General features: G+C 42.5%; 1 protein-coding gene across 1 annotated transcript; it reads left to right on the top strand.

The window, feature by feature from the left end:
* Positions 1–33978: 33978 nt before the first annotated feature.
* LOC130492899 (leucine rich adaptor protein 1-like) lies at positions 33979–55527 on the top strand. Its single transcript, XM_056866666.1, has 2 exons — positions 33979–34251; positions 55053–55527. Exons 1-2 carry the CDS (start codon positions 33979–33981, stop codon positions 55428–55430), a joined length of 651 nt encoding a protein of 216 aa, XP_056722644.1. The 3' UTR covers positions 55431–55527.
* The last annotated feature ends 16562 nt before the right edge of the window (positions 55528–72089 follow it).

Here is a 72089-nt window from a genome sequence, read left to right as displayed (position 1 = left end):
AGAGTTCTTGAATATTTGAAAGCCTTGAAAATTCATTGGTTTGTGATATTTTTGCTGGTCCCAGTAAAAAAGTATTATACTGTAATCAAAAGTGAATGTTTGAACATTTAAAGGGGTTAAAAGAAATATTTCTGCCTGCCCCCAAAGTACAGTTTTCAACTTGAAAATCAAAATGGGTGGATGTCCAATGCTATCATAGCAAAGACCTCATTCTTCGCGAATATTCAAGTTCTCTTTGGCACTCAGTAATTTGATTGAGCGGGCATTATTCTCTATTGTTTCTTATATTCTCATGCAATTGATGTTATCCATGAATCACCATGCATGAATAACATGTGCAGCAAAACATTAGCCATTGCATTCATTGGTTCATATACACAAAACCAAAATATGCATGCTCACATCGCTTTGCTTGGTCCCTATTCTTGTTTTTAAAATGCAGTAACAGTTCTATAAAACTGCCACAGGATGGCAGTACAGCAACCAGTTGAATTTCATTTCTGGAAACAAACCAAATCCATTCTTAGAAAATCTGTTGGGTAAAAGGATTTAGTAGAAGGCAGAAGATTGTGGAAGATCCCATTAAATATTTGTATTCATTTTCAGATGTAAGAAATACAACTTCTCATTGTAGCAAAGAAAGAACTGTAATTTAGTATCAAAATTATAAATTGGTCATTCTAGGAGCATAATGCAATATTCTTAAAGCACAAGGATACCCATGCGGAGGTCATGACCGCAGTCAATGTAGTCCAGTGGTTAGTGAGCTGTACTTAACAACCTTGTAAATATCATGCCACTGTCATTTTTTTAGCTCTGTCATCCATTCCTTTGTATCTTTTAATCTTAATTTTTTTAATCATAATGTAAGAAGAAAAAAAAAATGGCAAATCTTGGTCTAACACAGAATAAAGATTTTTTTTAAAAAATTCTCATTGTGCCATCATAAGCATTACTTGTTATGGATTCTGGATGTGATGCCCTGTTGTGCTTTATATTTGGAGTTAATGGCATTTGTATACTGAGTGCATATGAAGCTGCCTTACTGACCTTACTGATCTATCAAGGTGCTGTTGTCTTCTCTGACTGGCAGCAGCTCTCCAGGTTCTTTCACTCCACCTCTTGATGGATTCTTTTAATTTGAGATGCCAGGGACTGAATCTGGGATTACCTGCTGTACGCAAGGGAAATGCACTACTTCTGAGCAATTCGTGAGACAGTGTGGTGTAGTGGTTAAAGTGTCACACTAGGATTTGGGAGACCCAGGTTCAAATCTCCACACTGCCACTGAAGTTTGTTAGGTGACCTTGGGCTTTTACACATTCTCAGGCTAGCCTACCTCGCATGATTTTTGTGAGGATAAAAAGGAGAAGAGAACCATGTAAACTGCTTGGGACCCCACTTGGCAGAAAGGTGGGGTATAAATGAAGTAAATAAATAAATAAAAGAAACTCTTAGGTCTCTCCTAAAACTATGGCACACCTTCTTACTGATGGGCTGGGCTGTGGCTCAGTGGCAGACCAACTACTTTGTATGCAGGAGGTCCCAGGTTCTCCAGTTAAAGGGATCAAGTAGTAGATGATATGAAATACCTCTGCCTGATACCTTGGAGAGCTGCTGTCAATCAAAGTAGATAATGCTAACCTTGATAGACCAATGGTCTGACTCAGTAGCTCTGTTCACAAATTACAATGAATTGTGCATTCAATCTGTGTACAGCATACAGATGATCTTACAGCTGATCTTACCCTGGCATCTCCAGTTGATCTTACCCCTGACATCAGGGGGTGGCATGAAAGAACCTGGAGAGCTGCTGCCAGTCAGAGAAGACAATAGGACCTTGATAGATCCAAGGTCAGTAAAGCAGCTTCATATGCATTCAGTATACAAGTGCCATTCTCATGTTACATTTAATACATGTGCAGCTGAACATATCACTGAAACACCACATTTATCCAGGTTCTGGTCCCTGGTTTCATTTGTAAAGTGAATGCACAATGGCTCTTTCTTAGTACATGCATGTTGTATGTGTGGCCACTATAACATGTGAAAAGGACTTATGTAAGGCAGCGTCATGTGTTCATATGAAAACTTGCCAAAGTTAGATTCTAACCATCTTTTGGAAGCATTGTAAGATTATTAGTATTTTTGCCTTCTATTAGCTTCTGGTGGCTACGCTCAAACTAATGCAGGAAGAAACTGACCATTCTTGCATTTGATCTTCTCTACTAGCTGTTTTGGACATGTTAATATATTGTTCATACAGCTCAGCCACAATGAGGTGGGAGGTCTTTTCATGTAACTTTTTACAACATGTGAAAACTGCCGGATTTGGCGGGGGTGGGGTCACAGCTAGACAAAAATGCTTGTCTACTGTGGGGGCAGGGAGGCAGTTACTACAAGGCCAGTGTTGCTAAAAGTGCCAGGTGTTACTTCCCATGCTGCTCTGCAAGGAAGTTAGTTGCCCCTTGCAACACAAAAGAGGAAAACAGGAAGAAGTACACATTACAAATCCCTCCCTCAGTGAGGGCAATGTTGCTTCATTAACCCTCAGTGATGGAGATGTAGAGCAAATCCTAATGGGCTATACAGCACTTTATTGTCATCTTTCTAACTATGTCATCCCTGATTGCTGAGATAATGAGAAAGTGGCATCGAAGCAGCAGCAGAGAAGACCCTAAGACAATTTCAAACAGCAATTTTAGAAGGGTAGGGGACAGAAGTAGTGTTTGGAGTTGTTCCACTTCGAGCCCCTTCCAAACCTTTTTATTCTAAATATTTTGCAGGCAAAAATTTGGTATAGTCCTAATTATTACACAATAATAGTTAAACATCGTCTTGAGTCTCTGATAGTAGGTAAACTAAACATTCAGGTCAGAAGTGCACAGCTGTCCTATTCCTGAAAACCCAAATGCTTAAAACATATATATCAAAGCACAAAGAGATGTAATGCCCCAAAATAATTACGTACCAACTGCTCATAGTGCCACATTGATAGCCAAAAATGAATTTTTTGGCATTGCTCACTTTCTTGTGATACCCAGGATTCAAGAATGTTGAACATATTTTCTGATGCCAATGAAAAATCAAACATTATTGCTAACTTTTTTTCAACTCCACAAAGTTTGCTGTGTCCAGAGAACAGGAATTTGAATGGTTTTGCAAATAAATCATGCCCTCATGAAGTATCAGTCTGGTAAATGGAATTAGCTGCCTGTATCTGGTTGCCTTGACACAGTGTAATTGCTGTAGTCAATTTCTGAACTGATTACATCACTTTCCTTGCTCTTTGCTTTCTTCCTGGGACATCAATTTTACTATTTCACTGTCATCACTATCCACAGCTATCCTAATAAGGGTTACTGATATTTTCCACTTTAAACATTATGCAAGAAAGGGTAGGATTATGTTGGGTAAGCTACTAAAAATTAATCTGATACTACAGAAGCATGTCAAAACATTAAAAGTTGGCATGAGTGACAACAGCTCTTACCATGAGCCTGATGATCACAAATGTACTACAGCTCACAGACTCAATGTAGGAACTTGGTGAACAACTATATTTTTGGAGGACCACCTTGAATGGAGTGATTCATTCACTCTCCCACTTGACCTGCTGGAAAATCTGTGACTAAAGTCTCCATACTCAACAGTGTTTTGCTCATGGGCTGGTACCTAAGGGGGCCAGTCAATATTCTGCTCAGGCCCACTTTTAATGTATATGCTTCAAGCTGACCCTTGTTAGAGGAATCATTGTCTTTAACAATTATTTAATAAAATAAATGCCCTGGGACTTTGTGGATGACCAGGCAACCTGGCATAGAAAGCCTGGGACCTTTAATAGTTGCATAATGGTTTCCCCTGGCATACTCTGTTTGTTGGCCATCCAGAGCAACTGGTTGGCCACAGTGTGAAACAGGATGCTGGACTACGTGGACCACTGGTCTGATCTAGTACGGTTCTTTTTATGTACAGGACAGACATTTTCCAGCAAGCATAGGATGCATGAAGAGGGAATCTACGCCCCCTTAAATCCCCCAACTAGACTATCATACCCTTTGCAATGCCATTACTGCTGGGTTGAAATAAGAGTTTATAAATGTGTTCTAACCAATACTACTGATAGGCCGCATAATGACAATTTCAGTGCTATGGCTATGGGAATGCAGAGGCTAACTGTGTTAACTTTACATTGTTGATCATTTTTAATCAAAAGAGCTAATTCAGCTCTACAGCAGTCCTTAGGAAATGCTGGTACATTAAAAGATTTAAAACCCCTGATATTTAAGGAATTTTCTAACCAGGTTTCTTGTAATAAAATGCAATCAAAAGAGCTTAAATAATCAATAACATCATTATCAACACATTTGTTTTTCCATCCAGCTATGTTCCAGGAGATAAATCTCACATCCTGATGTGGGAATTTTCCTGCTAGTCAATCAGATTCAGATATTCGGTCCAAGGACCTATTTACATCATTAAAAATATTCATTCAAATATTCATTTGTGTTCCTCCTTCATGTTTGGATCTGCAAGGTTATTTTTTGGAATTTTCTCCTCCAGATGCTGTTCCAGGATTGAGCAGGTCACTCTTTCTATAGGGCCGACAAGTAAAAGAGGCTCAGTGGGTCAATTTTCAACACTGGTCCTGTTGGATTGTTTAAGAGAGTCTTCATGTGGGGGCAGTTCAGTAAGATTGACTCCATTTGCTGAGAGTAAAGAAGAGGCTTGTACTGAAATGGAATCATTCATTTTAGATAGTTTCTCCATCAAAGATTCCAATCTAATAAGAATTCTCTGACGATCATCCTGGGGAAGGTTCGCGTAAGAACACAGTAAACCTTTTTCTAGTGAAATGTCCAAGGGAGAGGATTCTGTGTTGAGATTATGCTGATCTAGTACACCTTCTCTGGGAGCAGAGACCTGGAAGTGGGAATTGATGTTATTTCTTCCCGCAGGAAAAACAGCAGCATGCAAAGCTTTATTTTGTGGATTAATCAGGAGTAGAGGGTATATTATCTTATTAATAAACACTCTAGTTGGATAAATCCCCTTTCTTTGCAAATAAACCCTCTGTTTCAGGATCTGGGAGGGAATCATAGCATCAGTAAAACGTAGCATGATTCTTTGGGACAGCCTGGTAAAGTTTAGCAGCTCAACAGCTGCAAGCTGGGGTATGTGGCAACCCTGAGCCTGGGTCTTTTGCTGCCACTGTTCAGGCATAGTTGGAGTGGGCTCTGGGGGTCTAGGGGCCCAGGCGTAGGCCTAGTGGCTCTCCCACAACTTTGCTTTTAACTTTTACTAACTTCCTTTGTAAAGTTGCCGAAGCAACTTTCGGCTGTTTAGAACTTTGCTATTTTTAGGATGTTAATCAGCAAGGGCCAGACGACTACAAGATCAGGCTTGATTTAATTAACTGCAAACCAGCTCATACGGAGGGAGTGTGAGTAGCTCCGAAAAACAAGATAAGATAGAAGACTCTTTCTTTCTTTACTGCTGCTATCAACATTTTTTGCAACTACTGAAATGCCAGGGGAAGGAGAAATGAGAAACGGTCCTGAGAGTTAGACAAGTCGGAGGAGGAGGATTTTGTTGCTCTCCCTCTTAGTAAACAAACAAAAATAGATGAATATTTTAATTCTAGTAGAAAAGGTAAGGAGCTGCTTTATAACATTCCCATCTCAAACCGATTCTCACCTCTGGAGTGTAACTCCCATGAATTGGAAATCGTACAGGAGCTTCAAGCCTAGAAACCAACTTGCACACCGCCTCCGCAGCTGCTCCTAATGATGAATCTAACAACTGCGCCTGCAGCTCCATGACTTATTATCCCAAACTAACAGCACTTACAGTGGCTTGCATTTTTGAATCTATGAGAGAGACTGAACTCTATTTAAACAATCTTATTCAAATGGTTGAAAAACTGACCCAAGGCTTAAGTGACAAAACAATCAGTGGTCCTTCCCCAATTAAAGGCTGCAAGCAGAATATACATAATCCTGCAAGCCCTGTCTTAACAAAAACTTTTATGCGGAGTACTTCACCAACCGATATACAATCTGTTAAAAGTGAGAGTGAAAGAAAAGCAGAAGAGATGAGAGTGGGCATCTTTCTTTCTTTCTTTCTTTCTTTCTTTCTTTCTTTCTTTCTTTCTTTCTTTCTTTCTTTCTTTCTTTCTTTCTTTCTTTCTTTCTTTCTTTCTTTCGGAAAATATCTCCAGGCTTCCGTACTGTCTCGAATGTTTGTGGGACACATAGTGGTATAAGCTGTGCTGTACATATGTTATTTGCCTAATGTTTTCAAAAGGACATTTCAACTGTTGCAACTGGTGGGCCAACTGAAAGCCACTGGGCAAAATCCAGAGCAATTTAAGAAACTGATAATGTTGGACCATATTTGCATTGTTACATCTGGTCAGGAGATGGAGAAGAGAGTCACCATCTGACAGGGAAATGTTACTGACATTTTATAATGATGAAAAGAATGGAAGGTATAAGATGAGGAAATTGGTACAGAATTTCATGTCATTTCATTCATAGGAAGCAACTATCATGCAGAAAAGAAAGATATGTTTGGTAAAATTTTAAAATCTGTCAATTTCAAATTAGGACTTCAGAACTTGAAAGCCTCAAAAATTCTGTGCAATGTTTAACTGGTGACAACTTAAAGGCAGAACAGAACAGAAACATTTATTGCGGCATTACGCCAATAAAAAATTAGAACATAACAATGTTACCGCGGGTACATTGATATTATCTAAAAATTGTGTCATGTTATTTAAAAGGATATATATAGTTAAAATGTTTTACAGATTAGACAAGAAATAGACATTTTGCCACCAATTCAGAATTTTTTTTTAACTAACTTCGTTTTTCATTGTTTCTTTGAACTTTATTTTACTAAACTTTGACGAAGTTTATAAATTGCTGCGCAGAATTTGGCGACCTCACTAATTTGTTGGGGAATTTCATCCGAGAGTTGCTTCCTAATCTGACGTTTTCCAGAATAGCTCAAGATTTTCTCAAACAAGGACTGGGTCAACTTAGAGTGGGCAGCCTTGTAGAATGAGCATCTGAAAAACATGTGTTCCAGTGTTTCTATTTCCCCAGAACTGCATGGACAGTCTCTGGTGTTTAACTGGTGACAACTTAAAGGCAGTTTTCCTAATAACACCATCTCTTTTTCATCAATTTGAAATAGAGACTGCAAAGTCCTCTGGCCCCAGTATCTTACAGTTTATCACTTTTGTTCAATTTGGCAGTGGTGGTATTCCCGTATTTGGTCAGAATACACCTATACCAAATACACTTGTCCATGTAACTATGGCCCACTCTCAAATGCACCAAACAGCATGGTGTAAGAATACAACCTTCATTCTGCTACCCCTTGTTCTTGACTAGGAGATGCTAATTTAAGCTCTAATCTCAGCTGAATCAGATACATTTCAGTTCTACAAAGATGACCCTCACACCAGTAATCAGCGATCTATGACTAAGGGAAGGTCCATTTCAAGTCTAGAAGTCAGAAACACTCAGACCTGGATAGAATGAAAAGTTTATTGAGGGAGATAATACAAATATATGGGCAGAGGGGTTATCAAATTGTAAGTCAAATAATACCAAGTAATCAAGACTCAGAATTTATTATCAAGTACCCACTGAACATCAAGTTCCTTCAAATGCCCAAATTCTAAGCATGTTACCTCACTCAGGCTGGAAGGCTAGAAGACAGAGAGAAAGGAAAAGCAAGAAAGATTTGTAAGTAGTGGTCCTGTAGATTGAACTAGGGGACCAGCCCCAATTAGGAGATCTCACAGCGCATTCCTGAGCCTTGAGGGTGAAAGTTCTTAGGAGGCCAGGAAGGGGCTGCACCAGCATTCAGGCCTTCCATGCTGGCGACTGGGCTACTTACACTGGCGTTAGTGGCCCCAGCACCGGTGTGGAGGCCTGGATGCCGGTCTCTGGATGCCACCGCAGCACCGCCACCCCAGAACGCCAGCAGGGCCTTCCGCTGGCATCCCACCAATGTAAAGGCCTGCGCCGGCATTCCAGGAGGCGCCCCAGCATCCTGGGAGGTGTTCCTGGGGTGCTCCGGGGAAAGGAGCTGCTGTTAGGCAGCCTCCTGTCCCCTTTCAGCTTTGGACACCAGTGTCGAGAATGGCGTTGCTGTGCCTGCTTTTAGCAAGTGCAGCCTCGCTATTCTCTATGGGGCAAAAAGGCCCATTTAATATTTAAAAAGCCACAAAAAGGCTTTTAAAATGTTTTTGGCATGCGAAGAACTGTTGAAGGCGCTTAGGAGGTGCCACCATTCCTGCACGCTGCCAGCTCAGGAATGCGATGTAGGACTTCCGGGTAGGAGCGGTCCCGTCACTGGAAGTGCGACACTTCACACTCCGGCTTTGAGCTGCCGGGGGGCGAGGAATTCGCCCCACCATCTGGCAAGCAGAACTCCTCGGCGCAAGAGGAGATGCTGAATCGGGAGCAGGCAGGCGGCTCGTCATTGAAGCGACAGTCGCCGAGAAATCAGCAGCGGTCACTCTGACTGGCTCAGCCACGGAGCCGGCGCCATCTTCAAACGACAGCCGGGAGACGCAGTGGAGGGACTCTGAGAAAAACAGCAAGTTTTAACCTACATCCGTTTATATTTTCACTAAATTCAAACTGAGGTGTTTGACAGTCTTATTTCTATAGAACAAAGCACTCAAGCTGACTATAATATCTTTACGTGACTCTAAACAAAACTTGGCGTTTTGCCAGCCTTCTATCTTCTGTGATGCAGTTTAAAAACTTTTCTGTCAGTGGCTGAAGCATCAGTTTAAAATCTAAGACGGACAAACTACTGGCATGAAACATTAACAGCAATGAAGTTGGTGTATGAGGCTTCTCTCTAAGGTCAGATTTTAAACTGAAATGTTTTTTATCTTCTACTAAGATTCCCAAGTTGATGGTATAAACAAGAAACGTTATCCCCCCCTTTCTGTGGATTACAAATTTGTTGTTACTCAGCCTCCTAGGACTAATGGGAGAAAAAAGAGAAGCACTCCAGGGAATTCCTCAAAGATTCAAAACAGCTCCAGGTACAGCAAATCTCTCAGCAACGCAGAGCTTCCGCCTCTAACATAACGACAACATCCTCCTTAGGCACATCTGTTGCTGCAAAGATGATGCCCAAACCAAAACCAGAAGTGATCCTCAACTCCTTGCATGAACTCTTTAACTAAAACATATCAGGAGGTTACAGAAATGAAGCAAGAATTGAATCAAAACACAGTAGCTATTTCCCAAAATTAAATGACCATCTCACAAAACACAGCTGCAATATCATCTTTGCAAGACTCAATTACGTCCTTGACTGTGCGACAGGATAAGGTGGAGAGTAAGCTTTTAAAAAATGCACAGGAGAACAAGGATATTAAAAAGAGGGTGGACACTTTGGAAATGTCACTGGAAGCATCCCAGGAGAGATGAAAAACGAGATGACCAAATGGCAATGACTGAACTCAAGATTAAGGAAAACTCCATCCGCATCCGTGGTCTGAAGGAAAAAATAGAAGGAGGAGATCTAAAGGGATACTTAAATGTACTTTTGGCAGTTTTTTTGCAAGAAAAGAAAGAAGTTGTTGAAGGAATGATTATAATGGCTTACAGAATTAACTCTTCTTTTGCAACTAAAAATAAAGTACCAAGAGATGGCCTAGTTCAACTTTTCTCCAGGAGCCATTGTGATCTTATCCTCAGTACCCATTACAAACTTCTACTTACAATAGAGGGTACCCCTTTGAGACTGATGAAGGAAATTCCAGGAAGAGTGCTTAGAAAAAGAAAAGATTTTTCAGAAATTGTAGAATGACTGAGACGCAACAGGATTCAATTCAGATGGGAATTTCCACAAGGCATCTCTTTTCTTTTCAAGGCTAAAAGATTTAAAATTACAGATACCAGCAAGGCTGAACAATTCCTAAGAAGATATGACTCAGAGCTTTTTAAACCAGCCAAACAGCCTTCTGCCAAAGAACCTACTGAAGAGGAAAAGGATTCAGAAGCAAGTGGTGGGGCGCTGCCAACTGAACTAGCAGAGTATTCCCTGTCAGATGATAAGGATGGCTGAGCAGTTATGAACTGAACTTAATGGGAACAGAGGGGGAGGGAGAAGGTACGGGATAAAGAGAAAATGTATATGGATACCATCCTTGGGATTAAAAAATGTAAAAATGGGTCTAATTGAACTTTAATATGTTACAGGTACTATCATGGAATATCAGTGGTCTGAATTCTCCCAGCAAGAGGAAGAAAGTATTTTATCACCTTCAAAAATCTAAAGCTAATATTGTTTGTTTACAGGAAACGGATATCTTACAGAAGGATATATTTAGATTGGAACAACCAAGGTTAGGTAAACTTTTCACGTCTTGTAATGAGAACAAAAAAACCAATGGTATAGCTATGTATCTACCTGTGATATTAGAACCAAAAATTATTTTTCAAAATAAAGAAGGAAGAATTTTGATTGTAGAAATAACTTGTGGTTTCCAAAAGATTCTGTTGGTGGGAATTTACGCACCTAACACAAATCAAAAAATGTTTTATAATAATTTAGCTACAATTTTGGCTGAACATGCTCTAGAAAAAATGATTTGGATGGGGGACTTTAATGGGGTAATAGATCCTAAAATAGATAGGTCTGCTAAGAAAAAGAAGGGAAAATGTGAGGGTAAGCTACCGGGTAATTTCAATGCTCTTACAGACCAATGGGATATGTTTGATGTTTGGAGATTGGTTTATGGTAATAAATAGGGATATACATTTTTTTCATCTAGATATCTTACAGGCTCTAGAATAGATATGTTATGGCTTTCTAAAGGGTTGACAAATCTCTCAGATAATCCAGAGATTTTACCCAGGGTATTGTCTGATCAATAAGAGTTAAAATAATATGGTTAATTTAGAATTTTAAGTGTTTTTTTTAGTATTATTAGTGTTGGATATTGTTTTACATGTTAACATGTCAAATTAAGAAAATAAAAAATGTTATTAACAAAATAAGAGTTAAAAAAGGAGACAGGAGGAACAAGCCTTGTGTATTAAATGCATTTTTATTAAAAAATAAAAAGATAGTGGATAGTGGATAAATTAAAGGTAGATATACAGAATTATTTTGCTGAAAACATAGATAAGCGTACTCAGCAAGATGTAGTATGGGATGCCGGTAAAGCAGTGATTAGGGGATTGTTAATACAACAAAATACAAGATGGTTTAAAGAGAGAGAGGCTCGGAAGAAAAATATTTTAGAGGAAATTAGACAAACAGAAAGACGGCTTAGAAAATTACAAGATAAATCAATGAAACAAGAACAGCTTAATAATTTGAAAAAATGGCAACATCAATATGAATTTTTAATAGCCGATGAAATTGAAAAGAAAATTATTTTTAACAGACAAAGATTTTTTGAACATGCAAACAAACCGGGTAAAATGTTAGCATGGCAACTTAAACATAAAGAGAAAAAATTACCAATATTAAAAATTAAAAATTAAAAAAGGAAGGTAAGATAATAAGTGATAAAAAAATATGAAAACATTTGTAGAATACTATACAAATTTATACAGGAAGAATTCAGTATCAGAAAAAGAAATGGATGTATATCTCAGTCAATTTAATTGAGAAATATTATCACAAGAAAATAGATAATTATTGTTTTCTCTACTAACTTGGGAAGAATTAAAGGATGCAATAGGGAAAAGTAAATTAAACAAATCACCGAGGGCGGATGGGTTTACAGCAGCTTATTATAAGACGTTTCAAGAACAACTAGCTCCTTATTTATTGGAAGTTATTAATTAATTCCTGTTTGCAAAATGGATTTATCCCTCAAACTTGGAAAGAAGTGAATATAGTATTAATACCTAAAGCGAATTCGGATTTATTGGAAGTAAAAAATTATAGACCTATTTCATTACTGAATAATGATTATAAATTATTTGTTGCGATTTTAGCAACTAGATTAAGGAGGGTATTAAACCAAACTATATATGAAGATCAAGCAGGATTTTTACCAGGAAGATTGATTAGTCAAAATGTAAGGGTGGTAATAGATCTTTTGGAATATGCTGAAATTACAACTCCAGTGGCCATGATATTTTTGGATGCTGAAAAAGCATTTGATAATGTGAATTGGAATTTTATGGAAAAAATATTAGAATATATGGGTTTTGGTGTAAATTTTAAGACAGCTATAAAAATGTCTATACTTATCAGACCACTAGTCTGTTGATAAATGGAATATTATCATCACAATTCAAAATTCAAAGGGGAACGAGACAAGGGTGTCTTCTTTCCCCTTTGTTGTTTATTTTAGAATTAGAAGTCCTATTAAAAAAGATCAGACAATCTAATGAATTAATTGGATTCCGAATAGGGAGAAATCACTACAAAATTAAATGCAGGTATGTTTTTTGATGGACCCTATTGAACAAATAGATAATTGGAATAGAATTTTGGAGGTTTATGGAAAGCTTGCAGGTTTAAAAATAAACAAAAATAAAACTAAATTGTTGGTTAAAAATATGACTCTCTCACACCAACAAATACTGATTAAAAAGACAGGATTTAATATTGAACATAAAGTAAAATATTTGGGTATATGGAGCTCATTGAATGATCTTAATTTATTTCAGAATAATTATATTAAACAATGGCAACAGATAGTAACAGATCTCAAAAACGGGGGGAAAATACCATTATCATTATGGGGTGGAATTGCAGTTATTAAAATGATGGTATTGCCCAAGATGCTTTTTTTATTTCAAAACCTACCAATTTTGAAAGGAGTACAGATATTTAAAAATTGGAGAAAATATATTTTAATTTTTTTATGGGGTAAGGAAAGACATAGGATAGCATATAATAACTTAGTTGAATTAAAAGAAACAGGAGGCCTAGGATTACCAGATTTGAGAATGTACTATCAAGCAGCATGTTTTACCTGGCTAAAAAATTGGATTCTATTAGAGAATCCTAAAATATTAGAATTAGAAGGGTTTAATTTACGTTTCGGTTGGCACACATATTTATGGTATGAAAAAGAGAAAGTAAATAAAGAATTTAACTCCCATATTATTAGAGGTGGTTTACTTCAAACTTGGAAGAAATATAAAGGATTTTTGGAAGGTAAAACCCCTGGTTGGATTAACCCTGTAGAAGCTTTTGTGAAGAGAGGGGTACAATTAAATTTGGATATTGATATTTATAGAGAAATTACAGAATGTAAGGAAGGGGCTTGGTCTCTGAAGAGCAGAGAAGAGTTAAAAATTAAAGATTATATTATAAATTAAGAGATATATTTAACAAAGACAATTTGAGGGGATTTAATCAAAATAAATCTAAATTAGAAATTATATTAAATAAGGGAAACAAAGGATTGATAGGAAGAATTTATAAGTTATTAATTGAAGTGAACAAGAAAGGATAAAACCAGTGATGGTGAAATGGATGAAGGAGTTAGGTTATAATATTGATTTAGAAATATGGGAAAACTTATGGAAGAGGGAATATAAATTCACAATTACTAATGAAATAAAAGAAAATTTATATAAGATGTTTTATAGATGGTATATAACCCTGGTATTGTTAAGCAAAATGAAGAAAGATGATATGGCTTTATGTTGGAAGTGTGGAACTGAAAAAGGCACGTTTATGCATGTATGGTAGTTTTGTAAAAAAAATTAACAGATTTTGTAAATTAATATTAAATGAAACTAATAATTTGATTAATGTAAAAGTAAAAAAAGATCCTGCTTTTTGTTTATTGGGAATTCCTAAAGACAATATGGATAGATGTGATAGAGTTATATGTCAATATAGCTTTGCGGCAGCAAGAATTATAATAGCAAAAAACGAAGCAAATAAATAAACCTTCAATTAAGGACTGGAGAGAGAAAATGTGGATGTATATGCGGATGGCCAAACTTACAGATTCTTTACATGGTAAAGATATGGAAGAGTTTAAAAAAACATGGCTAAAGGCCATCGCATTTTGGGATAAACTGGCGAAAATGAATTTTACAAGTATAGTTAATGAATTATAGACAAAATGTAATGTTTTTTATAGTAATAATAGTATAAGATAATTTTAAATACTGTCAAAACACTTCTCTGGAGGTCTACTGGTGGTGGGACACACTGTTAAGGTGGGTGGTGGGTATTAGAGCACTGTGTATTTTATAATTCATATGGTATGGGGTAATTTTGAATGATTTATAAGTGCTCTTTTTGTATTTTTGTATTTTTTTGTTATTGTTTTGTTTTTTATAATTTGTTTTTTTTCTTATTATAAAAATAATAAAAAATTATTTAAAAAAAAGGAATGTGATGTGTTTGGGCAGAAATAAGTCCGAAAGGGCAATGAACAATGCACCATGTCATGTGCCAACAGGATCTCTGCCACTACACAAAATGGGTAGTTTGGAACCAGCCAAAAGCTCATTTTGAGAAAGACACCAGCAGAGACCCACAAAAAAATATTCTCCCCCCGCCCCAGGTTTTTAACAATTGTATGGGATAGAGTTAGGGACTATGACTGAATGATCAAGGCCAAAGCCTCCCCCTCCCACCTCGCTGTTGCCTCCAGCAGAAATATACTGCCACTGGACAAGAGGTTCCTTGTTTTTCCAATGGCACTTATTTTATTTACAAGTACCTATGGTTTCTAGTAGTGAGTGAAATACATCCAAAATTTAGTAAAGGTTGTGGTCCTAGAACTGTATGGTTCATCATCCAGTTAAGGTAAAAATATCACGTAGAGCTATGTAATCTAAATTCCACAACTGCATTTCTGAGAAGTGGAACTTGCTGATAACTATCTATTTCACTGAAGCACAACAAATAGGCCAGACTCGTGAGACGAATGAAATCAGCTATGCTAGGAGAAAGATGGACTTAGAAATATTTTAAAATAAATACATTTAAATGTCTTTCCCAGAAGAGGCTTCAGAATTTGTTTCCATGTCTCTCAGTCTCACTCACACACACACTTGCTATGTCTGCGCAAGCCAGATATTGTTAGTTATATCTGTAATCAAGCAAATTGTTTGGGAAACATAAAATGTCAGACTGCCCCCTGCTTGTTCTTAATCAGTTCAGTAGGTGACTGAAAATAAAACTCTCATTGTCTCTGAATATGATCCTCTTTTGTTCTCATTCTGAAGTCTCTGCCACTAGGGCAGGAAATGGATGTGAGCAGTAACTCAGAGAAAGCACTTTTGATGTAATATATCACAAGTGACAGAAACACAATACTCACAGTCTGTAATGCTGCACAGAGCTGTGGGCTTGGAACAATACAGTGGGACAGTAATTCAATTATAGCAATGATAGCTGTTGTGCACTGGTCACTTGTGTGCCATTGATTCATCAGCTATGCTCAAAAACATTTGCAATCTATTTCTAATTAGTCACAAACAGGAGAAGACCCAGGGCTGAACAAGCCTTTCCCTTTGGATGAATGGCCCCAGATTTCATGATCACCCTAGTTTTGCTTGAAATCAATATTTTTTAGAGTTCTTTTAAGTAGCCATCCTAACAAAGTCCATTAAATCTGATTGTAAAATTAATGGACATAAAAAATGGTACATGGATTCGGGGCCAGAATTAGGCATGGCATTCCTGTTTGTTTTTTCCTTTTATTATTTTACTCCTCTGACCAAAGGTCTTGAGCAAAGTCAAAACAAATACAGTAAACATTAAAATACAAGATGATGAATTAAAGCCCATCTCTGTAACGGCATAGAGAAACCACAAGTGGTAGAAATTTGGTAACACCACGCGTTATTACCAGATTGGTGCCAGTCAGCAAAAAAGAGATCATGCTGGGTTCAACAGGCAGCTGATATTTACTCAGGATAGGTATAGTCTAAAGGTCTCTGAGTGGCATCCATTGATCACAGAATGAGATAAGGTGATCTATGATTTCTATTACTCCAGATGCACAGCAACAGTGGTGGTCAAAATATGGAGTTTTGGTGAAGCACCCCCTGGTTCCACAGTTGGCCGGATATTCAGTCCGCTCAGTCTGCCTAACATAAAAGCATGGTTATGCCCAGGAGTCCCTGTATGTTCTTATGTTCTATATGTTCTCCATATTTTAGAATGGATCGTGTTTCAAATGATGCTCACAGAGATAACATAATCACTTGCAGAAAACTTCCATAAAAGTCCATAACATCTGACATAGTTCAAGCATGTTCCTCCAGTCTAAGGCACAGCTTCCCACAAGAGAACAGGATCGTTCCCACTTTGATATTATTTCGGAGGCATTGTAAAGTCTTCTTGTTGAAAGAGGTCTATGAAGGCAATTTAATAGAATTGCCACAAGATTTGTGCAGTTGCCTGCTTGCTGCGCAAATGGATCTACAGGGGAGGCTGTGGCTCAGTAGTAGAGCACCTACTTAATATGCAAAATTTCCTAGGTTCAATTCTCAGGATCTCCAGAGAAAAGGATCAGGTGGTAGGTGATATGAAAGACCCTACCTGAGCCCCTGAAGAGCCACTGTCAGTCTGAGTAGACAATACTGATCTTGATGGACAGCGGTCTGATGCAGTATAAGGCAGCTTCATGTGTTTGTGTATATTATATCCATAATGATCCCTTTTGAAGGCATATAGCATCAGGCAAGAGTACTCACTGACGGGTCTATCCAACAGTTTTTATTTGTATAGCAACAACTCCAACAGGCCCCAGGCTATAGCTAACAGCAACAGCAACTAAAACTAGAAACTGGTAACAAGAGCTCCGCTTTGTGGGACCTAATTAACTCCTATAGATAATGGAGGAGGAGTAGACTGTACCATTATACACATATATCATAGTAAATATACCACATCCCCCTTCTTCACTTTGATGTGGACCATGAAGTCCAAACGCTGCTAAATATAGAATCAGAGAGTGGCAGCACTAAACCCACCACTGGGGTTTACCTGTACTGCTAGCCCAAAACATGATCTTTAAACCTAGCAGGCAACCGAACCAGCCCACTCCTTGTTCTCATTCCTTCAGCTGGGGAGTTATTTTCTGGTGATGGTAGCATAGCTGAATCACTATGAAGTATCAGCCAGGGTCTGTCCTAAGTCAACATGATCAGGGATAGGAGCAGATGCTGAGGGTACAGAGGAGCAATCTTTTCTTAAATGCCTCCTGTTCCTCCTACACACACCACCATTTGCTGTTATGACGGTGTATGAGCGTGGTTCAGCCCTCCTTTCTATGACCAATGCTGGTACCCATCCTGTACATGTCTGCAACCTCACGCAGTCCCCTTCATGCAGGTGTGGAAGGGGTACAGTACATTTGTCATAGGAAGCCTTCTGGTGACCCTGAAGGGCTGTCAGTTTCTGTGGAACAGCTAGAGGTAGTCTGGGTGTGAGAACTGCAGAGGTGGCTAGAAGGGTGCTGTGTAAGAGCCGCCCCATAAGGAGCTATGCAGGGGCATACTCCAGGTCTGAAAAAGGCATGTTCTGTAAGTTGAGTAAGGCCAGATGAAGATCCAAGCAATCAAGTGATGCCTTTTTAAACATATGTTTGATGGTCTGAATCATGCATTCAGCCTGACCATTGGATTGGGGATAGCCAGGGCTGGATTGGGTGATAGAAATACCCCATTCAAATGCAAAGTGTTTCACCACGGAGCTTGCAAATGGGACATGGTCACAAATTAGCTCTTTATGGATACTATGTCGAGCAAACAAAGCTTTCAACTTGGCCACCACTGTGTCAGCCTCTTGTCAGGGAGCAGCATAACCTCAGGGTATTTAGAATAATATCAACAACAATCAGATAGGACTGGTGAGCAATGTCAAAAATGTCGGTAGCCTTGTACCATGGCAATTCGGGGATTTCATGGGAGATCATGGGCTCCTTGCAGTTGCTAGGTTGAAATTCCTGACATGGTGCACAGTGTTCAACCCATTGTTCTAGGCAAGCATTCATGTTGGGCCAGTACATGAGCTGGTGAGCCTGAGCCTTCGACCTCTGAATGCCTTGATGGGGAGAGTGAAGCAGGACGAGCACGTGAGACCGTGCACCTTGAGGAATCAGTATTTTGGGGGCAATCATGAGTAAATTGTTTTCAAGCCAGATTTGATCCCTGAGGGACCAATAAGACCTAAGAGTCAGTTGAACTTTTTTCGCCAGTGTGGCCATCCATGAAGATGCAGGGCTCTAAGTGCCTATAAGTTGTGGTCCACCCTAGTGTGTTCACAGTGGGTAGCCGTGTTATTCTGTCTGCAGTAGTAGAAAAGAGCAAGAGTCCAGTAGCACCTTAAAGACTAACAAAAATATTTTCTGGCAGGGTATGAGCTTCCGTGAGTCACAGCTCACTTCTTCGTGAGCCACAGCTCATACCTGCCAGAAAATATTTTTGTTAGTCTTTAAGGTGCTACTGGACTCTACCACCCTAGTGTGTGTTACAGATGCAAGGCTGTCAGATTAGTTTGACAGGTTGCACTGAGATCAAGTAGATCTGTAATGATGTCATAAGTCTGGAAAGTCCCTGGATAGCCTGTGGGATCTGGCCAGAACCGGTTTGGGCCAGATGGCTGATGCAATGTACTAGCAACAGGTGAATGACTTAGCATCTACTGTGATTGGCTGCCTGAGTTGGCATATTGTATAAAGCTGTATAGAATGGAAGCTTATGTGTCGGGATGCTATGAGTGGAAGAGTAGTTTGTATTATACCTGTGCACTGTAAAATAAACAAGAACTGCTTTTCTAGTAGCAAGGAGTTCTGGTGGTGTTTTCCTGGACAACCTGCGTAATCTGCTGGCTCCCGCGTCAGTGTGATCCTGCAGTTGCTTTAGCAAGAAATCACTAAAAGGTGCAGTGTCTGCCAAACTGTAAATTACTCTGTTCTCATAAATGGGATCAGGTGCTGAGGGTGGGGGAAGCGTAGTAGCCCTGGAGAGAGTGTCTGCTACCATATCTTTGCCCTTAGTGTAGACAATCTCGAAGTTGTTTTTTTGTTACTGTAACAGCATCCATTGTAGTCATGATGGGGCCTTTCCAATGGGTTTCACTAGAATGACCTCTAGGGGCTTATGACCCGACTGGACTATCACTGGTGCTCTGAACACTTAGTGGTGAAATTTAGCCATGGCAAAAAGAATTGCCAACAGTTCCTTTTCAATTTGTGCATAGTTCCTCTCAGTTAGTGCTCTGGAAGCATAAGCAATAGGTTGCTTCTGTTGAAACAGGCAAGTACCTAACCCATCTTTGATGCATCTGCTTGTACCACCAGCTCCCCTGCTGGATCAAAATGTTGGAGTACAGGAGCAGTCAAAATGGCTCATTTAAGACTATTCAAGGCGTCTTGCTGTTCAGGACCCCATTGCCACAATACATTGTTTTTCAGCAGGGTTCAGAGTGGTGCAGTGAGGCTTGATTCATTTGGTATATATTGGGCCAGATATTGTATGGTACCTAAGAGTCTTTGAAGGCCTTTCTTGTCCACAGGTGGGGGCATTTTGTTGATGGCTTCCACTTTGTCATCATCTGGTTGGATGCCGTCATTGGAAAATATGTATCCCATATATTTGACCTCCTCTATTAAGAACTGTATCTTGTCCTTATTAAATTTCACCCCCCTCCCATGCGGTGCCCACTGAAGGACTTCCTGTAAAATGGTGTCATGTTCTTCTTTATCGGCTGCCGCAATGATCATGTCGTCTGCAATGATGTGAACACCCAGAACGTCACCAAAGCATTCATAATACTTCAGCATTCATAATACTTCACTTGCAGACCTTATACCAAAAGGGAGTCTGTTGACGTGGTATATGAGTTAGTTAGGTCCCACGGGGTTTATAGATTTGCACAACTCTACAGCTCAACATATACTGTATTAAAGCAGCCTAGTCTTACTAAACCATAGATAACTGGGTATTTATTTAGAAGTAATGCTCAGGCTGTTCGATGCCCGCACACATGGCACAAAGCAGTTCAAGAATATTTCAGTATGAAAATATATGAGGAGTCTTTCTCCCAGAAAGCTTCTGAATAGTGTGGACTTTTATACAGGGACATTTTGTTGGAAATTGAGGCCCATGGAATCATGATTGTGGTTAGAAAGGGTGTTGATATAAACAAGTTAACCCTTTAACTGCCTTGACAGAAATGGAACTCGCATTGAATACCCAGCACATTTCCCCATGGTCACCCCTGACGACTGCTTCGGGGCTTCCTTTTGATTATGTATGCCTTATCCGCCCGTCAGAGGTCTCTTTGCTCTTCCCACATGTTTTCGCCTCATTTCCCAGATTCTGGCTAAAACAGCATCTGGAAAACACAGGCAAAACACATGGGGGAGTGAGGCAACCTTTGACAGATAGAAAAGGAATGCATAATCAAAAGGAAGCCCCAAAGCAATCAGCGAGGGTGACCATGGGGAAACGTCCCTGCATAAAAGGCCTATGTGGAGGACCGCAGCTTGGCAAGAGAAACATCCATTGCCTTATATTAGTAGACCATTGGTCCAACAAGTTCAGTATTGTCCACTCAGACTGGTGGTGGCTTTCACGAGTCTTAAGCAGAGGTCTATCACATCTACTACCTGATCTTTTTACTGGAGATGGTGTGGATTGAACTTGGACCTTCTGCATGCCAAGTAAATTCTCTACCGCTAAGCCACAGCCCCTCCCTCAAGATACCCAAATGACACCTCATTCACCCTCCTTTTCAAGAAAGTTTGAATTATTTGCTAAATTAGAAGATACAATCTCTAAGAAATGAAAACCTGTCAAAAAATTTGCCAGAGACAAAAATAATATACTGGATTTGATCACCTCAGCTAACTAGATCCTATTTCCCAACCAGACACAAACACACCCAAGTCAAATTCTTCTTTAAACTGAACAATGCTTTTGTTAATTTTGGTAAGATGACTCACAGAGATAAGCACTATATGATATGACTAAGGTTAACACAGTGCGCCCCAATAAATTCATCTGACCAAGCAAATGCCATTCTTTAATTAAACTTCCTTCTCTTCAAGTTGAATGTATTAGCCTATTTCAGCATATGGCAAATCTATTGTCTGGCAGAGCTCCTTTTAGAAAAGTGAATCCTTGGAAATAAGAATTCTTTCAGCTCCTTATTTAAAATACATATTTTTGGATGTAAAGGTTTCCCTGATTTAAGGGTTATTCAATCATTCCGCTTAGTGGGCACACAAGCCAATGTTCTGTAGAGCAGCTCAGCCTAAAGCCTTCAAAATCTTTTTTAAAAAGCAAGGCATTTTGTTCATATGCTCTTAGTGGGCTACAAAATAATTAAACTGCATGATGCCTCAGCATGAAGGTCATAAAGAGATGAACATGACTGTGAATAAGGTCTTTTAGACTAAAGTCCTTTCCAGACAAATATTCTCTAATCCTCCCATACATTAGGTCAATGCATTGTCTTATCCAACTTGCTTGGACTTATAGTTTGTTGAGCACCTGTATAGTTATGCCACCTAAATAGGAATGCTACATTGAGTTCTCTGGATTCCCCCCAACACACACATACACATGTTACTGAGGTCTTAGATAAGTGGGGAAAAATAGTATAGGTTATACTTGTGCCCTCACTTTTCAGCAATGCATAACTAATTTCAATCCTGGATGGCATGTTAGCCACATACAATACCTATCCCATTTGTTCCATCTAAGAGTTGTTTCACACATGCTCACTTGTCCCCTGACAACTGAAGACCGGCATGTGTGAATGAATCACCACAAATCAAACTCCACAGGAGGAACTTCGTACTACTTTGCATCTCATAATGCGCAGTGCTTTCCACTGAAGTCAGTTCATACATGGGGCTGCTGAATAATCAAGGGTTAAGAAATCAAGTGACATAGATACATAGGTCCTTTAGGCATGGGAATTTAACCTTGGGCATGACGCTCTCTTGACCCACTGTACTGGCCAGGCAGGCTGGCGGGGCTGCTACTGCTGAAGGCGGGCGTGGCAGGAAGCGATGGAGGGTACAGAAGCCAAGGCTTCTGCAGCCTGGAGACTGCACAAAAACAGTGGGGTCAGCAGGGGTAAGGCAAAGTCTAAGAAGCAGTCCAGAAATCAGGCCGGGGTCTCTTACGTATCACCGGCCAGGCAGCAAGGGTCGTCGTTAATCAGTCCAAGGTCTGGGTCACCGGCAAGGTGGTATGCGTCGTCTTTAAACAGTCCAAGGTCATTCTCAGGCAAGATAGTAAACATAGTGGAGGCTTGGCTGAAACCGGAATTCAGTAAGTTGCTTCCATGCCTAGGCTGCTTTTCGCTGCTCCTTAAATCTGGCCAGCTATCAGAGTGAGGTTGGTCCTGTCATCACTCACTGTCATTCTCTACAGCTGGAATGCCTCTCCAGCTTTGTAGCCTAGCTGAACGTCTTTTTTCATTCAACACAGTTCGGAGTTTCTGTCTTTGGTGAACCATGGAGGAGGATTCTTCTTCTGAATCTCTGGCTGGCTCTGGCAGTCAGGCCTTGAAGGGGGACTGGAATTCCTCGGCCTGGCTGGACGTAGAAGCGTCTGATGGCCCCTTTAATTCAGCATCTGGTTCAGAAGGCTTGTCAGCTGCATTCCTAGGAGGGTCAGCTGCTGATGGGACAGCCAACTGTATCTGAGGCCAACTGCATCCAAGGCCTCGGACTCAGCCACAGGGCGGGCCATGACACCCACACTTTTCTGATCTGAATTCTCAAAATGCTATGCATGGTGGTTGTTTGCCCCAAGAAATTCCTGGATTTATCAGGAGTACTGCAGAATCACCAGCAGAAATCAAGAAGCCCTGCCCCTTTAAAACGTTGTTTTGTAATTGGCGGTAGTATTTATTGTTACAAAAATGTTACCACCACCACCCCGCCAGCTCCCCTCTGCCACTGGTGAATGGCCATTTTACAACCCAAGTGCCACCAGAAAACAAACAAAAAAAGCCAGTGTTGCAGCTCGGGGCTCAGCTACCTGTCCCTGAGATCACAGAGCACGCAGAGGAAAGAAAGCTAAGCTAAGCCCTGGACGGCAGCCAAGCAGTTGGCTTCCCTTCCCCCGTGATCAGAGATTGTGGGGAAGTGCCAGGCTCAGCTACCCGTCCCCTGTGATCAATAGGGACTGGAAAGGTAAGCAGCCATGTGGCTGCTTACTTCTCCAGGTGCCCTCCACCGTTTCCCCCCACCCTTTTGATATGTTTAGTTTCAGTTCAGTTTATTTACAGTCATTTGACCAGCAAGTATAAGTACAAAATTACAATTTTAAAACCCCAGCTGAGGACCGCTGAGGACCTCTGTACCTTACTGGTTACATAACAGAACTTTGCCATAAAAGAGATAAAAACATCTTTATCTTCTAATAAAAAATTAACAATAAAATCATCCGAATTCTAAAATTTCTAAAATTTCTAGTCAACACAGCTAAAATCAGCTTATTTCTAACCTCCCAATAACATTCACAGTGTAATAAAATATGCATAATTGACTCAACAGAATTAAAATTACATGGGCATAATCTGGCATCTCAGGTACCGTATTTTTCGCTCCATAGGACGCACCTTTCCATAAGACGCACCTAGTTTTTAGAGGAGGAAAACAAGAAAAAATCTTGTTTTTCTCCTCTAAAAACTTGTCTTACGGAGCGAATGCTGGCTGGGCGCACAGAGCCGGCTGGGCGCGTGCGCGTCGGGACAGCGTGAGCTGGCGTTCCCCGCCCCGACGACCAGCTGGGAGGCGGGCAGGGCCGCACATTCGCTCCATAAGACGTACGGACATTTCCCCTCACTTTTGAGGAGGAAAAAAGTGTGTCTGATGGAGCGAAAAATACGGTATTTGCTGAAATCTCCCGCTGAGCATAGCTGACGGAAAGGCATTAAATCGGGCTCTTGAAAAGGCCCATCGAAAACGTTCTAGTAATGGACGTTAAATAATGGAGCACTAGACAAACCTTCCCAGCTCTCTAATGATTAATAATGTGTTAGGAAAAGAGTCAACTCATTTTGTGATTCAATATCGATGAGTCGTCGCTTAACCAGATTTTTTGCTCTATTTAAGCCTATTTCTAGTTTTTTTTGATATGATGATTTATCATTAATTCTATTAAAATATAATTTAAAATTAAGAGAGAGGCAGCCAAGGCTAAGATTCAGCACTTCCTCGCCCCCCTGTGGGGGGGGGGAGCATGGGATATTAGCCTTGGCTGCCTCTCTTTTCATTTTTAATTATATTTTAATGATAAATCATCATATCAAAAAAAAAAAAAACTAGCGGAGGGCGCCCAGAGAAGACTGCTTACCTCTCCGATAACAATGGCTTCCCGGGGCTTTGTGGAGGGGATGGTTGAAGGCTGGCTGGAGAGGAGTTGGAGGAGAAAACATGAGAATGGGGGCATGTGGGGACTTGGGTAGAGAGACCTGTACTTTGACTTATGCACAAAAATGGCGACACTTTGACCCGGGTTGATCTCAGAGAAGAACTAAGAATTGCATTAAAGGAGCATTGGGAAGACATGGAGAGAGTGTGGAGTGGGCATGAGGTCAACTCTGAGGGACAGAAAACTCATGCATAACTCCAAGCAACAACCAAGTCAGTCTGGGGGCAAACGTCGGTCAAAGTACCTATGCATAAAAGACCCTAGGTTAGAAAAATAAGAGGTATCAGTAGCAGGGTTGCCAGGTCCCCTCTGGCCACTGACGGGGGCTGGGGGGGAGGCTGGATCTCCAGGCCCAGGTTGGGAAACTCCTGGAGATTTGGGGATGGAGTCTGGGGAGGACAGGGACCTCAGTGGAGTACAATGTCATACAGTCCATCCTCCAAAGCATCCATTTTCTCCAGGGGAACTGATCTCTGTAGTGTGGAGACGAGGTGTAATTTCAGGGGATCCTGGGTGCCACCGGAGGTTGGCTTCGCTAGCCCAAGTAGACCCAAAAGTAGTAGATGTATACTGTGTGTAATTATAGATAATAGTAATAGTAGTAGATGTAATGCACACTGCAGAATATAGGGGAGTGGTTTCCCTGCATTTACCAGATTTGTATTCCACACATATTGCTTGCTCAGTGCTAATAAAATATTATTCTACTAAGCTTCATATGAAATGTGAATTATTGCTGAATAGGCAACTGAAGGATTATCTCCTGCTTCACTTTCTAGCTCTCCAGTTTAGTCCTAATCAATACTCCAGATGCCCCCTCCACAGAAGTGTGGTGGATGGTAACTAAGGATGGGGTCTTCTCGGTGGCGGTTGTCAAGGAATGCCCTCCCACCTAAAAGCCCACCTGGTTGCCTACATTACTGTCTTTTAGACACCATGCCAACATGTTTTTGTTCACCCAGGTTTTTAATTTAATTTAATCTATTTGCCATACTCTCTCCTTACTTTTATGGTGTTTGCTTTAATGTGTAATTTGATACTACTATCTGTTATTACTGATGACTGGTTTTACTGCTCCTGTTTTAACTTTCATTAAAGAGTTATTTTTCTATATTTTTATATTACATTGTATTTTTATTGTTTTATGTTATGCTTACCCTGGGAAGATTCTGGGGAGAGTGAGATATAAATAGATACTAAGCTAGAGAATCTGTGAGAGAAGTTCTCATCACAGATTATTAAAGGCAGTAAAAGCCAATTGTTTGATTTTATATGAAAGATGGGATTGGCATTTCCACTATTAAAAGATCTTGTATTTCAAGTTACTTGCCTGTCAGATTCCATAAACAAGAACCTTTGAAAGCTACCAGTTGTTGGCTTCCCTTTATGAATGACTTTCCCATGCAGCAGTTGGAGACTTGCTCAGCTCAATCCTTAACCTGCATTTCTCCTTAAGCACGGTTGGATTTGAGCCTGCCATTTTTACAGTGTAAACTTACATAACTGCAAGCTGCACAAAGCAAGGCTATTTGGTTACATGAGAAAAGAAGAGTTGAATAACAGAGGCCAACTCCAGAAAATGAACAAGGTTTCCCCACCACCACCACCCATATCTATTTCAAAATGATGTAATACCTGGGTAACTATGAACTCTGTCATTCTCTGAGGAAACCTCAAACCTAAAAGTAATAAGAATTTATATGGAACCAGACTATAGATGGAAAGAAGAAAATTCTCCATAGTGTCGTGTACCTGACAACCTATGTCAAGTCATGATTCCAGAATACATGCTAATGTCCACATTCATTCATTTTCTCTAAGAACCTTCCAGAGTTTACTTTAAAATGGACAAAGGTCAATGGAAGGAATAACAGAAACAAGGCCAGATGGAGGTAGCTTGGGCCTGCCCCTAAGATTCTTAAATTACCTTCATTGGTTAAGACTAGACTAAAGGCCAAACTACATGTAACTGATGTAGACCTATTTGTTTAAACTTGTGTCTGCTCCAGTGATATGCAAAGTTAACAGTAGCAGTCCAATTGTTGAAACAAAAGAGATATGCAAATAAGGGACATGAACCATTCCTGCACCAAACTTTTATCTTCCTGCATCTGCTCACCTCAAGCTCTTTTCTGCCAGCCAAACTCACTTCTCATATTAAAACTCAGTGAGGGGGGAAAGCATATGAAGAAAGCAGGCCACAGGCAGTTAATCTATAGCCAGTCACTCTATCTCAGCCTGCCTCACTGGAGGAGCAGAGAACAATGTTGTAAATTCCTGGGGATCCAGAAAGACAAGCTGTTAGGGTTGTGCAAAAAAAAAAAAAAAAAACACGGCAAATTTCAGGTTCGGATTTGTTGGGTCTAATTTTTTTCGGTAAACCTAGAATAAGCCGAATACCCATACCGGTAAATATTGGTATTCGGCTTACTACCAGGTTTACTGAAAAATTTGGGTCCATTACAGTCTATGGTGATTTTTTTGAGCTCCTGTGGGGGCATTTTTTGGAGGTGAGAGCCTTGCCAACCTGATCAGGAGGGCTTTAAACTAAATCCTATGGGGGAGCGAGAGAAGAACTTAAACCCTAGCATGATGACAATAACTGGAGATGCGAACAATAAAGATTTGCAGGGAGTGCCATATATGCAAGAAACATAAACTCGCGGATAAGAAGCCCTTATACAGGAAGGAGATTTTGACCTAATAGGCATTACTGAGACTTGGTGGGATATCACTCATGATTGGAATATTGAGATTGAGGGGTACAACTTGTTTAAAAGGGATAGACAGATAAAGAAGGGGGGAGTAGCATTATATGTCAAAGATGTGTACACTTGTGAAGAAGTACATGAATCTGAGCAAGGAAGTCCAGTCGAGAGTCTATGGGTAAAAATAAAAGGAGTAAGATATAATCATGATATTATGGTGGGGGTCTGCTATCGACCACCAAACCAGGCGGAGGACATGGATGAGACACTCCTAGACCAGATTACAAAGTTCTCAAAGAGACGGGACATGGTGGTCATGGGAGATTTTAATTTCCTGGATATCTGTGGGAAGTCCAACTCTGCTAAAAATGCAAGATCCAATAAATTTCTGACTTGTCTTGTTGACATATAGGTTGGACTTTAGGAGAGCTAATTTTAACAAAGTTAAACTTATGCTGGGTAGAATCCCATGGTCAGAAATACTTAAGGAGAAGGGAGTTCAAGAAGGGTGGGAGTTTCTTAAAAATGAAATACTGAACGTGTAATCATAAACCATTCCTATAAGAAGGAAAAATGGGAGGAGCCTAAAGAGGCCAGGGTGGCTCCATAAACAGCTTTTTAAAGAGTTGAGAAATAAAAAAAAGACTCATTTAGGAAGTGGAAGGAGGGCCTTATAACCAAAGACGAATATAAACAAATGTTTCCTACAAACTCCCACTTGTAGGGAGAGTGTTAGGAAAGCTAAAACTCAGTATGAGCTTAGGCTAGCAAGAAATGCTAAACATAACACGTGCTATTTGACTGTAATCTTTATGATCACATTTGTACAGGCTCATTGATCCCATTATTAGTGGCCTGCCCCAGACCTTTAAGAAAGCGACGTTTAGAGCTCCTCCTATTGGATACTATGGCTAACCTATCTGCAAGCATGGCCAGATTTGCTTGGCTAGCAATTGAAATCAGGCAGAGTGTGCTTAATAACATACAATAGCTAAGGAAATAGAGAATGAATACTGTTTGATCCTGTAGTTTGAACACATGTTTGTTTGTTTATTTTTCCTTCTAGTTTTAACCTCTGTAATTTTAGGATATTATCAAGCATTCTAATTTTACCCACATTTACTATTTGCTCGGATATTAATTAGTTATGCACTTTGATAATCTTGCCATTTTTAACTATTTTAATAGCAAATCTATTTTGTATTTGTTTTTATCCTATGGTATTTAACTATGCAAATTTGTCTTATTTGATGGTCTATGACTGCAAATAAATTATTGATTGATTGATAACAAAAAAGGGTTATTTTCCTATGTACAGAGTAAGAATAAGAACAAGGACAAGATAAGCCCATTGCGGGGACCGGAAAGTGAAATTATAACAGGAGATGAAGAGAAGGCAGAACTCCTCAATTCCTGCTTTTCCTCAGTCTTTTCTTGCAAAGGAAGTGGTGCTCAACATGGCAAGGACAGAATACATGATGAGGGAAGGGATTTGCAGCCAAGGATTGGCATTGGGGTAGTGCACAAAAACCTAGTTTCTTTAAATAAAACAAAGTCCTCAGGGCCAGATGAATTGCATCCAAGGGTACTCAAAGAACTTGCAGATGTAATTTCTGAGCCTCTTACTGTTATTTTTGAGAAGTCTTGGAGAACAGATGAGGTGCCAGAAGACTGGAGGCGGGCAAATGTTGTCCCCATCTTCAAGAAGGGGAAAAAGGAGGATCCGGGTAACTACCGACCCATCAGCTTGACTTCTATACTGGGAAAGGTTTTTGAACAAATAAACAGTCAGTCCTTGAGCATTTAGAAAAGATGACTCTAATTACTAAGAGCTAGCATGGGATTCTCAAGAACAAGTCATGTCAGACTAATCTTATCTCCTTTTTTGACAAAGTTACTACCTGCTGGATCAGGGGAATGCTGTAGACATAGTTTATCTTGATTTCAGTAAAGCTTTTGATAAGGTTCCATATAGTATTCTCATTGACAAATTGGGAAAATGTGGTTTAGATCCTATTTCTGTTAGGTGGATCTGTAACTGGCTGACAGATTGCACCCAAAGATTTTCTAACAGTTAGAGCAGTTCCTCAGTGGAACAGGCTTCCTCGGGAGGTGGAGGGTTTTAAGCAAAGGCTAGATGGCCATCTGTCAGCAAAGCTGCCCTCGCTGCCGACTCGACCGAAGGGGCGCTTGTTGGCGTGCGTGCCACCCTCCTGGCTCCCTCCGTCGGGGACGGAAGACGGCCCCCCGGGCTAGCCTCCAGGTATGGGTTGCCCCCCTGTGCGGTAAGTGTGCGGCGTTGTAGAGGGCCCGCGACGGAAGGGCTAACAGCCGTCGCGGGACGGGGTTATTGGCCATTTGTGAATGGGAGGTTTTGCCTTGGATTTGCCACTCAGATGCACGTTTTCCCCATCCAGATTCTTAAAACTCTGCATGGGGGGTTATTGGCCATCTGTGAATGGGAGATTTTGCCTTGGATTTGCCTTTCAATAAAAAGTTGTTTGTATCATTGAAAGCTCTGTTATTGTGTTTTTCTTTTAAGGCAAAAGATGTTAACATATGAGTTGTTTTTTCTAAACTAAAACCTCAGTATTCAGGTTAAATTGCCACATTGGCACTCGGAATTTTTATTTTGAACCATGGGGTCCCTGCACCGAACAAAAAAGTTCTAGTGGTCCCTGGTCAAAAAAAGGTTGGGAACCACTGCTTTAGGCAGATCATGAGAGGGAGGACACCTTGGCCATCTTCTGGGCATGAAGCATGGGTCACTAGGGGTATGGGGGGGAGGTAGTTCAGAATTTCCTGCATTGTGCAAGGGGTTGAACTAGATGACCCTGGTGGTCCCTTCCAACTCTATGATTCTATGATTCTAGGTAGAGTCACTAAATTTGCAGCATGGCTGCAAGGGACTTCTTAGATGGTCACTGAAGTTGGTGAACTTTGAGATAGGGGGTCCAATTTTATGGGCCCGCAAATGGGTCACCCCAATCCTCCAGGCATTTGTGAGCCAAGCCATTTATGGGTTTTCAGGAGATTGCTCATCAGCGTGGGTAAGGGAGTCTCCTTTGGAAGCCTGGTGGTGTGAGCAACTGTTGAAGCCAGTTCTTTTTAGTTGGAGGATATATCCCTCCAGATGGGTCTTGGTGAGCCCCCTCTTTTAAAAAACCCTTATGCTTGATCCAGATCAACCCACTGAATGGTTGGTCAGACCAAGTTGGCTCCGATTATGCCACCCCAACCTCAAAAGGGCCCCAACTATGGGGCCCTAAGAAAACCAGTCAAAAAAAGATTGAAAAATGGAAGAAAGCACAGAGCAGCACATCTGGGCAAAGGTGAATAGCCAAACCCAAAAAAGCTGAATAATTATTTGGCTTTCCCAGGAATCAACTATTCAGCTTCGGGGAGATTCCCAGGTTTTGGCATTAGGTAAACCCAAAACCCGAATATTGCCTAAACGGTGAATTTCAGGTTTATTTTCAGTGCAGGTTTATCGATATGCACAACCCTAATCTAAATACATGAAAAGGTTTAGAACCCATGTACACCCTTTGTTCTTAAAACTGGACCACCACAACTCCACTTTATATATTATTAAGGCAGACATGGGTTTAAACCAATGGCCTGTCACCAGCATAGTTAGTTTGTATGCAGATTATGCAGATTATGGTGTGTGCTTTTAAGAGATGGGGAAACAATGCTATAAAGCCATCAGTGTCCAACATCACTTTGTGTGTCCTGCTGTACAAAACGGTTTGCAATTTTTTGTAGCATTTCAAGTTGTACTCTGAGCAAAATCAAACTGGACCTGAAAAGCAGGGCTAAATTAAGACATGCTGAGGCCCTGAGTGATATCAAATTTAAAAAAACGGTAATTTAGTTTTTAAAATGTTTTTTAGAGGTCCTCATCATCTGAGCACCTAAACTGTAGCTTACTTAGCTTACACACTGCACCAATGAGGTCTCCAGTTTTGGCAGGTGATTTTTTCTTTCTTTTTGTGAAAAGGTTGCAGGTCAGGTGCTTGGATAAAATAAACAGGAGCTATCTTTCTTCAGTCGAAGATAACTGCTGCTCTCTTAATCTAATCACTTTGTGATATTACCTGGAACATGAGAATTCTTCTAAACCTCCAAAGCAGAGTCTCCTAATTCCAAAAGATTCCATGCAAGGGCTAGGTTTTGATATCAATTATATGGATGTAATATTGTACAACACTTTTAATAATGAAAATGTTTCTTGATTATGTAAAAAGATGGACTTTCTTCGGATGTTTAGATTACAGCATTTTATCCACCATGACAGGCAGTATCATGTTCCATTTGTCCATGTTACTAAGGCCTGAAAGGGCGGGGGGATTGAGCAGATCAGCTACTGTCCTTTTCAATGGCAGTGGAACAGAACATGTGAGAGGAAAAAACAAAACACAAAAAACAGTTAAAGCCGTTTAGCCTGTTCCTGGAGTCTACCAATAATACAGTAAATTCAAGGAATCCCTCAAACCTCATCCTTACTAGGATAACAGTAAACAAAATTGGTGGCCTTATTAGGCCTATAATCCTGCTCTCATTTTGAGATAATGGCTATATTTTTATTGATTTCAGTCACAGAGGAGTTCTGTTGTGATTCCTTTGGACCTGCATTCTGTGGCTGCAAAAGTAATAGTGGGGCGTCAATGCTGTCTGAGCCCTCCTGGCCCTAATGGGGACAAAATGGTGTATGCATCCAATATGATGGCTCAGTTTTATATTAAAACATCAGCTTCTTTCATGACACACAGTTTGGGAGTCACTGGAATGGAGAAACTATATTCAGTAGAATGAAGGGATGAGTTTCCTTTCCGCACCAACATCCAGCTGAGCGGATAACAATGATGTTGGAAGGAACCATGTCATTTGTGAGTGGGGAGGAGGGAAGTAAATTAATAAACACCCTTAGAAATAAATTACAAATTTGTTTTCCCACATGGTGTTTCCATATAAATATTCCCAGAGTATCATTGGACTGGCCCATTGGGAAATTGCTCCCACAATCATTTGAATAACAAATCAGGTCTTGGCCACTAACAGGAGCCTAGAGACCTCATATCTTATTTGTATTTAGGCCCCTCTCTGGAAGGTTCATCTATGGACATGTGACAGTCTCTCTGGCATCTACCTATTGCCTTCATTTTTATTTCACCCTTTCTCCAAGAAGCTCAGGGGCAGCATACATGCATCTCTCCTCCTTTTCAAAACCCAGAGAAGTTGGTCTGGCTTCATGGCTGAGTTGGGGTTTCAACCTGGCTCTCCTTAGTCCTAGCCCAGCAATCTAAACACTACACCAGCTGGTTCTTTGTATAGCCCCCCCCCCCCGCCCCAAGGATGTCTATCTGTTGTCTGCAAATTAAATTATCTCCTCATGGTACTTTTTCATGTTAAAGAAAATGTCAGGAATTCCAGTCACAGATCTTTTATATAACAAGTAGTTCCACTCTTCGGAGTTGTCCCAGAGGCTTAACCAAAAAAGGTGGCTTTTGCAGAGGGAGTTGAAGGAAGTGAAAGAACTGACATTATATGGGATGTACTAAAACGACTGACAGGCTAGCCCATTAGAAACAATGGGGGAGGCTGCACAGCCCATTGAAGATAATAAGATCCTGGATTGCCCTTTGACTTGCATGGGCTCTGTTGAAATACATTACAGCACAAAAAGAGTTGCAAAGAAAATGTGGAATGGATTTTCAAGTAAGGTCTTTAAGCCCAGGTACACTACTCTGGGACTGGAATGACAGCCCCCCCCCCCAAGATAGAAAGACAGCCCCTGGGACTAGCACAAGTGTTCTGGGACTAGAATGACAGCCGCCAGAGTGGAATGACGGCCCCTGGGACGAGGAGAAATGTTCTGGGATTGGATTGACAGCCCCAGGGGTGGAATGACAGCCCCTGGGACTAGCAGAAGGGTTCTGGATCTGGAATGAAAGCCCCCAGAGTGAATAACAGCCCCTGGGATGAGCAGAAGTGTTCTGGGACTGGAGTGTCAGCCCAAGGGCTGGAATGACAGCCCCTGGGACTACCAGAAGTGTTTTGGGACTGGAATGACAGCCCTCAAGGTGGAATGACAACCCCAGGGACTAGCACAAATGTTTGGGGACTGGAATGATAGCCCCCAGAGTGGAATGACGGGCCCCTGGGACGAGCAGAAGTGTTCCGGGATTGGATTGACAGCCCCGGGTGGAACGATGGGCCCCTGGGACGAGCAGTCCAGGGGCTGTCATCCCGGTCCCAGAACACATCTGCTCGTCCCAGCAGCTGTCATTCCTAACCCCAGAACACCTCTGCTAGTCCCAGGGGCTTTAATTCCACCCTGGGGGGGGGGGCTTTCATTCCAGTCCCAGAGTAGTGTATCTGGAGACCTTACTGGAAAATCCATTTCACATTTTCCTCGGAGCTCGTTTCGTGCTGCAGCGCATTTCAGTGGAGCCCATGCAAGTCAACTGGCAATCCAGGCTCCCATTACCGTCCACGGGCTGTGCAGCCTCTCCCATTGTTTCTAATGGGCTAGGCTGTCATTCGCTGTAGTCCACCCCGCGTTCGCCTGCTTCCTGAAACAACGCCCCCGCCCTCGCCGCCACCCCAAGGGCTGGAGTTTGCAATCCAAATAATGCAGCTGCCGGAAAGAGGCTGCGGCTCCGGTTGTCTCCTGCAGCGGGTCACCTGGCCGGCTCGCTGTCTTTCTCCTCCCTTCCACCCCCACCTCTGCTCGGGCGGATTACCCAAACGGGACTAACATGGGAGAGTCCGGCGAGTAGCAGGCAGCGCGGCTAAAAGGGCCCGGCGCCCCTTGTCCTCTGCCGCCGCCGCCGCCGCCCGCAGCTCTTAATCCGAAAAGCCTTTGTGACCCGAAAGCCATGGAAGACCGCCGCCTGCCAGATCTGCACCACGTCGAGCTCAAACTGGGGCGCAAAGTCCCCGAGAGCCTCGTGCGCTGCTTGCGGGGGGAGGAGCCGGAAGCCGGCCGCGCCGAGAAGGACGGCGGCGAGCGGCCCAGCGGAGGGCCGGGGCCCGCTCCTGCCGGCTTCCCCACCTCCTCGGCCCCGAGAGCCCCCATCGTACTCCGCGGCAACAGCTCCAGCGCCATAGAGCGGCTGGAGACCAAGCTCCACCTCCTCCATCAAGAAATGGTGAGTGCGGTTCCGGAAAACCCGCGGGATCTGGCCGCTAGATCCCATCCCTTGGGCGGAAACGCGCGGTCGCTGGAGCCTCCTTTCTTCCCTGTTCCAGCCAGGATCGAACGCACGAACGTTCTTCCCTGTTCCAGCCAGGATTCAGCCAGGATCGAACGCACGAATGTGCGTTCGATCCTGGCTGGAACAGGGAAGAATGTTCGATCCTGGCTGGAACAGGGAAGAACGTCCGCGCGTTCGATCCTGGCTGGAACAGGCATAGAACGTCCGCGCGTTCGATCCTGGCTGAACCCTGGCTGGAACAGGGAAGAAAGGAGGCTCCAGCGACCCTGCGTTTTCGCCCCTTTACCCAGGCTGTTTGCAAGAAGCCCTTCCGCCGCTCGCGTCGGGAAGTGCTCGCCCCCGCGGTTTTCTCTTGCAGCCTCCCTTCCTCCGTCCCTCCACGAGCTTAATTTTTCAGAAGCCGGGAGCAGGCTTTCCAGCGGCCTCGTTGCCGGTAGATAGGTTTTCACTCCGACTCGAGACACGGAAGCAGCACCAGGCCCTGTAATCGGCTTGCTCGAGGGCCCGTAAAAGAAAACGAACCGTGCCTCTGAGTATGTGCAGAATGCATTCCCCCCCCCATATCTCCGTTGAATCACCCCAGTTGGCTCCCTTAACGCCTTTCGTTAGAGCCAAGGCTTTCAGGTCATAGGACTGGCTGCCAGACAACCTTGAGGTTTGCAACACTTTTCAGAAATTAAGCGCTGATCATAATCCCCCCCCTTCCTCGAATTATGAATTACTTTATAAAGATAATTCACAGTGGGTAGCCTGTCTGCTAGTCGTCTGCAGTAGTAGAAAAGAGCAAGAGTCCAGTAGCACCTTAAAGACTAACAAAAATATTTTCTGGCAGGGTATGAGCTTCCGTGAGTCACAGCTCCTATCTCATGTATATGTAGAAAATATACATATGTATATGTAGAAAAGGGCAAGAGTCCAGTAGCACCTTAAAGACTAACAAAAATATTTTCTGGCAGGGTATGAGCTTTCTGAAGAAGTGAGTATCTGAAGAAGTGAGCTGTGGCTCGTACCCTGCCAGAAAATATTTTTGTTAGTGTTTAAGGTGCGACTGGACTCTTGCTCTTTTCTATTACTTTATAAAGTTGGGGATAGGGGTGGAGTCCTTCGGTATGTTGTTTTACTTAGTTTGTTCCCCCGCCAGGCATAGCAACTGCCTGATTTCAGACCATTTGTGGGTAGGTTTGTAGTTCAGCACACAACTGATAGGGAAGAGGAAAAACTACTGGTGCGTTTTCACTAAAACTGCCACATTTCCGCTTTTTCCCAAACCGGGCGTACTACAGCAAATTCTCTTACAGCCACACCCTTTCAGAGTGCTAGATTTGTTCCGGATTTGCACCTTTCCAAAGGTTTTCTGTCAGTTTGTAGATTTTTCAGTTTTGGCTGAGAATGGGTATGGTATTCAGAATCTTGAATGCTTTGAAATCCTGCCCTTTTTCAAACATGTATTTTGAATTAGGAGCTATGCCCTAACTACAGGCTTGACACACTTTTTATCATACTCCAATCAGACTTCTTCCCATTCCAAAATGGAAAAATAAAATATTGACAGAGGGAGATTGTTTCCATAAGTCAAATACTTTCCAACTAAGGGAGCAGCCAACAGAATGTTTTGACGTAGTTTGGAATTTGTGTGTCAATTGCCCCAACTGCAATTTTTTTTAAAAAAAAAAATCAAGGCTTTATTTTGTATGTAGATCTAATTCTGAATACAATTGTAGTACCAAGGCTGAATCCTGGAATGTTTTGAAATAATAATGAAGAAAAGTGCCACTGAGCATATGCAGAGTACATTTGCCTTACAGTTAGACCTAGGGATGCCAGCCTCCAGGTGAGACCTGGAAATCCCCCGGAATGTCAGCTTATTTTAAGACTATAGAGACAAAGTCCCCTGAATAAAATGGCTGCTTTGGAAGATGGGCTCTATGTCATTGTATCCCACTGAGTTCCCTCTCCTCCCCAGGCACCACTTGGCAAATTGCTCTTCTGTGCTTCTCATCTGTTTCGAGCAGTTCCTAACTGTGTGACTTTGGGGACACGTGTCGTGTCATGCGGAGTAAGGCAGTAAAAACATGACATTTAGTGGTGATGAGGCAGTTTCTTTAACTACCCTGTAGTTACTGAACAGAGCTAACTTACATGACTCCATATATTTGGCAAGCTTGGCCAGTCACATTGCAACTCACATCTAACAATACCAGAACTGTTTGAAGATGAACTCTGGCGGTTAAACTATAGGCTACTACTGTAATTGATGTAAAGCAAGGTACTCACCCCATTCCAGCAATCTGCATGCAAAAATAAGTTTGAAGCTGTTTCAAAAAGGAACTCTTGACATATCCTGAAACCTTGGTGTCCATGTCCTGATGCTGCAGTTCTGAGCCCAATCTAGCGTTCATGGGTTGCAGCAGAAACCTCTGACCTTACACACTTCCCATCTCCTTCCTTTTTGCCCTATTGAGTCTATGAATTCAATGTACACACTGTCTTCTCTTCTCCAATTCAGTGACACAGCACAGGAAAATAAGCAGCGGCGGCTGTAACTAACTTATGGACTTGGTTACCAACGTTTGTTTTTATTGTCACTGTTGTAGATATGTGGCAAGCTAGAGTGCCTAGTGGTTAAAGCAGGAGTCCCCTACCTTGTTGGATCTATGGACACTTTTGGAATTTTGAAAACAGCTAGCTGGAACCACCACAAAATGGCTACCATGGGATGACATCCTGTACCCTGGCTGTCTTTTACCGTATTTGCTACCCCTCCCAATTTAGTTTCATCTGCATTTGTTTATATGTTTCAGAGGGCCCAATAAGGGTCTGATGGCATCTGCCCAGACCATATCACGCTGGCTTGTTAAAGCCATTAGACTAGCCTATGAGACATCTTGGCGTCATTGCCCCCTGGGAGTTCGTGCACACTCCACTAGGGCACTGGCCTCTTCTGCAGCTTTCTCTTCTGCCATAGACATCCAAGATGTATGTAGGGCCACTACTTGGTCATCTCCGATGGCTTTTATCAAACGTTATGCCATCAATGTTGATGCACATGCAGATGCATCTGTGTGGAATGCAATTTTACAGTATGCATTTCAATAGAAGTTTTTGCAGTCTCACTCCCGCCTCCTGAGTGTTAGCTTGCTACATTCCCGTGTGGGACTGCACGGAGGCCACGAAGATGTAAAACAAGTTGCACTTACCTGTAACTGTTGTTCATCGAGTGGTCTTCTGTGCAGGCACACACCCCTCCCTCCTATCCCTTCTGTGGACTGTTTCAGTTAGCCTCTGGAGTCTCTCCACGGCGCCGATCGTCTCTTCTAGAAGCTTTCTACACTAAAGGTCTCTGCAGCTGGCCTGTGCATGCACAGATCCGATGTGTGCCTGCACAGAGGACCACTCGATGAACAGTTCCAGGTAAGTGCAACTTGTTTATCCTTCAGTCACACACCCTTGTTTGATATTCTGCTATTTGAAATATACTAAGATGTCATTATTTTTTCTGTGGCACTGTGAAACTCCGTCAGAGAAAGGAATCCTGCTGTTGTTGGCATAACTCCTCTCACCCTGAGATGAAGGGAGTTAAGAACTTGGTTGAGAATTTAGTTAAGAACTTTCAGTTCAGCAGGTCTACACTGCTTGAATTTAAGTAATCAGAGGCTGAGGTGATTAATAAGTTGCTCATTATGCAAATGATCCATGTATTACTTAACCATCTTTCCTTCCTTGTGCAGTCTTAATGGGAGATGTTATGGGGAAAAGACATTGCCTCCCAGTCCCTAATTGTGAGGAAATACAAAAGGAGCAATTGCAAAATGGTTCATGTTTTGGAAGTCCCTCCAAATTTCTCATTTGTAATAATGAGGCCTGATTATCAGAGCAATATTTCCCTAAACGACAGACAGACAGACAGGAAGGAAGGAAGGAAGGAACCAACCCTGAGTCTAAACTGTTCCAGAAGCAATTCTGGTTCTCCCTTGGAAAAAGAAGCGCATTGGATCAGAATGTAAACATTTGGCTGCTTTAGATTATATATAATTGCTTTTATAAAGGGATACAGAAGGTAAAAAGGGAATAAAGGGAAAAGGATCAAATCTATTTCTTCAGAGCATTACACAGCCTAAACTATCATCAGATCAAAATAACATCAGTCATCATAAGCATATGAACATTATTATTATAAGCATTCATTGAGTAGATTCAAAAGTAGTTCTCTAAACAATATTCATGGCACATGAATAATGATCATATAGAGGTTGCCAGTTTATCATAAACTCGCACACAGAGTTCATTTTTAACAAGTGAGTTAATCTAGCCGTTAATGCAAAGTCAAAAAGTTTACTGCTCCAAGCTGTAGTAGCTGGTATTATATTGGATTTCCAATATCTAGCATAGACAATTCTGGCAGCAGAAGTTGTGTATTGGTAAAGTTCTTTATTGACAGAGTTCACTTGCGGAGGGGTTATCCCTAGCAACATATATTTGGGTTCTAATTCAAAATTTACTCGCAACATTGTCTGAATTTCTCTTAAGAAATTTTCGCCAGTACGTTTGGCTTTTGGTACAGGTCCACCATTGGTGGAAAAATGTTCCTGTTGTGTCTGAGCACTTCCAACAGTTAGCTCCATTCATATCGCCCAAGATAACAATCTCTTCTTAGTGAAAGTCCTGTGGTTTTATAAAATGTTTCCTTCGCGTTGTTGGGGGCATATATATTCACAATCATTAATTTGCTACCATCTGCCCCTTGTGTTAGGAGAATTAAGAACCTTCCTTTTTTGTCTTTTAGTAAATTCAAAACCGTTAGGCTGTTGCCCTTGACATAAATAGCATCTCCTCTCTTTTTTGAAGTTGACGAAGAGGAATAAATTGAACCCACTTCTTACAATTTAAAAGTCTTTCAAATTTATCTTTAATATGGGTTTCTTGTAAGCAAACTTCATCTGATGGTAGTTCCACAAGTTTGTGAAAAGTTTTTTTCCCTTTTAGCTGGGGAATTCAAACCGTTAATATTAATCGAGATTATCTTGAGTTGTTCCATCTTAGAAAAAAAATTCAACATACTATAAAACATATAACAAATAACATACAAACCACATGACACAACAATTCTGCCTGTCAATACAACTCTTGGAGATATTACTATTTGTGAATAGCTGGAATGGGTTTATAATCCTTCTAACCTAAACTAATATAAAACTATTAAATGCTTACAAAACATAATATTGATTAATTAAAACTACATTAACCTGCTATATATATATACACACACACTAAAAGATTGCTCTTCCATATCAAAGAATAGTTAATAAAATTAAGCTCAATTTGCTGATATCAAAAGTTTGTTTATATATATTTCACAAATAGTAACTATTGTCCAAGACCTGTATTGACAGGTAGAATTGTTGTGTCGTGTGGCTTGTATGTTTCATAATATGTTGGGGGAAAAAATAAATTTAAAAAATCTAGCAATAGGAACTCTGGTTAAGCATGTCTTTTTGCTTCTGAAGAAAAAATGGATTTCTCATATCTATGATACCACAAGAGCAGCTCAGTTTCCAGAACAGATTTTCCACACCTCTCATCTTTTACAGCCCCCTCTGCCTCTTGAAAAGCTGTTCCAAAGTAGGGGACCCTTGGGGGCAGGAGAGAAAACAGTTTGGAGGCTGTATGGCAAGTGAGAATTGCATTCTGTTCCTGCAAAGGCGCCTTGGGATCCAACACTGTGCCTTCAGATATTTGTTTAACATGCTTTAATCATGTTTGTTTTGCATTGATAATTTGGATGCTGCCAGGCCAAACTATGTATACATAATTGTGTTTTGTGTACAGAGATGGGCTGATAATGGGAGGTGACCTCATTACTTTTCTCCAGAACAGTGACGCTTGTACAATTATTTCTCCAGCAGCCTGCTTGAACGGTTCTAGGTCAACCAGCTTCCTTCATTGAATAATTAAGTATTCCCACTAAAGAAATTATAGACTCAGCACCCTAAGCATTCCCATAGGTGGAGGGGAAAGACAGATGAAATCAACATTTCTTAGCTGCGTAGTGAAGAGAGTGAAGAACATTCATCTGTGGAATGAAGGAAAGCCATACTAGTGAGGGAGGGGGGAGATAGATTGGCAGTTTGCTGAAACAAACTGGGAATAATTCCCTCCATCTGCTTCCAGAGCTCTTTAAGAACTTGCCCCTTCTCAATCTTTCTCTAGTATTGAAGAGAAGGAAAGATATGCTATCATTTTTACTCATTGTGCATGTGGATTGGGAGTCTTTCCTCATTCTCTAAGGCAAGGGGGCCCAACCTTTTTGAGCATGCAGGTAGATTTGCAATTCTGACACGGCGTGGTGGGAACAGGAACACAATGGCTGCCACAGGAGGCGGAGCCAGCCACAAAATCATTTCCACAGCTTAATTTCAGTAACACAGTGCAGATCCTTGTGCTGTGGTAGCAGCTGCTGCCAAAGCAACATTTAAGGAAATCTACCCAGCCAATCAGATGCCGTGCTGGGCAAAAGCCCTAACTGACCCCACCCGCTTCCTAAAAACATTTTGTGGGCACCAGAAAATATGTAGGCAGGTGTCATAGCACCCACAGGCATCATGTTGAGGGCCCTTGCTTTAAGGGGCCTGTCCTCTAGATCCTCTCTGTTCCAACCCTGGCTATGCGTTGAAAACAAGAGACCACTACTATAAATCACAATACAGGTCCATACATCATGATAAAATGAGGTTTGTTTAAACCATGGTTTGCACTACAAACAAACTAGATGAAAATCCTTGTTTGTGTGTAAACTTCAGTCTGTCTGCTTCTTGGTTTCTCCACATCTCCCAAGAGGAAGATTTCCTCCTTTACTGTGCTCTCTGTGGTTAGGTAGCTATAGCTCTGAGATAGTGCTGCTTTCCAGAACTGTGGTTTTTTAATTCAGATGGCACAGCATGCCACAGTGAATAAAAACTGCTCAACCCAGCTATAGATAGTTTCATGCCAACCAACTAAACCTTTTTTGTGTGCATTCAAACATCACAAATTACTAAGGTTTGTTCACACCATGGTTTATAATCCTCAGTTCATCATGATGTGAAGAGTTTAAATCCTGCCATCTCAAAATCATGAGGACAAGGACATACCTGTCATCTGGTTTCAAGACAAACAGTCCACTGCTATACCTTCAAATTTATTTTTACGATCAGAACACAAAATTTCTATAACAAAAGTAGGGTTTCAGGAACTTTTAGAAAAAATAACAATGACAATAATTTTCATCAAATTGCAGCCAGGTGAAAAAGCTTCTCAGCTTACAGTCCATATGCTACCAATCTTTATTTATAAAGAAGATGAAATGGGTTTGTAGCTAGTGAATAAAGTCATTTGTTCCAGTGATGCAAAGCCATACTATACGCCTACTTCAGGGAGATCCTTAACAGCAGCCAAAAAAATGTTTGCATTAATGTTACTGCCAAAAGTTTTCTTTTCATTTAACTCATTTTTAAAATCTATTACATCGTATTGAGAATAGAAAAACCACCTTGGGAATGAACAGTATATGAATAATAACACATAATCACCCATTTGCTTAACAGATGGAAAATCTTTGTGAACATATTTAATGGCTGTTTAGCAGAGAAAAAGAAAGAGGGTATTTATATAAGTTCAAAATTATGCTATCAGCAAGTTGACATCCTATTGCCTCAGGTGAACTGTTGTCCATTGTTGGTAAGACAGCCAATCTAAATAGATTCTCAGCAAAACCTTTAGATGTGTTTGGGAATGGAAGTTTATAGACTGATCATTAATTATTATTAATCAGATAGCTGAGAATGAGCTAAGTGCGTGGGAGACCTCTCATGAAGTTGTCTGTCTAGCCAAACATTTCTCAATTTATCCAAGAAAGAAGGATCTAAACAGATACTTGTGAGACCAATAGAGGCACAGCAGCTGAATCTGATGTGGATGTTATGATGGAGGACTCTGAACAATTCTGCCCTTCTGAAGATGGTGGAAAGGGAGGGTCTTCACTTCCCCCCCCCCCCAAAAAAAACACTTGGGTTCTGTGTTGGGTTTTATGATAGTTTCCTTGTAGGTTCTTAGATTTTATTCAGACTGTTGTGGATTTTGATTAATAGTTGCTGTTTTATTGATGCTGTCATTTTAAGCATTATTGGAAACAGTCTGTAGAATGTACACTAAAAACAGGGTATGAATAGATAGTGTGTGCCAAAAAACCCTAATGAATGTAGACTTGTTCAAAGTCTCAGTTCTACGTATGTGGTATGTGTAGGCTCACATTTTTCAGCTGCATATATGACATCTCTTCCTCATAAGGCCAAATCCTGCAACCCAAAAAAAGAAGGGGAATGACTGTGGAAATCCTGAGCATTGTCTGTACTGTTGGTAAAACATGCTAATTGTATAAATGGTCTGGCAGGTACATCCAGACTTACTGCTCCATGGCATATACAGATGTTCCTGATCTGACACTGTGAGAACCGGAATGGTAAGACACTGTTAGATTCACCTTGGAATATATTGAGGTTCTTTTCTGGTAACCAGAGTATGATTTTATTCAAAACAAATTAATGCAAGCAAAGAAAACATAATAAGGCCCACCAGAGTCCTTCATAAGCAACTCACCAAGCCTGTAAAGAGAGAGAAAGAGATAAGTAAAACCTGGCTTGTTGCTACAACAGATTCTAGCACTGAAACCATGACAAAACATTAAGTAAATTTCTGAACATTATTAGGGTAGCCATCCTCCAGGTAGTACCTGGAGATCTGCTATTACAACTGATCTCCAGCCGACAGCGATCAGTTCACCTGGAGAAAATGGCTGCTTTGGCAATTGGACTCTATGGTATTGAAGTCCCTCCCCTCCCCAAACCCCACCCTCCTCAGGCTCCGCCCCAAAAATCTGCCGCCGGTGGCGAAGAGGGACCTGGCAACCCTCAACATCATGGAATCCAATTTTATGGTCAGAACTTTTTGTGCATTGCCCAGCGGAAGAGAAACAGCTGTACTGAACAAAATACCATGGAGCATCCCAAATGGTAATGTTGTGCTTTTGGAGCCTGAAAGCCACAGAGAAGGATGCAGAGCAGACCAGTGCATCAAACATCCATTGTTTTTCTGCTTCATTTATTTCCCACACACAAACATGCAGTGCCAGTGCAATGTTGGGTTTGGGTGGTTTTGGAGACAGGCAATACAGGTGACAGCATGAAGTGCAGGCCTTGGGGGCTGCCTATCCACTCAGCTATTGCCTTGATTGCAGTAACAAATGGTACAAACCAGAGTACTTTGGCTAGCATTCTTTCACTTTCTGTCAAGTATTTAATATTGGTCCTGCCACTGATGATGCACAACTTCTTGTTCTTAGAATGTTTTAGTTATTCTAAAAATGATAAAAGCATAGAGGAAATAAATTTGTTTTTATGTGCTTGTACACAGCATGAATAAAAGTAAATTTACAGATTCTAGCATGCTGTTTGCCCTGACCTGGATGGCCCAGGCTAGCCTGACCTCGTCAGATCTCAGAAGCTAAGCAGGGTCAGCCCTGGTTAGTATTTGGATGGGAGACCACCAAGGAATACCAGGGTTGCAGAGGAAGGCACTGGCAAGCCACCTCTGTTAGTCTCTTGCTATGAAAACCCAAAAAAGGGGTCACCATAAGTCAGCTGCAACTTGAAGGCCCTTTACACACAGCATGCTGTTTTGTTGACTTCCATGACATGGCTGAATCACGAAAGCAAACTGTGCATCAGTCATGAAATGGGATAAAAATGCAATAAAAAATAAGGTATTAAAAATTGAACCACTGAAGGATAGAGAGGACCAGAGGTGCTCCTTGTTTGAAATACCATTTCACCTAGGGCTTGCTTGGTGGGGAGAAGATTTGCAGATTTCTGTAGTTCCCACTTTCCAGTGCCAAAATGCTTGGGCAGTACAGGCCTCTGCTTGCACAACAGCAGCTGAACTATGAACAAATCATTGGATTGTCAGGCTTTGTTTCCCATCCACAAAGTCATAAACTGTTTTGTCAGCTTTGGGCTTTCTTAGGCTATGTAATTCTCATGTGCAGGGAACAACACTTTTTTTAAAAAAAAATCTCCAATTAAGTTAAGTATATATACATCCACATCTATTTTTAAACCTTAATTCGACCGTTTCTCATGACTCAACTGAACACTCTTTTGATCGTAAGTCTGTAGTGCAAGTCTCTAAACCAATTAGATTAAGTGGGATCACAGCTTAGAATCCTTGCTTACCTACCCAAATTCAGGCATGAGCCAGAGTTGGCTTACTCATGTTGCACGTGTTGTATTGATTCACCTCCACCATGACACTGTGGAACCAGCAAAGAAAAATGTTTATATCAAGACAGGCATAGACAATGTTGAGATTTCAGGGCATCTTCTGAATGTTTATATTACCCATCCTCAATTTGGGTAATGCTGCTCAGGACAGATGTCTGGAATGCATCCTCATGAATCTGTCATATACCATCTGCTCTCAAATTTTCTGACACCAGCAGCTGCTCCTTATAACTGGGCACAGACCTAAATGTTTACACCTATATTATCATGTCTGGCTACATCAGTAAGTTTGTATTAGGGATTTTCTGAGCTCGTCTCTCCATTTCTTGCAATGGGAAGTGGGAGCCACCTAAAATACCAACATTTCCTTTTTCTTAAACTGCCACAGCAACTGTACGAACTCAGGACACTTTTGAAGATCTGCAGCTCTACTTGCCAACCTCTCTCCCTGTTTCATAAGGACAAAAAAATCAAAAAACAGAAATATTTGAGTATCAATAGCTCTCTTTTAGTCCTGGGGACCCTACCTACTAGTGCCATATGCTATCTTTCATTACATGCAGCCCAGGATCTTTCAGTGTAGTGATGAATTAGCCCTCTGTTGATGATAATTTCCTTGCATGACTAACCTTTTATACATATTTCAAAAAGGTAATAACTTAGACCATAACCTTGACTTTACTTGTGAGTTCTCAAATCAGTAGTATTATATCCTTTAGCTGCTCCCAATTTGTGCAGTCAAAATTCCCACATCTATATACACAATGTTTTCACATATTCACAGGTCTCCATACTTTACCCAGTAGTGCAGTTAGGTAGTTTTAGAATTTTGAGTTAATGACCATAGCCTCTCCCACTCCCATCATTAATGTCAGATGTTCTAGGAACTACAGTTACAAGAGTACACAAGATACCGATGGGTTTGCTTCTCATAGGACTGCCCTGTATGCTCTGGCAGCAACGAAAATAAGGTCCAATATGACTGCTAAGGGAGTTGATCCTTCAAGTTGATTTTAATGGTCGCTAGGTCCCATTGGCCGATTGGGACACCACCACCACAATTTTGAGTTATTAATTTTTGTTGTTGTTTTTGTATGCATAGATTTAGCATAGTTTTATTATGTATATTTATTATTAATCCAGAATTTTATTAATCTAGTATTTCCTTTTATTATGTATCTGTGGTATCCTTGACATGTTTGTAATGGCCTATGGCTAAATGCAAATAAAACCATTCACTCTTCTACAAGAGTACACTGGAGAAACAAATTGGAGAAATAGGATGGGGATGAACTTGGTAGAACCCCTCCATCTCTAGCTTTGGCCTGCATCATGTCTAGGTTGCCAATTCCCGCTTGGGAAAGTTCTGGAGGATTGGAGGTGGTGCCTGCGGATGGTAGAGTTTGGGGTTGGGAGAGAACTCAGTGGTGATGTAATACCACATAGAGTATGCCCTCCAAAGACATTTCTTCCAGGGATCCGAGCTCTCTAGTCGGAGATCAGTTGTAATTCTGGGAGAACTCCAGGCTCCACCTTGGGGTTGGTAACCGTATTCCCCCCAGTTGAGCTGGAGTACTGAGGCTTTAGACCTTTGCCCCAAAATTTGGTTCTGATGGCTGCATTCCCTTTATCTGAAAATCCCACACTGATACACATGGCATTTGCTGCATAAAGTGTAGAACTGCTTTAAGTGTTTTCAGGACTGGTCACTCAAGTGTATCTGCTTCTGCATGTATAGATGTTGGTTTAGCATTGCAGTTTGTAGCTTGACACTTGCAGGAATGGGAAATACTGCCACCACAAGATAAGTGATATCCGGTACTGCTTCCATCAGGCCTGCACAACATCAGGTGCAGGCCCTCCTTATCTTTTTGCCACTCTGAATTCCAGACACTCTTGTGTTGAAATAACAACTAAGGCACATCTAAGCCCATTGAAAGAGCAGGTGAGGAAGGGAGAATGCCTTCATCCCTACATCCACATTGTTGCTCCCGTTCCTGGATTCAGACACATGGGTAAAGTCCACACCAATTTCTATGTTCTGTTTCAGCTAACTCATGCTGCATAGCCTGCCTGCAGCATGATATGAGCTACTAGGCCAGTAGTAGCCTCAGTGATGAGACATGGCATTATAAGAGGGTGGGACAGAAACAGATAAAAAAATAAAAGAGCCTGAAAAAGAATAAGCAGGAGAACTAGCAGATGCGGAAGAGCTGTGTGTCAATCCCTGGTATCTCCACTGAAAAGTATCTGATGATGGGAAATACTTTTTTTCTGAGATCCTAAAGAGTCACTGTCAGTCAAAGATGGTACTGACTGTGGTACAGCCTGACTCAATAGAAAGCAGCTTCATGTGTTCAGGCAAGTTCCTCTTCCCTACTGCCTTAGTACTGGAGATCTGATCCAAATTGTCTCCCAAGCTGGAGGGTTTTTTTTTTTTTTGTCTTGGATTTACATGATGGGATCTCCCAACCTATAATTGATCAGGGCAGTTTGACCATCTATGTGCATACTGAGATTCCTGCATCCACAAAGGATTGCTGATTGTGGAAACGTTTTTAGCAACTCTTTGTATGTGCATTTAGAAACAGAACATTCAGGTTTCCAAGAATCTCAGCTTTCATTATAAGAGAGGAAATGATTTCTAACACTTTTTGTTGGGACGCTTAAAAGTGTGTGGGTATGTATGGTGACATTTCAGAACCTAGAGGAGTTGATAAATAGGATTTACAGGGATGGGGGCTTCGGGATGGGGGCTTCAGTGCCCTTTTTTTCCCCCTCCCTGTAGCAAGTAGAACCAAAATACAGTGTGCAAAATTGCTAAAAACCCAAAATAAATTAAGCAGAACATAAACCTGTGTTTCAGTGGTTAATTTTTATAGTTTTCAGATATACAGTCTTTTTCTTGGTGCAAAATGTTCATTTTTTTTAGCACAGGCCCACATGTAGCCCTAAAAATAAGGTGCATCAATTTTTAATATACATCATCCCATGATTAGTTTAGGTGCTAGACTTTCCTTTTAGGAAATTGCTAACCATGCTCACCTATAACAATCTACCAAAGTATGCCATTACAAATGGAAGGAAATTTGATAGTGTTGTAATGACAGCCCTTGAGGCTTGGGTGGCTGTTTCTAATTATTATTTCATTTGCTATGTATTATTGCTCAGCATATGGAAGGCCATTTAGACTAGATGAGTAGAGAAAGGTGCATCTTTAATTACTGGAGTATTGCATAATGATAGGTTGGACGTGTAATTAAGTGTTACGTTTGGCACGACTACTAAGTATTTCAGGATCCATTAGCTCCTTGTACTTGTGATGCTGCATGGCTGATAGTTCAAAATTAATGTTCAGAGACAATGGGGCTACATGAAAATTAACAAGAGAGCTTGAAAATCTGAACTGATGTCAGTGACTGAAATATCTACTATTTTGAATTCCAAAGAGTCCACATTTTAGGTGACTATCAGTGTAATCTTAATAGAGTTATACCTTTCTAAATGCATTGAGCTTAGAAGGGTGTGACTCTGTTTAAGAGCCAGTGGTAAGAAGTGTTTTGCAATGGCAGCAATATTCTTAACCTATGTTCCTGAACATCTGAACTCTGAGATATACCTGTCGGATTTGGTCAAGTAATAGTGATCTATGCAGGCCTGAAAGAAGCAGTAGGAAGAGGCCATGATCCCTCACCCATACGTATCCTCTCCAAAGACTTTCCTTAATGTATTGGCTAATGTGATCCAGGGAGGGAAGATACAGTCCAATCTCATTAGGTCTTAGAAGCTAAGCAGGGTCAGCCCTGGTTAGTATTTGGATGGGAGACCACCAAGGAATACCAGGGTTGCTATGCAGAGGTAATCTCTTGCCTTGAAAACCCCACAAGGTAGGGGTGTCAAACAAGTGGCCCGTGGGCCCGATCCAGCCCCCGGAGGGCTTTTCTCTGGCCCTCTCCCTTTATGAGTTTCCTGGGGCCGCAGCAGCCCCACTTGCCCAGCCAGTGACCTCCTCCCATCTTTGCCAGGCGCAGCGAGGCACAATAGGGTTACCAGGTCCCTCTTTGCCACCAGTGGGAAGATTTTAGGGCGCAGCCTGAGGAGGGTGGGGTTTGGGGAGGGGAGGGGCTTCAATGTCATAGAGTCCAATTGCCAAAGCAGCCAGTTTCTCTATCAGCTGGAGATTAGTTGTAATAGCAGGAGATCTCCAGCTAGTACCTGGAGGTTGGCAACCCTAAGGCACAAGTGGGTTCACGCACCCACCCACGCACCCCACCCTGTCTTTCCTGGGTGCAGCACGGCCTGAGCGGGCCTTGCGCGCTCACCCACCCACCTCACCCCGTTTTTCCTAGGCGCAGCACGGCCCGAGCAGGCCCTGCGCGCTTACCCACCCACTTCGCCCCATCTTTCCTGGACACAACAAAGCCCAAACGGGCTTGCGCACCCACCCCTCCCCGCCTCTCCTGGGTGCAGCAAGGCCTGAGCAGCCCTGCATGCTCACCCAACCCTCCCCGTCGTTCCCAGGCGCAGTGAGCTGCCTCGTGTGCTCGCCCACCCACAGCCACCCCCTGTCCCTTTCTGGCTGCAGTGAGGCAGCTCAGGCCTTGCTCACCCACACAGCCACCCCCTGCCCCTTTCTGGGCGCAGCAAGACCCCTTGGGCCTCGCTCGCCCACCCAGCAACCCTTCCGTCCTGTTCTGGGTGCAGCAAGGCTGCAGTGCCCCAGGAGCCCAGCCACCTACCCTCCCCATCCCCCTTTGTTTTTTTTTCTCTTTCTTTATCTCTGTTCCTTTCTCTCTTCCCCTCTTTCTCCCTTTGTCTCTTATCTGTTTTACTCTTTCTGTCTCTCTGTCTTTCTGCCTCTCTCTTTCTCTTGCTTTCTCTTTCTCCCTGTCTTTCTGGACTGGGGGAGGACTGCAGGCTCACCAGCCAAGGCAGCCACCACCACCCCGTCCAGATCCGGGCTGGTGAGCCCGCTGCAGGCTTGCCAACCAAGGCAGCCACCCTCCCTAGTCCAGATCAGGGCTGGCGAGTCAGCTGTGGGATCACTAGCCAAGGCAGCCAAATGCCCCCCCCCAGTTTAATTTTTTTTTAATTGATGTGTAGGACTAGGGATCCTAACTTTATAGAAGACACAGGTATTTTATGGGATTTGTTTGTTTGTTTATTTGTTTGGTACACATCGTCAGCCCGACCAAGTGACATTTATGTTATATCCAGCCCTCCTCACAAATGAGTTTGACACCCCTGCTTTAAGGGGTCTCCATAAGTCAGCTGCGACTTGACAACTTTTCACACACACACAATGGGATTCATATTGCAAATGTAGAACGAAGGGGAGGGATTGTTGAAGGAACAGAGAGCTATATAGGGCAACTAGGGTCCTGAGGAAGGAGGACGGATGATACAAAGGTGGGCCATGGATATTGTAGGGAAGAGCAATTGTGATGAATGTGAGAGGCGTGTAAGCAGATGTAGTAGAAAAGATATGGGAACTGTGGAGGAAGAGGAAGAATGTAATAGTCCTTTGGCACACAGTTTGACGCCATTCATGTAAACCACTAGAGCAATATAGATATAGATAGATAGATATAGATAGATAGATATAGATATATAGCAGTGTGTAATTCAGGGTATTTGGACAGACTTGAGATTTTAAAGAATCCATGGAAAGAATTAACGTATTTTTCGCTCCATAAGACGCACTTTTTTCCTCCTCAAAAGTGAGGGGAAATGTCTGTGTGTCTTATGGAGCAAATGTGTGTGAATCCGGCCCCTGGGGAGAAGGGCAAAGCTGCCGAGAGGCCCTGGGAGCCACGGCCGACCGCCCCCCCCCTGCGGCAGCCCAGCGCAGAGCCGTCGAGCCCCGGGAGCCGGCTAGGAAGCCGCCAGCCAGCTGGGGGGCGGGAGGCCCCTCCCAGCAGCCGCCCAGTGCAGCGGGAGCCGGCTTTAAAGCCGCCAGCCAACTGGGGGGCGGGAGGCCCCTACCCGCCACCGCTGCGGGAGCCCCGGCGCAGAGCCCACGCGCCCCGGGAGCCAGCTAGGATGCCACCAGCCAGCTGGGGGGCAGGAGGCCCCTCTCAGCCGCCCTGCGCAGCGGGAGCCGGCTTTAAAGCCGCCAGCCAGCTGGGGGGCGGGAGGCCCCTACCCGCCACCGCTGCGGGAGCCCCGGCGCAGAGCCCACGCGCCCCGGGAGCCAGCTAGGATGCCACCAGCCAGCTGGGGGGCAGGAGGCCCCTCTCAGCCGCCCTGCGCAGCGGGGCACGGAGCGCCGTCTGCGTGCTTGGGGATTCAGGGCACTTCCCCAGGCGTAGCGTCCCCCCCCCTCGTGCAGACGGGGCATTCAGGCACCAGCCGCCGCACAAGTCCCCAGGGTGGGTCTCCGCCGGTGCCCCTCTTGGGGGGCAGGGAGTCCGGCCAACCCCTTTCAGACCCCAGGGTCCTAAGCTGCTTCCCAGGGCAGAGATGCAGGGGCAGTACACCATTTGATTCAGAATATATTTTTTCTTGTTTTCCTCCTCTAAAAACTAGATGCGTCTTATGGTCAGGTGCGTCTTATGGAGCGAAAAATACGGTATATGCAAAGAAAAAAGGAGGCTTGCCAAAGCAAGATAAATAGCTCATTTCCTCAGAGTCTGGGATTTTCCCCCTCAGTTCATTGTGGGTGAACAATGCAGATGTTATATTCGTATATAGAAAAACAAGGGCTTAGAGCTCAGTATAAAAAGCTATAATACACAATAAGTTGTATTCATTTTTGTAAACCTCAACTAAAACTCCGTTTGACTATCAGCATGTCTCCAGCAAGTCTCTGTTCAGACTAAATCCACTAAAACTATTGTGTGGTATTTACCATTAATTTAAAAAATGTATTCGCTAGTGCAGTGATTCCCAACTTTTTTGGTATGGTGACTGACAAATCCAAAGTTACTTAGTATGGTTGCCCACATTAAAAAACAGAGCCATGCACAGATCAGTAAAACTGCAAAAAGTCTGGAAACCATTTCTACAGGCTTCGCAACCCACTTTCAGGTCTGGATCCACAGGCTGGGAGACGTTGAGCTAGTAAACATTTTTACATGTTCATTTGAAGACAATGTTTTTAATGGATCTTTGTTGTCATACTCGGGGGGGTGATTTTAGTTTGGTAGATGCAAGTTAAAAATATTGGAAAACTCTCCCCTAGGATTTTTTTTTAAAATAATTCAGTAAAATTAATTAATTCTGCAAAATTGAAGGTTATGTCCTTGAAGGTTATGTCCTCAAATGTTTTGATCACCCACCATTTTCTCCCTAGGCTACACATGCGCACAATCATACCCATACACATAGTGGATGTGAAGTTGGATTAGGATCCCTTTTACAGCAACTGTTAGAATTGGAGAGGGGGGCTTTCCCTTCTCAGAATTAAAATTCTGAGGTTTTTTATTTTTTCTCAGATTTTACTGTACATAAGCTATTATTAATAGGCCAACCTGCTTCTTTCTAAATTGTCCCAAGGTGGGTAAGAATTTAGGTAAGTGTACACTGTGGCGCTATAGCCTTAACATTAGGTTGTATCCTGCCACTCCACTCAACTGAGTTTGGAGCCTTCCTCTAGTACCAGGTGTCTTTATCCAGAGGAAGAGCCTCTTCCACCAGAGAAAGTGTTGGGCTGAGATGGAAGGTGTCACACTTAGCTGAGCAGAGTGGTAAGATACAACTTAAAAAAGAGAGAAATGTAAAAGAATTTTTATACCAGTGTTATCAGCACCAGTAAATGTAAGTATTCCATTATGATGTCTGCCTATCCACTTTAGAAGAATAAGGAGAGTTGGTTTTCATATGATGACTTTTTCCACCTTTTAAGGAGAATCAAACCGGCTTACAAACTCCTTCCCTTCCTCTCCCCACAACAGACACCTTGTGAGGTAGGTGGGGCTGAAAAGTTCAGAGAGAACTGTGACTAACCCAAGGTCACCCCGCTGGCTTCATGTATAGGAGTGGGGAATCTCCAGATTAGAGTCCATAGCTCCTAACTACTGTACCACTGGCTGTCTTTATTCTGAACTTGTTTGATAACTCAAGTAAGGAGAGTGATATCAGAAACTAGAGAAGAAGATAAAGGGGGGGACGACGACACTTTTTACCTAAGAGAAAGCTCCCCCAAATGCTCTCCCTCACAAAACAACAACCCGTGAAATATTGTCGAAGGCTTTCACGGTCAGAGTTCATTGGTTCTTGTAGGTTATCCAGGCTGTGTGACCGTGGTCTTGGTATTTTCTTTCCTGATGTTTCGCCAGCAGCTGTGGCCGGCATCTTCAGAGGAGTAACACTGATGGACAGTGTCTCTCAGTGTCAAGTGTGTAGGAAGAGTAATATATAGTCAGAAAGGGGTTGGGTTTGAGCTGAATCATTGTCTTTGCACCTATATGTGTTTTTCGCTCCTGTACTGACTTCCTAATCTCCCGATACTAGTACAGTGGTGTCTATTTTCTCCCCCATTATCTGGAGGTTGGCAACCCTAGAACAGAGACAAGGGGGACCAAGGGAAGAAAGAACAGAGGAACAGGTATCAGCAGAGGAAAAGGTAAGGCAAAGCAATCTGAAAACTCCGAAGGAAGCTTGGGCCTGGCATTTGGATCTGCTGTCAATCTTTATAGGCCGTGTTTTCAAAGTAAAGCTGCCAACACTGGCTTGGGAAATTCCTGGAGATTTAGAGGCAGTGCCTGTGGAGGGTGGAGTTTGGGGAAGGGAGGGAGCTCAGCAGGGATGTGATGCCACAAGAGTCTGCCCTGTGAAGCTGCCATTTCCTCCAAGGCAACTGTTCTGGATATCTGTAGTTCCAGGAGAACTCCAGGCCTCGCCTTGAGGTTGGTAACCCTATTTCAAATATATTACCAGCTTGAAAATTTTGAGTGTGTTGTTCAACTAATTACCCTTGAATGCTTAAACTTATGCTATACTGGCCCACTGAATTTGTGTGTGTGTAAAGTACGGTCAAGTCGCAGCCAATTTATGGCGACCCCTTTGGGGGAGTTTTCATGGCAAGAGACTAACAGAGGTGGTTTGCCAGTGCCTTCCTCTGCACAGCAACCCTGGTATTCCTTGGTGGTCTCCCATCCAAATACTAACCAGGGCTGACCCTGCTTAGCTTCTGAGATCTGACGAGATCAGGCTAGCCTGGGCCATCCAGGTCAGGGCACACTGGATTTAGCATAATGTTAATTTCAGCCCTGGCCTAATTATGCCTATGAGAATTTAACATCCCAGAGAAACAGTTAATTAGGTATGTCCTCTGAGACTTTGAAAATCCTACTCTGCCTCATTCGAGAGCCAGTGTGGTGTAGTGGTTAGGAGCAGTGGACTCTCATCTGGAGAACCGGGTTTGATTTCTCACTCCTCCACATGAGCAGCGGATGCTACTCTGGTGAACTGGATTTGTTTCCCCACTCCTACACATGAAGCCAGCTGGGTGACCTTGGGCTAGTCACAGTTCTCTGAACTCTCTTAGCCGCACCTACCTCACAAGGTGTCTGTTGTGGGGAAAGGAAGGGAAGGAGATTGTAAGGCAGTTTGATTATCCTTAAGAGGTAGAGAAAGTTGGCATAAAAAAACCAACTCTTCATTCCTGACATATTGTAAATAGTAATAATATTCTCTCAGCATGGACAGAGCCACTGTTGTCTTTATCTTGCTAAAAGTATTTTAAGTGGCTTGTTCAGCCTCTCATTGGCAGCTTGTGTGTGTGTGTGTGTTAAGTGCCGTCAAGTCGTTTCCGACTCATGGTGACCCTATGAATCAATGTCCTCCGAAGTGTCCTATCCTTAACAGCCTTGCTCAGATCTTGCAAATTGAGGGCGGTGGCTTCCTTTATAGAGTCAATCCATCTCTTGTTGGGTCTTCCTCTTTTCCTGCTGCCTTCAACTTTTCCTAGCATGATTGTCTTTTCCAGTGACTCTTGTCTTCTCATAATATGTCCAAAGTACATTGGCAAAGTACATTGGCAGCTTGCACACAGCTAAGTCTAAGTCATCTTTAGAATCCCATCAACAACAACATCTAGATTAACATAATTCATGGGTAAAAAGTTTAATGTTTCCTTTGAAAGTCTTTGGTCTCATAAAGCTGGATTATTTATTTATTTATTTGATTATTTATTCAAATAATTACAGCCTGCCGTTTAAGAAACTTTCAAGATGTCCCCTCCCAAATAGAATTGTGAACTAAAACAGCCACAATAGAATAATGCAGCAAACAAAATGGTTATTAAAAGCCTAGGCCAATGAGATTCATTTTACCAGGCACTTGAAGGACAACAAAGAAGGTACCAAATTATCTGGGAAGAAAATTCCCAACCAAGGTGCCCTCACGCAAAATTATTCTAACCCAGGGTATGTGCATGTGTGTATCTTTAATACAGTACACTGGTTGTTTTTTCACATGCAGGTTGATCTCCGAGCCACCGACATTAAGCTCATGCGCCAGCTGCTGGTCATCAATGAAAGCATTGAATCGATCAAGTGGATGATGGAAGAGAAAGGAGCCATCCCCAGCAGAGGCAGCAGCCTGAGCGGCAGCTTCTGCAGCCTGCTGGAGAGTCAAGAGACCTCTTTGAGAGGCAGCTACAACAGTTTGCAGGACAGTAGTGACGGACTAGATGGCATCTCCGTGGGAAGTTATTTGGACACTTTGGCAGATGATATCCCTGGGCGACACACTCCTTCAGACATGGACCAGTTCAGTGACTCTTCTTTTATAGATGACTCACAGTCCTTACATAAATATCCCAAGCTTGAGTCTGATGAGTACTACTGCTTTGGTTAATTAAAGAAGAAGAAGCTTAATGACGGACAAACATGCACTTGTATTTATGACTTTTCCATGCTGCTATTTGTGTTAAGCAATTTAAAAGCACCTTTATTAAGGATGACCTATTTTAAATCTGCTTTAGTTTTCTTTCAGTGTTGCTCCTAGATTCTTTTTCCCTCCTGAATGTTTTTTACCCTCTTAATTTATTACTGTGATTCTTCTTCTATTTTATAATATCTCTTTTTACCAATTTTTACAAAAATGCAGGTGAGGAAAATTAACTTGATCTTGAACACGAAGTGTGGGAATTAAATTGGATTGAATTCTGCATCTGACTTACAATAAAACACTTCTTGTTATCTGTAGTTTGCAGTTAAAGATTCTTGGCTAGTTCATTTAAAGTCATTGGAATTAGAAATGTAAACTTTTTGAAAACTAAGCTGAAAGTAACTAAGGAAATCCCCTCACTGTCTGGGGTTGGTTGATTTTTGATGCTCATAGATCAAAAGAAAAAACCACAGAATCCTCCAAGCCCATATAAAACCACTGCATATATTCAGAAAAAATCATGATTCAGAGGGGGAAAAGGTTATTGGGACAGTACCACTTCAGGAAAAAACCTCCTTGCACATAGAAATGTAACTCATCAGGGGAAAGGCTAAGCATTTCCCCTGATGTCCTTGCTTCTTTTGGCCCTCTTCCTGCATAGCCTGCAGTTCTGAGGTGGCATAACAGGCTTTCAGTTATCTTCATCTCGGTAACAAAAAAAAAACCGCACATGAAAAATGCCCACATGAAAATTGCTCACATAAAAATACCCACTATCATAAATGCGCACAAGAAAAAACGGGACATTGGGATGGCAAAAATGGGACAGGGGTTATGTAATATTCTGTAATCATGAAAAAGCAAGATGATTAAAAAAAAGTTTTATTACCCAAACATATTGATATTATTCAGTGACAGAACCCATACAAAAATTTAGGTAGACGTAGAGGGGGACTGGCTAAAATCAAATTGAGAAATTTAAAAATAATACTGTTATTTTATAGTACATACAACATTTCACTATATTTTAGTTGTTTTAGCTAATCACTATATTTCTCAAACCAAGAGCTTAAATGAAAATATTTTTTTATGCTCCTGGGGCCATGTTTTCTCAATATGTCCCAACTATACAGCAATAGGAACACGAGTACATGGATGCCCTATTCAGAAAAATAATGTGCAATTGGAAAATATAGGAAATATCCACTCTAGTAAATAAAAGTATTTAATTGTAATAATTTTATATAATTTTACAGCAACGTGATAAATATTAATGCACTGCTGATATCATACTGCCCTTGTACAAATCTATGGTGAGACCACACTTGGAATCCTGTGTACAGTTCTGGTCACCACACCTAAGAAAGATATTGCAGAGCTTGAGAAAGTGCAGAAAAGAGCAACCGAAATGATCGGGACTAGAGCAACTGCCCTATGAGGAGCGGTTAAAACGCTTAGGGCTGTTTGGCTTGGAAAGAAGGCAGTTAAGGGGGAGACAGGATAGAGGTCTATAAAATTATGCATGGTACAGGGAGAGTGGGCCGGGAGAAGCTTTTCTCCCTCTCTCATAATACTAGGACGTGGGGTCATCTGCTGAAGCTGGAGGGTGAGAGATTCAAAACTGATAAAAGGAAGTATTTCTTTACACAATGGACAGTTAAATTTTGGAACTCCCTGCCCCAGGATGTGGTGATGGCTGCCAACTTGGGATGCTTTAAGAGGGGAGTGGACATGTTCATGGAGGAGAAGGGTATTTATGGCTATTAGTTAAAATGGATACTGGTCATGATGCATACCTATTCTCTCCAGGATCAGATGAGCATGCCTATTATATTAGGTGCATTGGAACACAGGCAGGAGAATGCTGCTGCATCATCTTGTTTGTGGGTTTCCTAGAGGCACCCAGTTGGCTACTGTGTGAGCAGACTGCTGGACTTGATGGGCCTTGGTCTGATCCAGCATGGCTTTTCTAATGTTCGTCTTATGTGCAATAAGGAATTTGAAGCAGAACATGGAACATGATCAACTGTATTCTGAATGTTCAAGTAACAGCAGAATTAGGCACCTTAATGTGGAAAACCACAACTAAAATTGCTGGTGTAGCTGAGGCATTTTGTGTTGCACGTATTCCACCCCTGGGGCTGCCAATCCAGTCCCAGAACACTTCTGCTAGTCCCAGGGGCTATCATTCCACTCGTGGGGGGGGGCTGTCAATCCAGTCCCAGAACACTTCTGCTAGTCCCGGGGGCTGTCTTTCCATCTTGGGGGATGTCATTCCAGTCCCAGAACACTTTTGTTTGTCCCAGGGGCTGTCATTTCACCCCTGAGGCTGTCAATCCAGTTCCAGAAAACTTCTACTCATCCCAGGGGCTGTCATTCCACTCTGGGGGCTGTCATTCTGGTCCCAGAATGCTTGTGCTAGTCCCATGGCTGTCATTCCAGTCCCAGAGTAGTGTATCTGGGTTTAAGGACCTTCCATTCCACATTTTCTTTGCAACTCTTTTTTGTGCTGTAATGTATTTCAATGGAGCTCATGCAAGCCAATTGGCAATCCAGGCTCCCATTATCTTCAATGGGCTGGGCTGTAAAGCCTCTCCCATTGTTTCTAATCGGCTAGCCTGTCATTCGTTTCAGTGCATCCTGGCTTCATCTCCTTGCTTTCACCCACTCTCAGAAACTAGCCGTGATGATCCCGAGGTGGCCACAGGGGAGGGGAAGGCAAGCCTTGTGCATTTTTTGGCATGCTACTTCAGAGGCTCGCATCAGCAGGTGGGAACGTGTTGATTGATGGGCCATGTTTTGCTTCCACCCATAACTGGAAAGTTGTGCCTTTTCCCTCCCAGTGTAAAATAAAGCTGCGTGGTGAGGGCGTGGTGAGGGCGAGGCAACAAAACTGGCTTGGTTTATTCAAAACGGGACAAAATAAACATTTTAATTAAAAAGACAGGACGGCCAGGAAATATGACAAAAACGGGACTGTCCCATTCAAAAGGGTACGTATGGTCAGCCTAATATTAGAGCATATTCTATAGTCAGTATTAAGTACTTCAACTCATTGGCTTATGATTCTATCACTAAAGAACTCCATCGATTTTGTAGAGAAATTCACTCATTAAAAAAAGTTGCTTTGGGGGGCCCCTCCAGGATTGGGGGCCCTGAAGCTTAAGTTTCATTAGTTTCACAGTAGATCCGCCTCTGCCCACACCAGTGGCTGTAATCTTCCACACCTCCTTGCTACCGGAATAGCTCTACCTCAGAGACTAATTCCCCTTTGTGACCTGAGAATGGGCCCTCTCTAACCCAATTCTCACTCCTGTCACTACCACAGGTTGTGTGTGTCAATAGCTTTGGTTTTAACAGAACCCCTCAGGTTCACAGAGTACAGTCTGGCGTCCGCTCAGTTTTGCTACCAAGCTTCCAATCTATCACAGCCTTCTCTGGCTGGTCCCAAGCTTCGACTACTTTCACAGCCTTCTATCCAGGCTGGGTCCCAAGCTTCGAATGCTTTCTGTCTCTCAGAGCTCAGAGGGTCAGCTCTCTGGCTCCACCCACTCTTGGTCTGTCAGCTCTTGCTGCAGATTAACCCCTTATCCGTCACACCTGTCCAATGTGTATAGAGTGATGTGTACCATTTCTAGTGTTATACTGGGAGTAGCACAAGTTTGCCATGTCCTAATTAGAACAGAAAGAGCCCTGTCGTGCAGAGTGGTAAGCTGCAGTACTGCAGTCCAAGCTCTGCTCACAACCTGAGTTTGATCTCAATGGAAGTTGGTTTCAGGTAGCTGGCTCAAGGTTGACTCAGCCTTCCATCCTTCCGAGGTCGGTAAAATGAGTACCCAGCTTGCTGGGGGTAAAGGGAAGATGACTGGGGAAGGCACTGGCAAACCACCCCGTAAAACAAAAGTCTGCCTAGTAAACGTTGGGATGTGACATCACCCCATGGGTCAGGAATGACCCGGTGCTTGCACAGGGGACCTTTACCTTTTAATTAGAACAGAAAGAAGCCTTGGTACCTTTAAGCATGGTGTATGCATGTCTGTGATCTGTAAGGTCCTTCCTAAAGCCTCACATTCATTTGTCTATTGGGAGAGCACAGTTGGATCACACTAGCGCCTGCTCTCAAAATTTTCCAATGATCCCAACTTTCCTTTTAGGAGATTTTAATGCTCGGATAGGCCATGATACTCAGAAATGGGCACTTTCTATAGATCTAGATGATATAGAGCCTTCACCTCTGCAGCTGGGCTTGCCTCGCCATTCCCATGATTCCTGTTTTAACAAAGCGGGCTGCAAATTAATTGAATTTTGTATTGAACTTGATTTGATTACCTTAAATGGTCTCTGCCGATTTCCAGCTTCGCAGTATTTTACATTTAGTACGGGGCTAGGAAGGAGTATGATTGATTATGGAATTTGTTCCTCTAGATATTTACCCTTAGTCAACGATGTCTACATAGACTTCCGTACTGAAAGCGATCACCTCCCGGTCTTATTCTCCTGGCGATGCCCGTCTGAAAATTCTTCCCCACAAGAACCTCTATCTGCACTGCAGGCCATTACGAACTTGAAAAGAATTAAATGGTCTGACTCTATGAGAATTTCCTCTTCCACTCTTCTCCATTCTAAAGAATTGTTGGCCCAGAAATCATCAATCTTGAACTCTGACTCGCATACGGAGATATTATCAGCTTTCTCCCAAATTGAAAAGCACTGCTTTTCATTGGCCGAACCACTTCAGACTAATTCTATCAAGTCTGCATCATGGTTCGACAAAGAATGCCTAGCACATAAAAGATCCCTAAGAACCCTGTTTAGGAAAGCTAATATGAAGAATCCCTGTGTCAGCTATGAAGATTGCTTTACATACAAAAAGTTGTACTTAAACCTAGTTACTAAAAAGAAGAAATACTTCTTTCAACATAGATGGTCACATTTGCTTTCGTCTCTTAAGTCTAGAAACAGTAAAACCTTTTGGAAGGCTATTGCAACCCCTGCTTCCTACAACTCTCTTCCCGATGTCAGTATCCCTCCCCATGTTTGGGTAGAACATTTTTCCAAGTTTTTCAATTCTCACACTAACCATGTGTTTAGTTCTGATGAATCTATGCCCTTAACTTACCCTAGATGGCCAGCTGTAGATGTCGAGGAAATTCTTGAATTAATAGGTAGTCTGAAGCTAGGCAAAGCCCCAGGTCCTGATGGTCTCCCGGCCGAATTGTTTAAGGCATCTCCTGATTGGTGGGCTCCACTCCTTGCCAAACTATTCACATCTATTGACCTGTATGGCATATTGCCAAACTCCTGGCTAAATTCAATAATAATTCCTATTTTTAAAAAGGGTGATCCAACTCTGCCTGATAACTTCCGTCCCATCAGTCTTCTCCCAGTCTTGGGTAAACTGTACGCGAAACATCTAGAACAGCGACTCCTTAGCTGGGTAAAGGAAAATGCAATAATAGGCCCAGAGCAAATCGGCTTTTCCAAAAACAAATCAACCTTGGACCACTGCCTGGTTCTGGCCACAATTGCAGAAAAGTACATGAAAATGGGTTGCAAGAAACTCTTTGTCGCTTTTATTGACCTAAAATCTGCCTTCGACTCCATTATCAGAGATAAACTCTGGTCTAAGCTGTCTAGTATGGGAATTGACCCTCGCCTTTTATTCCTTTTAAAAAAACTTCACTCATCCACAACATGCCAAGTAAAATATTCTTCAAACAGTGGCCTTACTGATAAGATCCCATTTAATAAGGGTGTGAAGCAAGGTTGTATACTTGCTCCCCTTCTTTTTAATCTGTTTCTGTCAGACCTGGCTTGTTCTTTAGAGCCTATTAATGGACACCCTCCTAAATTGGGAGGCAAAGCCGTTCCTATTCTTTTATATGCTGATGACACCGCTATTTTATCCTACTCTAAAATCGGACTCAAACGCTACTTAAGTGCGTTTGAGGAATACTGTCATCTAAATCTTCTTAAAATTAATTACTCTAAGACTAATGTCGTGGTTTTTTCAAAAAAATGGTCGCCCACCAGCTGGCGTATTGGTCAGGCCAAAATCCAACAGGTGAAGAGTTTTAAATATCTCGGCATTACTTTTAATTATAACCTTAAATGGGCAGTTCATAGATCCAGGATTACCAAACTCGGGAGAATCTCTTCAAACCAACTGATGTCCTTTTTTCTTTATAAGGGTAACCAGTATGTCCCCGCCGCAGTTAAGGTATTCAACTCCAAAATCTTACCCCAGATTCTGTACGGTGTACCTATCTGGGCCAATGCGTTCAATCGGGACTTAGAATCCATTCAAGCTTACTTTTTTAGAAAAATGCTTGGTCTCCCTCGCTGTGTCTCTTATTATGCTATTACCTCTGAACTTGGTCAAAGCTTGTGTGAAACCAAGGCATGGCTGCTAACCATTCGTTATTGACTTAAACTGTTATTTAGAACAGAGCGTGGTTCTCTGATGTCTCTGCTGCTAAAAGAACTTCATAATACCTCCTGGGATTGTTTAATTCTGTCTAAAATAAGATCATCTGGAGTCTCTGTGGAAGACCTGGCTTTAACTAGTGAGGCCCACATTTTTAAAATTGTTAAACAGCGTTTCTTGGATATGGAGCGTCAGACGTTACTCCCCACTCAACCCTTGGTCTGCTCTCCAGCAATGTTGGGCCTCAAGAATTTAACCAACAATATTCCCCATTATTTTCATACGCTGGACATCCCACCCCTCCGCAGAGCCTTCTCTCTTGCTAGGGTTAATGCCTTTCCTTCAAGGATGCTATATGGAAGGTATCAACAAATACCAATCCAGGATAGGACTTGTCCCTGTGATGCCTATTCCCTGGACTCAATTGATCATATTCTGTTGGTCTGCCCCTTATATGAATCACCCCGTGGGAAATGGTTAAAAAATTGGCTTCTTTCCAAATATCACCTATCTACCCAAGCAAAACGTCAATTTTTATTAAACGATTCCAATCCGGAGGTTACCTTAGATGTTGCCAATTTTCTAGTGGATGTGATGAAAGTTCAAAAAGCCCAAAGTTTGTAATTTGTAATTTCTACTTTTGGAATTTACTGGCCTATGTTTTTATCTTAATGACTGCATATTTTATGTACCTTTGTAACAATTGTAATATTACTTATGCCATTAAAGGTTTTCAATCAATCAATCAATCACTAGCGCCTGGTGAGATAAGGGAGATATGAAGGAGAACTCCAAACTCTAGCTCTTATTTGTTTGTTTATTAAAGTCTTTATATCGTGCACTTTTTCTCAGTCAACCATAGTTCCTGTTCAGCAAAAGAATGCTTTTGTTGTCCTATTTTCATTTATTTATCACATTCAGTATCCTAGCCTCTACAGAGGTCAGGGCAGTGGTATGGGGCAGGGGGTCTTCTTTCATTTTTTCAACAATCATATAGGTTGAGAAAAAGTAACGGATGCAGTGAAGCTTTGTGACTGAGAGGAGATTTGAATCCAGATCTTCCCAGTCTTAAGCGCAGTGGCTGTTTACTGTGCTAAACTGGCTCCTTCTTTTCCTCTTCTCTTGTAATAGAGATCTTAAATGGCAAAATTGTGGTCACCAATGTTGTGTGTTCTTGCATATACTCCTAGAAACATTGGGTAAAAATTGCTAGCACCTCATAGATGTTTTTTCACTACTACTTGGTAGATGCACTGAAAGCATTAGCTGGCTCCTTCAGCCTTCATACTATTTGTCCCTCATAGCTCTTTTAGGCTGTCTTAATGTAATCTTCTACTCAGTACCCAAGTAACTCAACATTCAATAAGTCAGGACTTGTGACCCAACTCCTGCAGGGTCACAATTTACACTTCAGGAAACCTGGAAGGCTGATAACTTAGAAGCTTGTATTTCCAGAATGGTTTAGTATGCAAAGCTGTTTTCATTCCATTTTGCTAGTGCCTCGTGCCTTTCCCTACAGCAAGCTCCTTTGATCAGTTTGAGAAGGTGTAGCTTACAATAAAATTTCCTCAAAATATAACTAATTGACATAACCACTGTGTCCTTTGAAACATCTGGCTGGCAAAAGAAGAGCCTCATACATTTATTTAAGAGAACCACCCAGCTTCTGGAAGATCTCCAGTTTCACAAATAATTTATGCAGCATAAATCCACTCACTGATTGCTAGCCTTGCCTTTAAAATTATGTACTGTTGAGTATCGACCAAACCAAGCCCAAATATAATGGTGAATGTTTAAATAGTAGATAAAAATAAAGGAAGCACATGATAAAGACATGCTTTTTAAACTCTAGATGGCAAGTCAAGATCTGATTTGAAAATGAGTATCTCTTTGGGACTTGAATACCTTGAAAGGGTGGGGATTTGGCACCACAGTACTGGTAATACAAAATGTTCAAACCTCTAGTATGTTATTTTTGGCATTTTATAAAGCTGAGCTTCATGCTTTGAAAGATCTGCAAGTCAAAAATGAGAAGGTATGTTCACCCGTTTTCCATGTCTGTTTATTCTGAGGCAGACTATAAATCACACAACTGACATAGTAGCCTGTCACGTATTGGGACACCCGTCAGTCCTTACCTTCCTCAGATGAAGTCCAATTTACATGCTACTTCCTAGATGACTTTCATCCAGGAAAGTCATCATCCACTTATCTGACCATCTGTAGTGCTCAGAACTGTCCCTAACTTTGAACATCTTTACAGATTCAGGTGACATCATAGACAACAACATGTATCAATCTTCTTGATTTCTTTTAGTATATTCTTTTTATTCTTTTTAATCTGTTGTTCTTCCAGTTTCTTTAATTCTTCCATCAACTTCTCTCTGCATTCAAATTTTTGTTTTTTAAGTTTTGTATTTACAGCGATGAGTCTCCCTCTCATAAAGGCTTTGCTTGCATCCCAAATTGTTGCCTGCGACATATCTGGTGTATTATTAATTTCAAAAAATTACTTTAGCTCCTTGCGTTGATTACTTCTTCTGTTAACAAAATATTATCATTCATTCTCCAGCTTCTCCTCCCTTGTGGGAAAAATGACCATGTCAATTCTAGTGGATTATGATCTGATAATATCTTTGGAAGAATTTTAACATTTTTCAAATTATTTTGTAGCAAATTCAATATCCAGTACATGTCTATCCTTGAATGTGAACCATGCCTATCTGAATAGAAGGTATAACTTTTTTCCTTTGGATTTTTAATTCTCCAAGCATCCTGCAATTGTAAAATATTCATGTATTTGAAAACGTTTTTGGGGAGTTGCCTCCCTTTATGATTTTTGGACCTGTCAATTTTTGGATCTAATACTCCATTCATATCCCCAATTAAAATTAACTCTCCTTCTTGCTCGTCCATAATTATCTGAAAAACTTCCTCAAAGAATTGTTCTCTACCATTGCTTGGGGCATAGATATTGACCAGTGTTAGGAATTTCCCATCTGTTGTTCTTAGCTTAATGAGAAGATATCTTCCATCTGGGTCTTTGATTTGCGTAACCGTGTTGAAATGTGGGTTCTTTACAAAAATAGCGATGCCCTTTTCTTTCGCCGAAGCTTTAAATGATTGTCCCAGTTTTTTTGTTTTTCAATAATAGCTCATGCGATTTTTTGACTTGTGTTTCTTGGATGCAGACTATATCTGCTTTTAACTTTGTTAATTGATAAAAAAAACTTTATTCCTCTTAGATGGTGCATTCAATCCATTTATATTTAGAGAAACAAACTTTAATCTCTCCATTTTCCCTTTCTTTTAGTAAGCTGCTGCTTCTCCCAATTTTGTGCTTTCTTCTTGGTCTTCTTTATCTTTACTCGGTAAAGATTGAGTACAAAGGGGACCCGGCGTGGTTTGAGGTGGATGGGGGTGGCGGCAAGGTCGACGTGCAGTTGGACAGGTGGCCCCTTGTAGAAGCCAAGTGGGCCCTTCCAGATGTCCTCAAACTCCGACCAGACAGCGTCGAGGGCGGGTTGGCTGATGCGGTGGATGCCCGCGAAGTGGATCCCAAGGGCCGGGAACCACTCGAGGCCCAGGAGGCTAGCACAGGGCCCTTCGACCACGATGAGGCAGAGGCGGCTGGAACGCTGCTGGAAACAGACGTTCACGTGGACGACTCCCCGGACCGGCACCCGACGTTGCTAGTAGTCTGAAATGATGATGCCGGTCGGCTGCAGCTTGGGGAGGGTGGCGCGGCGCCCCAGGTCGTGGAAGTTGTCCAGAGAGATAATGGAGAGGGCCGAGCCCGAGTCAACCTCCATCTCGCAGGGGGCGCCCTCGATGTCGACGGAGACGGAGACCTTCTCCACGCCGTGGACCTTGTGGAGGTGGATGCTCTGGGCGTTGTGGTGGCAGTGGCAAGGTGAAGGACGGTCACCATCGGCCATGTTGTGGACGGGTTGGGCAACGCCATCTTTCTTGTCAGAGCCAGGCGGACGTCCCTTCTTTGTGGAGCGGCAGGCCTTTGCAATGTGGCCCACCTTGCCACAGCCCCAGCACTCCGTGTCACGGAAACAGCAACTTCGGCAGTCATGGGCTTCACCACAGCTGGCGCATGGGTGAGTTATTGGGCCCCGTGACCAGTGCCCCCGAGTGGCCATCTTGTGGGCCTCGTCCTCCACGTTATCACTGGCGCTCTCGTGGTGGACGGGAGCTGGAGAAGATGGAGGAGGCGCAGAGCCCCGGTCACCCAGACGGTCAGCCCGCATGGAGGACTCAGCCACCATGGCTTCCATGACGGCCGCCATGAGGGAGACGTCCTTTCATGCGATGAGTCTGCAGTGCACCTTCTCACTCTGCAGGCCAAAGACGAAGCGGTCAAGCAGTGTGCCATTGAGGTCCAGGAAGTCGCAGAAACAGGCTGTCCGGCGGAGGGCTGCGAGGTACGCGGCGGCAGACTCACTGGGTTCCTGGTCCTGGAGGTGGAACGGCAGGCGGCGAGCGAGCCACGTGGGCTGGGGTGTGAAGTGGTTCCCCAGCGCGGCCATAATGTCCTTCAATGGCATATCGTAGGGCTGTCTATTCGGTAACATCCCAAACCGAAAAACAGCCGAATTTCCCCCGATTCGGCAGTTTTTAGTTCGGGACGAACCGAACTCAAAAAAAAGTGGGAAACGGGGGAGCCGACTTCGCCGACTTCGGGGGTTCGGCGAATAAATTCAGCAGATTCGGGGTCCCCCCGCGCACCTCCATGGGGCTTCCATGAAGGTGCGTGGGGGGGCTCTTTAAACAGGAGCCCCCCGCGCGCCTCCAGGGAAGCCCCGTGAAGGTATGCGGGGGGGGGGGCTTTAAACAGATCTGCGCCTCCCAGCCGCGAGAAGAACCATCCTGGCTTAAGAAGAACCATCCTGGCTTAAGAAGAACCATCCTTATATTTTAATATTATAACCTGTAGCTTAGAAACCACAGGAAGGCCTGACTAAGACCTTTAGCTGACCCCAAGCTTCAACTAGGCTCCTGACCTTAAAGGGTACAGGAGATTGCATTGCTAAGAGTTAGTTAACCAAAAAGCACAGTAGGTGCCCCAAAATTATGTTTTAGAGAGAGCAAGGTCATTTAGGCTGGCAGCAAGTTATCTGCTTACGGCATGGGGGGAAATTGTTTTTGTACATGGGCTGACGGACAGGCAAACAGAGTCAGAGACTCTGGATATGAGAAACTTATTTTGGAACAGGATATTTTCCAAACAAGATTAACCATGATTTGTGAAAACTCATCTCCTGAAGAATTTGAAAGGAGGTGTCCGGCTGGGACCCCTTCTCATGGTTTAGCCTATAAAAGGCTGGTCCAGTTGTCCAGTCGTCGTCCTTCTCAAGGAGAGACCAGGCTCCATAAAATTGTGGTTGCCAGCTCTGTCTTTTCTTCAGAACGACCCAGAGCGCTCTGATAGTTTGCTTGTTTGTCTGTCAAGTTGTATGTGGGTCTGTTAATTTCTATCCTATATATTTTTTTTATCCAAGTATTATATTTCTTTTTCCTTGTCTTATATTATCTTGTAAAATCCAATAAACTGTATGGTTTACTGTTATATGTCTGGTGTACTGTTTGAGAGTGTCTTGTGTGTGCAAGGTTTCCTTTCCTATCACATTCTCTGGGCTTTGCTTTGGTGAGTAAGCAGGCAGAGAATCCAATCACAAAAGAACCGAGAGGAGAGGGGGTAGCAGAATTCCCTCAGAATTCCCTCCACAAGAGCGAGCGCTGCTTGCCAGGATCTGTGATGTCGTTGGTGTCCATGAAGAACATCACCCGGTCGGTGTAGCTCTACCACTCGCTGGGCCTGGCAGAGTCGAATTCCATCGAGCCTCTGGTGGCCATTGTAGCGAGGTGTTGCGTCTCTGGTGTGTCGTGAGGATTTCAGCAAGGCGAGCCGGACTGCCTACCGGGTACTGAGAGGTCGCAGAAAGTCGAAGGTGATTTCAGCGAGAGTGATCTCAGCAGGAGAGCCGGACTGCCTACCAGCCTTCATCGCCACTGTTAAGTCCGCGTGGGGAGGACACACGAGGTCGAGATGGAGTTCCAACACAACGTGTTTATTGTAGTACAGAACAGAACTAAAGAACACAGTGCAAATGGCCCTGCTTATATGCCCCCCTGGCCGCCCGCGGCCACTCCCCCCCTGATCCGTGATAGGGGGGAACAACCCCAGGTCACCAATGGTGCATGCAGGACTTAGGATCCTTCGTTCAGGACTCAAGCTCCTAAGTTCCCCCTGCACATCGCCTAACTATATACATACATAACAATCCTGTTCCCGGGTCGTCCAGAGTGGCTCCACTCCTGAAGAGGGGCCCTTGCCCGGACCCCACTCCGCATGGTTGGACCAGGAGAACGAGCCCCTGCACCCCAGGGCAGACGCAGGCAAGGAGCCAGCAAGGTGGGAGCAGGGCAGGGCTGGAGTGGGAGTGGGTGGGCCAAGGGCTCCCCTGGAGACCCACACAAGCTCTGTGTCCTCTGGTCTTGCAGGAGTGGCACCTGGTCCCCACGGAGAGAGCCCTGGCCCTCGTGGCCAGGGCGCACGCTGCCCACCAGGTCGGGGCGGCCGTCATCCATCCATGGCCATTGCCAGGGTGGGCAGCCCTTGCAGGGCCTCAGGTATGCCTGGGGGCCGACAAGGGAGGAGATGTGGCTCCACTCCCCTTCCCCAGAAGGCGCATCTACTGGAGCCTCCACCTTGTATTGATGGCCAGTGACTGGGAGTTTTCCCTCCCACACCCCACCACCATTTCAGCAAGCAACCTGCTGTGAAGACGCTGGCCGATGGGAGTCCCCACCCACCGAGGAATGACAGTGGCTCCATGGCTGCCTGGCTGCCGTCAGCCGAGAGGGCATGATGGAGGTGCTGTGCTCATCTCGGTGAACGCCCCAGCCAGCCCGGCGCATTTGCTCTCCGTCTTCCCAACTCCCTTCCTCTGATTGCTCCTCTTCCCCAGTCCCCAGTGCCTCCTAATAAAGATTCTCTCACTGAAGACAGCATCTCCTGACTCTTCACATCTCTCTCTCTCTCTTCTCTCTCAATCTCTCTCTCTCTTTTCTAGGGATACCAACCTCCCGGTGGGACCTGGGGATCCCCTGGAATTACAGTTTATCTCCAGACTAGAGATAAGTTCCTTTGGAGAAAATTGGTGTTTTGGAGCATGGGCTCTATGGTATTGTATCCCACTGAGGTCCTTGTCCTCCCCAGGCTCCATCCCCAGATCTCCAGGAGTTTCCCAACCTGGATCTGGCAACTCTACCCCCCTGTTGGTGGCCTAGGGGGACCTGGCAACCATACTCTCTTCTCATTCCTTTCTGATATTAGACCTAGTCATAGTCTGGGGTAGTGAGTGGTGTTTGGTCTATTCTCTCTGTGTATGTCACTCTCTGACTTTATTCAGCACCACAACAACTGTTGTGGTCCTCTGAATTTATTCAGTTGCTCCTTGTTCTTTAAAAAAATCCTGTGGGATCATTACTGTTAAGAACACATGAATAAAACTAAATATAGTAAAATGTTCATTAAAATAGATTGCAATATTTTCTGTTACATGGAAAAGAAGAAATGGGCCGTAGTTAAAGAATGGGAACTAATATTAACCCAAGTTAGAAATATCTGCGTATCTCTCTTGGGGTACCTTTTCCCACAGCACTTTAAGGAGTGTTTCACTGCCATTATCTGCTCAATTAAATTCAACAAGTATTGTCTCCCAGTGCAACTGTTTTGATTTACTATGAAGGTGATTTCTGGTAACAGAAGTCACAAAAATCCGTGGTCTTGTGAGAAAATAACGAGCATGTTATATTTTTGGTTACACATAATAATTCTTGGTGGAGTTCTGGAATTCTGTGAAATCATCTATTTCTCATAGGAGACACACACACACACATTTGGAATGGGAAAATCAGGCCACAACTTTATTGATTATAGATTCCGACTTCATGTAGCATGGGTTAATTATGATGGGGGCTGATAGTTTGGCTGATGAAAGTAAACATCCCACCCATCACAGGATCACTGATTAATGAAACACTAGTATAAAGCAGCAGAGCCCTCTGTTTGTGCCTGACACCAGCCACCTGGGGATGTGGCCAACATGCCAACCTTGGGAGTGGCTGCTATGTGCCTTGCTCCCAGGGCCCCTTATCTGACTGCTTCCACCTTGCCCTGTACTATGTTCCCAGCCCTGTGTGTTAGCACCTCCACCCAGTTGTGACAATAGACATGGGCAATTTGCAAATGAAAACATGTGCAGTTTGCAACATAAAAACCCCTGGGCCCCACAGCCAATCATGTCTCTGCATCAAATTGCTGTCTGGCCCAATTAAATGGTGTCTGCCCTGTGACCTTAGCAAAGGAAGATAGCTAACATGAAGACTGTATTAAACACTGAGTGGGAAGGCAGGAAGCAAAAAAGGAAGACTCTGGAATGCCAGGTATGCCCTAGGCCACCACTAATTTTTATTATTGCAAACCAGAGGCAAAAGGTCCCCCATTACATCTGATATTTGAAAAAAAAAATGGTGTGCAATTATATATATTATGCCACCAAAAGAAACTGTAAATATACCACCTTAAAAGATTTCTTCAGGTGCAAAACACAAGGCTTACAGAAACCACAGGTTGATCTCAGTGCACGGGTGTTCAAATATACCCAAGATATGGCAGTGTGTGTTATTGCACCACAAAACATGCGTCTTTAGAGGAAAGTGCAAGTAACAGATACTTTACTTGGCATAGGCTGGTCTCTGAAAGTGATTTGTGAGCACACTGTACACATTATGAGGATCTCAGGATACACAGACCACATGGAGTTTTTTAAAAAGCTGCAAAACTCATTCTATTCCTATGTTATTCTTCAGTGAAATGATTTTAACAAGTAGACATTAACAATCTGATATGAGTGGCATATTGGAAAGACCTGGCTTCATTGACTATGCCAATATGCAGGTTGGTGATTACCAGGAGGTTTGCTTCTAGCTTTGTTCATTTCCTATTGGATTTCTCAGGAAGTGCTCACTTATTTGTGAGCCTCTCTTAGGTTCATTCAGGTGATCTAATAATGTAATTATTGACCAGGTAATGAAGTTTGAGTGGATGTTGGAATGTACAAAGCACAGAAGAACAGTATGAAGCACAGTCTTCTAAGAACAAAGAACAATTCATCTCTTTTATTAATGATCCATTACTCTTCTGGGCAAACCATTTCAGCAGCATATAATAATAAAGGGCTTCCGTCAGACACACTTGACAAATTCAATACATTGTTGGAAGGATGCCATGTTCTTAGGAAGAAATGCATAGATTCTTTTTGTCATTAAGCTTTCTCACAACCAGACTGGAAAAGTAAATCATGCAATGTTTGTGATGGAAAGTTTCAAGGTACTTTGGTATGTGCTCTGAGAAACAAGGTTATTCTAGGTAAAAGGAAAAAGACTGGAAGAAAAGGCAAGTAATTCATAGGGATGAATTTTAGTTGCTTTGAACATTAGTGTGAGGAGTCCCATTTTGTCCCTTCCTGAGTTCTTTTTCTAAAATTCCAACTTTGGGTAGTTTTTCTTTACTGGAATTAGGTAAGTTTTGCACTTTTTAACATCTTTTTGTTTAAATGACTGGTTGAAGACAGCTTTTTAAAGTATGACTAAAATGCATTCCTTTATGGGAAGCGCTAAATAATCCTTTCTGTTTCCCAGAGTTGCGAGCAGATTTTACATTGTCCTTTATTGTTTGGGTCTCCCTCCCAAAGGAAAACTCTTATTTGGAAATCAATGGTGTTAAAAAGATCTGCTCTAGGTTCTAGTGGATATTATCCCAAAGTGAGTCTCCCCTCTCTCCACCCATAATGAATATTTCAATGCTCTTCTTCTTCTTCTTCTTCTTCTTCTTCTTCTTCTTCTTCTTCTTCTTCTTCTTCTTCTTCTTCTTCTTCTTTGTCTTCTTCTTCTTCTTCTTCTTCTTCTTCTTCTTCTTCTGAAATCAACCCATTTCTCTTTAGGCTTTTAATTGATCAACATATAAATGTAGCCACCTTGTTTTAACCAGCAGTTGGAGATATTGTGCTTCAAAAACATGCACCCCCTCCCCCCACAATTTCAGCTGAGAATGAGCATTTCCTCCAAATTTCAATGGATCCTTAATAATACAATTTCTGGACTAATAACATCTGCAAACACTG

This window comes from Euleptes europaea, unplaced genomic scaffold (genome assembly GCF_029931775.1).
Source record: "Euleptes europaea isolate rEulEur1 unplaced genomic scaffold, rEulEur1.hap1 H_1, whole genome shotgun sequence".
NCBI lineage: Eukaryota > Metazoa > Chordata > Lepidosauria > Squamata > Sphaerodactylidae > Euleptes > Euleptes europaea.
Note: the sequence above shows the minus strand (reverse complement) of the source record. Positions and strands in the feature narration are given on the sequence as shown.

Bases quoted from the DNA above. Each gene is read 5' to 3' on its own strand.
- LOC130492899 (XM_056866666.1), top strand. From the start codon at position 33,979: ATGGAAGACCGCCGCCTGCCAGATCTGCACCACGTCGAGCTCAAACTG. The intron at 34,252-55,052 runs GTGAGTGCGGTT...TTTCACATGCAG, and splicing joins ACCTCCTCCATCAAGAAATG to GTTGATCTCCGAGCCACCGA.